Source organism: Xenopus laevis, chromosome 2L (genome assembly GCF_017654675.1).
Source record: "Xenopus laevis strain J_2021 chromosome 2L, Xenopus_laevis_v10.1, whole genome shotgun sequence".
NCBI classification, from domain to species: Eukaryota; Metazoa; Chordata; class Amphibia; order Anura; family Pipidae; genus Xenopus; species Xenopus laevis.
In genome coordinates, this window is record NC_054373.1 from 91,178,347 (window position 1) to 91,250,435 (window position 72,089).

At 39.0% G+C, this 72,089-nt stretch overlaps 1 protein-coding gene across 2 annotated transcripts; it reads right to left on the minus strand.

Moving 5' to 3' along the window:
* Window positions 1–855: 855 nt before the first annotated feature.
* On the minus strand, window positions 856–57,146 carry rims3.L (regulating synaptic membrane exocytosis 3 L homeolog). 2 transcript variants are annotated; one of them, XM_041582170.1, is made up of 8 exons: window positions 57,056–57,146; window positions 56,006–56,097; window positions 39,550–39,779; window positions 15,795–15,936; window positions 14,097–14,209; window positions 3,624–3,725; window positions 2,917–3,056; window positions 1,905–2,402 (listed from the first exon to the last, which is right to left on the minus strand). In XM_041582170.1, exons 3-8 carry the CDS (start codon window positions 39,764–39,766, stop codon window positions 2,190–2,192), a joined length of 927 nt encoding a protein of 308 aa, XP_041438104.1. In that variant the 5' UTR covers window positions 39,767–39,779; window positions 56,006–56,097; window positions 57,056–57,146; the 3' UTR covers window positions 1,905–2,189. The 2 variants fall into 2 exon arrangements, with proteins under 2 accessions (XP_041438103.1, XP_041438104.1); XM_041582169.1 differs by lacking the exons at window positions 56,006–56,097; window positions 57,056–57,146 and adding an exon at window positions 48,262–48,553 and having other exon boundaries at window positions 856–2,402.
* Between the last annotated feature and the right edge of the window lie 14,943 nt (window positions 57,147–72,089).

Consider the following 72,089-nt stretch of genomic DNA (forward strand, 5'->3'; position numbering starts at 1 on the left):
TTCTTCTGAACCATTAGGGAGCATTGTGCTGAGCCACTATTAGACAGTGCATACTAATGTATAAAGCAGTGATTATTTAAGAAATGTTTGTGGCGAATATATTTTACATGCTTGTTCTGCACATAAACAGTAATACAAAAATCACAGGACTAGTGATACCTTCAACTGAGATATATTTTCAGCAAAATGTCCTTCCATACTTGACCTGCTCATCCTTTGGTGTCGCAGTGGCAGAAGAGAAATATTTAAGTGCATTTAGGGTTGGAAGTATTATATCAGTTGACCTTGGCATTGATATCCATGGAGACTAGCAGTTACATGGGGTTCAGGGTGGTTATGTGGTCATCTTTTAATCACGTATTGCCCATAAAATTCCGGTGGCTGTAGGAATCTCTTTGTGGTGAATAATAATAATGTGATTTCTTTCTATCCTGGGTATTGCTCTTTGAAGGAACAGAGAGGAATCTTTTTGCTTGATTTTAACATTTTTAATCTACTTCCCCAGAATCCATGAATAATTTAGTAGAGCTTCTTAAAACAGACTCATGCTAGCAGTAACTGGTCCAACTTCCTGAAGGCCTCAAAGCAAGTCTATTTTATTCACAACCATTTTGGTCAATGCAGTTATTCAAAAGGAACCGTCCTTTACCTTGGTGGACAGGCCGGTCTTCTCTCGTCTGGTTGGCTGATGCTTTCCATTCTTTGATCCACTAGAATTTGCAGCCCTGAGTGGTTACCGTAAACACTTCCCTCAGAAAACAAGATCTCATGGGAGATCAAGTGCTACATGTATGCTCATTGACTCTGGCTGTCAGGCTGGTGGGTCCCATCTCTGAATTCCATATTATTATCATTATCATTCTCTTTTACCTTAGATTGTTCCCTGTTAAACCTTGACAGTCTGTATTACTGGTAACATAAACTAAAAAGTCGAGAATTTCTTTGCATGATATGGAAGTGTACAAATATTCTTTAGCAGATCTATACTGCTACAGTTGGGGTTATACCAACAAATAAAATAGGAGAATATTGATATCTGTCTAAATCCTAAATTTGCAGTCTTGGCTACTTTATCTATTTCAATGTTTATTCCTTTTACTAGTTAAATGAGCTGCTAATTCTTTACAATCCTTTGGTGCTGGGTAACTGTGAAAGACACAATCAATCTGTAGTTCCTTGTGGCACTAAAGTATTTAAATGTTCAGTGCAGCTAATTATTATTAATGCACTTGGAGTAACAGACATGATTTTGGATGTGTTCAGAATTCACGCAAGAAGCAGCATGCATTTGTATGTGTATATCAAAAACAAGATTGCTTATCAGTGCAGAAAAAAAGGTGTAGATAAGTTAAATGCTTCCTTTCCTTGCCCCTTTATGTGCATTGTCAGAGTTATAATTGCACACTGAAAATGCTACATTCCATTTTAAAGCAGAAAGCCATAAAAGTACCTGAAAAATAGTTCTCTCTTGTGTATGCATACATATATATATATATATTGGTGCGTATTGATTTAAATGAAATATGGAAAGTATCTTAAATGCCGGATTTGTGCAATCTGGCTCTATTATTTCAATTTGAGAAGGGCTTTGTTGGAAGCAAAAGAGGTAAAAAAAAATCAGCAAAAATAAAAATCAGTGAAAGCAGAGCACTGACTTGCTAGGAAAAAGAACAAGCAGGCACCTGTAGTTGATATGGGTGCATATATGTGCAGGTATTTCATAGCATCTGTGTGCTCATCACTGCTATAAGTGTGCTTTTTTCTCTTGTTGAAGAAAAGTGACTTGTTGAATGTTCTACCTGTGTAGGTTGTATATCCCAAGTTTACAGTGGTTGCCAAGAACATTAAACTAAACAGCCACTGCTCTATGGAACAAAAATAATAGGGAGCTGCTTCATCAGTTATTTTATGATTGGATTGTCCAGTTATGTTTTGTTCTAGAAATCTTTTTGAGTACAATTTGTTATAACAGTCTCTAAAGTTGCATGATAATTTATATGTGCAGTAGCAGTGGAGCTGGGCTCCACACGCCAATACTAGCCTGCCGATTTCCATCTTTTTTCCCACAGCACTGGACGGATACACTGATTTTTCAGCCAAGCCTCAGTTTTGTGACTAGGATGAGACAGTGATCGTCTAGGCTGTGGGCTAAAGGGGGAAGGTAGTATATAGAAGTTGTCTTACACTGATTAAGTGCAGGATGGGCTGGTGGAACTCTCGAGAGAGGACTGGGAGAGTCGGCGGGTGAGGGGAGCAATGCTTGAGTCTGCCAGAGAAGAAGTGGGAAAGAGTTTGTACCATCCTGTAACACAAGAACTAAGATCAAGCTCCTCCAGAAGGATCTGTGCCATCCCCATGAAACATTTGTGATCCATGCGACCGTAGTCTCCCCAAACTATTACCTGCAGAAGAACAAAAATAACTGAACTGGGGAATCCAGAAGGTATTTCTGCATTTCATTGACAATCCCAGCAACACTAAAACATCTGCAATCCTTCCCCTTTGCTTGCTTTTGGATACATTAAGCCACATCTATTTATAACCACTACAGGTGCTGTTTCTATGTATGCCATGCAATATATTCATGCTTACCAAAGCCAAGGCACATCCACTCATAAGTATAGGCATAAAGACATAAAACATTGTACTAAGATAAACTAGGATACTGTTTGTTTTAAATAATTATCTGCACTCTTTTAAACCTCTGCAGTCTCACAATTTAATACCAATATCACTGTTAAATAAATAGTTGAACAGTCCCTAAACTAAGAATGCAGTGATACCCATTCTGCAAAAATTCTCATCTTGTCTAAATTGTAGGATCACTTTTCATGGCTTTTGCTGCAAGAACATATAACTGGTAAACGTGTTGTGGAAAACATATAGTACAGTACTTGATGTACAAGACCATCTTACCTGTACAACCTTACCCTGTGGACCTTCATCAAACAAAAGAGCCTGTTGATACACAGGGTCCCAAGTTTTCTTTGCAGTCCTTGTCTTTTTCTTGGCAAGGCAGACTCCGTTCTCTATCAGATACACCTTAATATATGGAGCTGTCAACATGGGTTTGGGAAAGAGTAAGAAAATACAGATATAGAACGGAAGCAAAATTTAAAGCATAAACATTAGAGATTGAATAGACCTAGATAGAAACTATAAAAGTGTTCTGTTAATCTTGTTACATGTATAATTTGTGTTAGAGCTTTAGATTTTATGTATTTATATAGTTTAATACAATACTTCTTTTTACATTGCCTCAACTAAGCCTTCTTATCTGGTTCATAATAATGATACTAGTCCTAGAGAATATCTTAAATTTCTGCCACAAAAGCAAAAAGACTCCTGGTTTTTGCCAGAAAAGAAAGAGAAATTGCTAAGGGAGTATTAGGAAATAGATCCCTCAGTGTAAGCATAAAAAGTGCCAATAACTGATAAAGTATAAAGATAAGTCAATAAAGCATCTAAAACAACCTACCACAGCCTGACATTCAAATCACCTGGCATGTGGCACTTACTTCACATTGTTATCACATAAAAGTAATCACAGTTCTGATGACTTAAATCCTTTAACTTGTATACAGCTATTAATGGTACTTTAGGCCTGTTCCTATTTCATGTACCTGGTATAGATTTAGAGCCTGGCTTTGGAGTCAGACCTCGGGCCTGTATAACCTCCACCTCCAGCTGTCCATTTCTGTCTACCATCCCAATGTGAACATCCCCTGGAAAAGAAAAGGCACAGATTATCTCTAATGTCTAATAATGTTTAATAATAATCTCAAGGTTTATATGGCAAAGTCCTTAAAAATATTATATTGCATATCATTAAAGTCTGATAAGGAACAGTTTCTTTTTACATAGTAACATAGTAAGTAAGGTTGAAAAAAGACACACGTCCATCAAGTTCAACCTTTTAGTTTTTTTTTTAAAATCTGCCTAACTGCTAGTTGATCCATTCCAGAGAAAGGCAAAAAAAAACATCTGATGGGTTGGTGTTTTGTATAATGGTATGGAATCCGTTATCCAGAAACCCATTATCAAGAAAACTCCAAATTACGGTAAGGCCATCTCCCATAGACTCCATTTTATCCAAATAATCCAAATTTTTTAAAATGATTTCCTTTTTCTCTGTAATAATAAAACAGTACCTTGTACTTGATCCAAGATATAATTAATCATTGTTGGAGGTAACACCTACCTATTGGGTTAATTTAAAGTTTACATGATTTTCTAGCAGGCAAGGTATGAAGATCTAAATTATGGAGATATCACATGCTCAGTGGGCTCTCAGCAGCTGTTGAGAAGCTAAGCTAAGGGGGTCATCACAAATTATCAAGCAGAGAATGAGGTTGGTCTGTAATATAACACATGGGAGACAGCTCAAGCTCCCTACAATACCTGCATCCAGGTACTCGGTCCTCAGTGTCCCCACTGTACGGACGGCACTTCTGGATAAGGCTTTATTAAGACAGTATGCTGAAATACACCTAACTGGTCTGTAATATAAGCTGATGCTACAGGGTTGATTTTTAAATTCTGATGCTAATTGCACTGGTTTCTGTGTTGCCATGTAGTAATTATCTGTATTAATTATTAATCAGCCTTATATTGTGACATTTATATTCTGTGTCAGTTAGTGACAGCAGCACATAGCATGTGCAGTGAATCAGCAGAAAAGAAGATGGGGAGCTACTGGGGCATCTTTAGAGGCACAGATCTTTACTGCTAATGGGCTGTGGTTGCCTTGGGCTGGTACAGAAGCACAAAACATAATGTACAACATTTCTAGCTAGTTCTCCTTTAACTTGCAATATATTGTTTGATCATTATTAAGATTTCTGTAGATATTTCTGCTCCTACGAAAGATTTTTCCATTTCACAATGCCTTCTGACATTCTCATTTGCAGACTGAATGGCATTCTGAGATACACAGAAAGTGATAAAGATACGAACACATCAAAAGATTGAAAGGCTATGCAAGCACTTAAATAAAATGTGCTTGTACTGTACTCGTGTAATAATTGTGTGTTTGCTTCAGTAGCTGCTATATAATAATTATAAATAAGCTAGTATGCAAAAATGGGGACTGCCATCCAAGTTCTTATAGGGCTGAAGGGCCCACTTTGCATAGGGTATAACATATAAAATGGTTCTCTGTACAGGTATGGGACCTGTTATCCAGAATGCTCAGGACCTGGGGTTTTCTCTTTCCATAATTTGGATCTTAATACAATCTTTACTAGAAAATCATTTAAACTTTAAACAAACCCAATAGGCTGGTTTTGCCTCCAGTAAGGATTAATTATACATTAGTTAAGATCCAGTACATGGTACTGTTTTAGTATTATAGAGAAAAAGGAAGTAATTTTAAAATGTTTGGATTATTTGTATAAAAGGGTGTCTATGGGAGATGGCCTTTCCATAATTTGGATCTTTCTGGATACTGGGTTTCCGGTTAATGGATCACATACCTGTACACCTATACAATAAAAACATTTCTAATATGGAATATGATTGTGAAAAAAATTTGGATTCTGGTGTTACTGCCATTTCCAGGCACTGATACTGCAGTAGAATAATACAAGAATACAATAATTGTAGACACATGTATATTTGCCCCCTGGAACAGATTTGCATATTTTATTTGTGCCTTATGCTATTTCTGCTCATTTTACCCTTTAATATTAAGATGTATCTGTATCAGTAGAGAGGAGATTTAAAGGAAATCTAATTTACAGTTAGGAATTTTGACAGCAGCAGTAAAAATATCTAATAGGTTTTACCAAGAGTCAGTTGCTTTTCATATGTTTTGCCTTGCAGCATGTGAAGAAGTTGCTATACTTGTTTAATTACTAACTTTGCTGTGTTGCTGTGCTTATTCCCCTCATATGCATCAGATGACCAAAAGCCAGAGTCTTAGCAATCATTTATAGCATCTTTTTTCTACTGCAAAACCTGATGCTAATTATCTGGGTTCTGAGTAGACTTGGGTTCTTCAGGACAGCATGTCTTTAAAATGTTAACAAGGTAATTACAGATGGATATTGTTCCTAAGGGACTAGGACAATTTGCAGCAAGAAAATTGTGTTCATGGAGAAGTACAAGAGATGATGGTTTAGCAGTGTTGTTTTGCTTTCTTTGTTAATGGAATAAATACCCAGGAGAGGTACATTAATGACAATATTGTTTTTATTTTGAATACCAGAGCCTAATATCATAGAGAAAGTGAAATAGTCAAAGAACATTGAGACTCTTTTACTCTATAAATGGCACATTTGGGTGCACAGTGTTAAACCGGGGTGTCCTGGGCCCACTGGGATAGCAGGGCCCCCCTGCTTCAGTCACAAGCTCCTCCACCAGCCCCTCCATGTACCTCTTTACCTTTTGCACCTTAAGAGGAGAGCACCCACAGTTTGCCTCAGAGGGGGAATTCATTCCTTCCTGACTCCAAAATGGCCAGAAGGATTTTTTTTTATACTTGTTTAGTACTTGTTTAATTATGTACTTTACTGTTTTGTTGTGCCCATTCTCCTTACAAGCTGACCAATAGCCAAACCTTTGCAGTCATTTTAAGGCATCTTTTTCAAATATCATATCATAGTGTGAAATAGACTTTAGCTCATCTTAAGCATACATTTTTGTGGCCTGGTTTCATAAGGTCTGTGTTTATCAGGAGATCCCCTGGTTACCCTGAATTCACTTGATCCAAGGCTAAAAAGATACCCTGTACAGCACATATTTCTGCAGTAACAATTTACAAGAATGATATTTTATAATTGGTACATTAAGTGGTAACTACGTCAGTTGTTACTTATATGCTGTCTATGTGGACTTCACAGACTATATAGGACTGTTGAAGGCACCGGAGAAGCGATGATCACCTTTTTAAGTCTCATAATGTCAGAACATATTCTAGTCTACCTCTAGGTGTCACTGCATGTAAGGGGATGAGGCACTCTAGTGGGTCTCTCTGTTAGGCTAGGGTCATCAATTCAATATATTTTTCCTTGTTTGATCATTGAAAATAACTATTCACAGCTCCAGCAAATGGAGAAGAACTGTTGATTCTTTTCAGAATGCACCGAATGCACCAGAATGTAGTACAGAATAAGTGTTTATTTTACCAAAAACTGAATAACAGCAGTCGCAGATAAAAGTATAATGTACAAAATAAGTAAGTAATATGGGATATGATCCCCCTCAGCAGGAAAGGTGTAAGGGATGTGTGTCACATAGCTATACACTAGTACGTAATAACTTTACACTATACATAATGGTACAATAGGCTGTTTTGAAAGATGGAAACAACAGTCCAGGAAAAAATACTGCTTTTAATTGCAGTTACATTCATAAGTAACTTTTGTATTACAAGTTTATTGGGTAAAACTTGTTAAATTTTATTACCCTTATGGTCCCCACTGTTGTGGTATTATTAGGGGACAGGTTATTATCCACCCCTAGATGGCAGCAGGATACAACTCAGGGACTTCAATACCTGGGATAGTGACAATGTAAGATATCATCCGATGAAGAGATGAAATGAGAATAAAACATCTAAGGATACACGTTTTGCTGAGTTTGGTCTCAGTATTGCCCAGTTCAGATGGACTATCCTTGTCAGGGACCTCAGTAGGGAAAATAAATACACTTTTGAAAAGATTTGGATACTTAAGAACCTTAAATGTATTGGATTGCATGATGTAAAGAATCATTCTTGCTAAAATGCTAATGACTGCTTTAATTCACAGATGAACCATTGTGGATATTTCTCTACCATGGACTATTTTTATTGAATGAACTGAGGGAGCAGAGGCACTGAGCTGCAATCAGATTGCAATAGGTATGGTACAGGGCCACGGATTTTCATATGTCTACACATAATCAGAATATAGTGCTTTAATATCATCTTTCACAAGTGTCCCAAGAGTATGATCAACGTTTGCCTTAATATGACAGTTTTATTTTACTAATCACCTGAATATGTGCTTCTGTCATCACCTTGACTGCACTGTTAACTGTGGACTGTTTATGATATTAAAATCATTCTGTTTAATGTTACATTTCAATGGAAAAAGCAGAATAGCCATTTAACACAAGATACTGTGGAAAGTGAGATAAAAAGGACTTGAGTGTGGATTATCTATCTCCCAAAAATAGATTAGGTTTTATCCATGGATTATGGATTAGATTCAATCACAACAGATTTGCTCTGCTCTTTGCTGCCTTAAATACCATTCCTAGTATCGTGTTAAAGACATTTTGTTCCAAAGCAAAATGACACTGGTACAGACACTGTCAAAACTGTTACATTGAAGCAGGATATAATGAATGTTATGACGGCCGAACCCTTTGTTTTGAATCCTTTTAATTGCCTAGACACTGTATTAATGCTAAATGCCTTTCAGTTACCTGTCTATCAAAATCCGACCCCTGCAATGCAGAGAGAAAAATTGCCAAGAGGGGTGTACTAAAGATTATCTTGACCAAATGATTATATATATATAATTTTTATTATTTCCATGAGATCAAGTTCATATAATTTTTTTATGTTAATGATAGTTTCCCTTTAACTATTAACTACCCAGATGAGTATCTGCAATGCTTGCCTCCCCAGACCATATTGTTAACAGAGTGATACATTCCCACACTAATACCATCCATCATCATCTCTCTTTGCTCCTACACCAGCACAAATGCAGTAAATGGCTGGGGCAGCAGTGACTGGCAACAGCACTGAGCACTGTCAATAAATATAAAATACTGTTTATCCATCAGCAATGGGTGAAAGGCGCAACCAGGGCTGCTATCAGGGGGGCACAGAGGGTGCCAGACCCGGGGCTAAAGGGGGGCCTGACTGTGCTGGAAAGATTATGTGGTGTGTCAAAGTCCCGAAGCCTGTTCCTAAGATCCGAAGCTGTGCCAAAGACACGACAAAAAGGCGAAAGTCACGAAAAGACCCGAAGTTGAAGTCCTGAAGACAACAAAAGACCCGAAGCTACGAAAGGAGTAGAACACCTTGATTTCTGATGGCCCTGTGCACAACCATAAATGATAATCAAAACCTGGGTGCCAGTCTGTATTGAAAGCAAATATTCCCACGAAGCAAAAATAAAGGTTTAATGAATCCTATGTATCGGTTCCACACAGGAGCCTTTGTCAGGGAAAAACCTGAAGAAGGTTCCTGTGTGGAACCGAAATGTAGGATTTATTAAACCTTTATTTTTGTTTTGACCATTTTGCCTTGTTGGAATACTCCCTGGAGTGCTGTCAATCGTGGGAATATATATATATATATATAAGATCTCTGTACAATGTGGCTATGTTAAGGCTATAAATATATGTAATGTGGCACTGTAAATATATATATATATATATATATATATATATATATATATTCAGCAGTATGTCAGCAACCTTAATATGCATAACTATCTAGAGTCAAGCACATGTAACTAGATGAAGATGATGAAGAGGGCCCAATTAAGTGGGTTAACAAGTGTTGTGGTTATGTCCCTGATGAAACCTTCTAAAATCTCTATGCTATTCTATTATCTACTGTATTTCAATGTTTCATATACTAATGGATCATTTGTATATTTATAAAGCAAAGCCATAGACAAAGCTCCACTGGCAAACACAATAATAAAAAAGGTGAAGTGATGAAGATATAGGGGGTCATTTATCAAGGTCTGGATTTATCTCACTATTTCTTATATCCAACTCCGAGCAACTCCGAATTCCCGAATGGACCTTATTTATGAAGATAAAAGCCCAAAAACATAGAGTCGGGCAAACTTTGGAGCTTTCCCCAAAAACCCAGGAATCATCGGATATCAGTACGGACATCAGACACTGGAACCTTCCCCATTGACTTATACAGGACCTCGAGAGCTTTTAGATGCTGGGGTTTCGGAGTTTTTAGACCATCAGTCTTTAATAAATCTCGAAAATTTCATAGTTTTTTTTTTTTCTCCGAAAAAGATGAATTATTCGAGATTTGGATATTCGGAGCTTGATAAATAACCCCCAAAACGTTTACAGAGCATGTCTGTGGTGTAAGGTTTTCTGTAGGGACCCTGGCACCCCATTGCAAGTTTGGTGTCAGGGGTCACAAGGTTTCCTAGAGTCCTGTACTTAAAGGGGTTCTTCTGACTCTGAGTTTTCAAAGGGGGGTCACTGTAAGGCTACAAATGTAGTTATTGTTAATTTTTATTACTCATCATTCTATTCAGGCATCTCCTATTGATATTTCAGTCTTATTCAAATCAGTGCATAGTTGCTAGGGTAATTTGGATCCTAGCAACCAGATTGATGAAAATGCAAACTGGAGAGCTGCTGAATTAAAAGCTAAATAAATCACTCACTGCATCATACTAAAAATAAATTTAAAGGTGAACAACCTGTCAAGAAACTGGGACAAAAGTGATGTTCTTTTCAAGCATATCAAGATCTTTATGAAAAGGATCATTTTCACAAAAGATTTCTACATGCAAAAACGGTGATACATGCCCCACTAATCATCTGAGAGAAAGACCTTAATCTGTCACCTTGCTGAAAGATTATCTTGCATTCACCAAGATGTTCTAGAAGCTAGAAGGGATAACTGCAGCAAATGTAGCATACAGTGGTACTGCGCAAAAAAAAAAAATCAATGCACTAGAAAATATTAAAGAAGCGTATTATAATTCCTAGAGGGCTGATACCAGAAATTCTAATAACATTGCATTTAACCAGATTTGGCTTCTGGGAGGCTGATGTTCCTGCTGCTGTAAATTTGGTTTGGGAACTGTAGCCATGCAACAGCAGGAGAAACAACGGTTTGCTGTATTTGAACACAGATGAAATGACTCAGAGGATAAATTACTATGCTTCAGTGCTGCTGAGTACATTGATCCTTTATAAATAGGTGTTGTTTATATTAGTGATAATAAAAATAATAAGCATCATCATCATATAATTAGGGGAAATCTTGGTTTAAATCCAGGTGAGTCATGTAGCAGGGGCCCATATTTCCTAAATAAATTGGGTTTTTGTGTATCTTGGGTTCAGCCACAACTGCAGAAATTAAATTATGTACTGAAATGTATTATGACCTTTAGAAAGGAGTGAAGCTCAAAGTGAGGTTTCACATATTATTGTCTCTTTGCACCTCCATTAGGCCCAGTGGAGAGGTATTGTATAGGTGAGAGTGACACCTGAATTAGCTGTTGCATGTCTCCCAGCAGGAATCACAGAAACAGGGAGAACAGTGTGTGTGTTATGCAAGGACACAATTTCTGTCTCACACAGCCAACAGTTTTAAATCCCCCACACTTGTTTTGTAATGGAATATCTGAATTGTTTCCTTGTAAAGAATTTATACTTGTAAAACTTAACATTTTGCACTCTCAGTAGGGGATTAGAGATGATACACTGTAAGCAGAAATGTAACAGTCCACTATACATGACAAAGTCTGCTTACATTGCTTGATTTGATTTTGGTTAGCAGCCAAGGGTGAAACAATAGAAGAAGCAAGGTGGCGACTGCTATAGGATGCGTTATCATTCAATGCACAAAGGCCTAAAAATGTACTTGGGCTCAGGCTTCGAACCCCCTAAAAGTCACACTGCGGATGCGCACTTCACAAATAACCATTTCACCATTTCAGATGGTCCCTTTCTATTTTCCTTAAATTCCTACTTTTGACTTAGATGAACTCATTACATGTGCTCATCTAGTAATTACTAGCTTCTAACTAAAAATAAGCATACATTAACAGCTTTTTAAGGCAATGGTTCTGGGAAAAATTTAGGGGAGAATTTAACCAAAAGTCAAAGCGTTATTTAAAATGGCACCTTTGAGAATGTTTAGCACTGCTCGCAATGTAACATAAGTCGCTGGCAAATATTACATTTTCGTTAAGCAATGGTTTAGCGTTAACACCTGCTCTGGAGTATGTTCGCGAAAAATTAATTACATATGCTGCGAATGTTCGCGAAAGCCATTTGTTTGCAAACTTTGCAATGAAGACGTTGTGGTCTTTAATCAGTCAAAAAGGACCCAAACATGGTCTCTAACGTTCGCAAAACTTTGAGCAGTTTTTTTGCACTAGCAAAAACATATTACATTCCCCCCTTAGTGTGTTATCCCATTTATTACCTTTAGAGGTCAGAATAGAACAGCAAGGCAAGAATCTGTAATCTTGATCACAAGATACAGTACACAAAGCAGAATAATGCGGGAGGCAATGCATTATATATATATATATATATATATATATATATATATATATATATATATATATATATATATATATATATATATATATACGCGTTGATGTGGGGTAGTTTGTAACACTCCAATAAAAGATATCTCTTTATCACCACACCCGTGAGTGCTCCTAATTGCATCTATTTGTTCTCCTCTGAGGAGCACCCGGGATCTGATCTACCGAGGGTGAGTGCCGGTGAATCATATGACTATATATATATATATATATATATATATATATATATATATATATATATATATATATATATATGTATATAGTCCTTCCAGGGCAATATACCCTGTTTTTCTCATGGGTGGATTTATAGCTTGACTCATATCTCTTATTATGCATGTCAGGCTGGTATGCTAGGATGAATTCTCCATAGGGCTTATGTATCAATTCAAAGTCCCTAGGAACACATTGTACAGTACGTTTTATGTCCCAATCTCCCTTGTGTATTTACTTATGGGTAGCTCATTTGGTCCCATACATTTTGAAGTTGATTCCTGCATGCCCACAATAGTGCATATATGCTAAAGGGTAACCTGTACACTGTAGCACTGGGGGAGACAGGCTACAGCAGTAACAACAGCAGTGTGAGAGTAATACAAGCATAACTCAGAAGTGTAACTAAATCTGTGTACTTTAATTATCGTAATATATTCTGCTTTCCTGCTAATTAGTACAGGCACTTGCAAGTTAAAAGTAAATGTTTTCCATATTGGTCTGTACCTGTTTTTATTTCTAAAACTCACTTACTGCTAATCTGACCCATGAATTTTCTTTCAATTAATTTCTGCAAATCTGACCCAGGCATTATCTCTCCATCACTACAAATCTGACTCAGCCATTTTCTTTCAATTTTACAAAGTTTGCCATTAATTCTCTCTATTCTGTTTTATTAAAGTACATTTGGCAGCATTTAGGCAAGATTAGCGGTCACGCAAACGAATAAACATCTAGGAAAGTGTGCTATGATGCATTGCTAGTTATTGAGGACAGTGGTAGAACGTTTGTGCCTGATATTCAGAAACTACAAATTGTTATCAATAAATACAAGAAGATCTGGCAGAGAGTGGTTTCTATATTCTATCTCAATCTGCAATGGAAACTGTGCTATGATTTATAAGCTTTGAGGGAAACCTACTACATGGTGTGATAAGATAACCATCCCGAAGGCTGGTTAAACCTGGTGAATTGGTTGGATACAGAGAGTACTCCAGCAAGTCATTGGTGTAAGAGGCTCATCATTGGCTGGACAAGAATGATTTCCAGGTCTTATGTAGTCTGTTGAGATTTTCTTAGGTCACACCATGTAGCAGAGGAATGGCTGACAGGAAGTCAATGGTGGCATTGTACTTGCAAAGATGCCTGGTGTAAACTAATATGAGGGAAAAAAGGAAAACTGATCCCCATATCATTCCTTGCACTAATCAGAGATACTGTATATCCCCAAAGTTCTAGCATAAAAGGGTGGTAGAAGGTAAAAAGAGAAAAGGTCAGGGTTATTTTCATTCTTTTTCATTGAGAATTGAATTTTACATTAATGGAACATTAATGCAAATCTCCCCATAACACCTATATTTACATAATAAAAGATGGATTCTTTAATTTTACAAAGAACTATGGAAAAATCACAACACATACATATATATATATATATATATACACATATATATATATACATATATATATATATATACACATATATATACACATATATATATATACACATATATATATATATATATATATATATATATATATATATATATATATATATATATATAAACCTAAATTATTATTGAATATGCACCTACATACCCATTTCTGGGTACTTACCCATGGGGGGTGTAGCCAGTGTTTGTCTTCCCACAATCTGTGCAGGTCCGAGACCATCAAGGAAATTGCTAAACTGGCTTTCAGCTCCCAACCGAGTAGTGGGGAATATAAATCTGGAAACAAGAAAGATGGAAGTGTCTGCCAGAATGTATTTTGCAAGCTAAAACACAGATGATTTATATATTTAACAGAGTGGGGGTAAGGAAGGATTAAACACCGTGGATGGCAATAACAAGGCAACCTTTTTAAAAGATATCACAGAAATCGCAGAGGGGGATTTTTGAGACTTTGAGAATTATAGATACAGTATATAGGAATGGACTGATGGGGAGAAAAAGGGAGAAGACTGACTAAAAAAAACATTTCCATTTCAATTAAAATGTCTCAAAAAAAGATGTTGGAAAGTTGTCAAAAATGCTAGAAATTCACTTGCTGGAAATTACAAGTAAGAACACTTAGTAAGAAATATCTTGACAAAGATGTTGTCACACGTAGGAAATGTGTCTCTCTGCCTTTTCTCAGAAATAAGGCTAATGAAAAAATGGAAGTTTGTTATATATAACTTTCAGTAAAACAATTTCTGTTGATAATAATGGAAAGTTCTGTACATTATCCCATTTAATTGGCCTTTTAATAAGAAAAGTCACAGGGGCACATTTACTTACATGCAAATTTTTGCTCTGAATCCTTCAACATAGTTCAATCAACTATGGCAGACGTAATTTGTCACAAATACATGCATTCATGAAAATTTGCAATTACGTCTCGGCAAGGAAACGCTGGTGTAAAACCTTGTGCGTATCGGGAATGTATCCCTTAATCACAGGCCTATGATTAAGGGATACATTCCCGAAACGCGTTAGGCTGTTAGCAGTAATCCCAATAAATCAAATCCAGAAGTGCTGTCTGCCTGTTGAGTTTTTGATGTTCTGATAAGATAAAGCTACATCCTCCTCAATCTGATGTCAGTGACATCATATCCTGTATGCCTGAAAGTCATATCAATTTTAAAAAACGCTGGAGTTTTTTCATATTTTAAAGCGAGATTATCTTTAAAAGTTGTAACTATTAAAATTTTTGTTTTAAATTTTTTTTTTTACCAATTGAGGGGCATGCCAAATTTATTTTAAGGGTGGGCTCATGTCTCGGGCATTAGAAGATCTTTTTTTTTTTTATTTTGCTTCCTTGGACATTTTTAGTAATAAGTGGCCACTTCAAGCATTTGCACCATCTCTAATTAATAAAGTCATATATATGATCTATATGAACACCCCCTATTCAAATTGACCTAAGCGCAAGTGTACTGACAAAGTTCCGCTAGGCTCAAACGATCGTTAGCGAAAGTTTGCTATGAAACTTGCTTGCGCTGACTAATTAATGCTAGCGAAACTTCACCAGCATTCGGCTGCCAAGACACAACTTTGTGTTTTAGTGAGTTAGCGCAGTGGTAGTGAATTTTCACCTGGTGAAGTGGCGCATAGTGTGGCGAAGCCTTCACAGGCAAAATATTTGCCTCCAAAAGTGTTAATAAATGTAAGTAATCTTGATAACAACAGATAAAAGCCCCAGTGCATACAAGACAATAAGAAAAGTGTTTCAGAGAGTGAGCTAGGACTGGAGAAGAAAAGGTATGCTATATGAGGGATCAGTAGAGAAGAACAGTGTTTTAAGTGATAAATAAAAACTAAAGAAACCTACGTGCCATCAGAGCTGTTGCTATTGGTGCTGCCATCTGTGGACTCCCTACTTCCTTGTCTGGTGACCCGATTCCTCATCTCCACAGCAATTCCTGTCTCTGTGCTGCGGCGAATATTACTACGCAGTTTCTTGGTGGTACCATCTGCGCACAGAAGGAAAAAAAGTTGGAAAGAATGAAGGCATAATGATCAGCAATCAGGTCCAAAATTAAGAGTTAACAGCATTACATTTCCGACCTTTAATTGGTTCTAATGCAATTTAAGGGTTAGGTCACCTTGAAATTAATTAAGTTTGATGAAGTAGAGAATAGTATTCTTTGTTTTTTCCATTTTTTTAATGAACTACATGTTTGTTGCGGACTGTATTACCCTAGCAACCAGGTAGCCCTAAGGAAGTCAGAACTAAAGATGAATAATGGAGGGTAATACGACGTAATACAACATAAAAGCAATTTCTTTTGAAGGATGGAAAAAAGGCAGGATTGAAAGGCTAATGATTTAAAAAATGTGTAAGATCAAAACCAAAGTTGCCTGGAAAAGGTTACTGTATAACATATTAAAAGTGTATTTTAAGGCAAATTAATGCTTTAATAACATTTGATTTGCCAAGAACATTTTCAGGATAAAGGGCTTCATCTAGGAATAGACAGAAAGGGTGAGGTGACTTTTAATAAGTTTAGAAGTTACAAAACTTAGGGGCAAATTTACTAAGCGGCGAAAATTCGCCGCTTAGCTTCGCAGGCAGCGCAACACTTCGCCAGGCGAAATTCGCTCAGACAACGCAAATTCACTAACATGCACAGTTGCGTCCAGGGCACCGAATGCTGGCGAAGTTGCACTAGCATTAGTTTGGCACGCTGAGCGAAGTTGCGCTAGCGTTGGCTAATTTGCATATGGCGGGAAGTTAAAGTTGAATGGACATATATGTTGCAGAAAATACATTACACTACACAAGCCCAGGAAACCTTAATAAAATAAAATAGAGTTGTTATATTGCCCTACACATGAGCCCACTGTATAGTTTATGTGCCATATGTTAGGAAATGTAGGGGGAGGAGCCAGTTACCCCAAAACATTTTTACGCTCTTTTGCAGTCTATCACCCTGAAAAAAGGAAAAGACGCCAGCGTTTTTTGGGACTTAGAAAAATTTTGAGGAAGTTCTATCTACTCTATTGCACTTCGTCTGGTCTGAGGTGGCGAAGGCAAGTCTGGCACAAGAGGTAACTTTCAGTAGTGAATTTGCGCAGTTACGTCCCTTCGCCAGAGCAACTTCGCCTGTCGATTGAGTGCAAATGAGCACCAGCGCCCGTCTCTTTTGCTAGCGAAGTTACGCCTGCGCCCGTTAGTAAATCGACGAAATTCCAGAATGACATTACGCTAGTGAATTTCCGCATCGTTAGTCGCTTTGCCCTTTAGTAAATTTGCCCCTTAGTTTTAGGCGCAAAGTTGATTCTGGAACTGCTCCAATTGCCACCAGTAATCTCATTTCTCCTATCAACCTTAAATACTAAAATTGTACATACTGTTATGCAAATACAGTCTGTATCTAATAAATTCATGTTGACTTATGTTCCTCCTGTCTGTTGGTAAGAAATGTGCAGCACTGTTCACAAAAAGCACAAATGTACAGCAATACAGTAGGTAAACTGACCTTGTGCTTAACCGATTCAGCTTGTATTCAATTTATTTTTGTTAAAAATGAAATAATGTAACAAACCATTAAACTATATAACAAACAAATCCAGGGGCTCACAAAACAAGGCAATTAATTAAAGTACCCCAAAGCATTAGAATATTTTAGAATAAATGTCATACATGTCAATGCACATCACAAGGAATGATATGAGACTGGAATGCATCACAATCAATTTAAAACAGATAATTGTTTTGCTAATGGGTCCTAAATTCCTAGTGCTGCCCTTCCTCTCCATTAGCTGTGCTCTGGTGGGGTGCTGAATGCTGTTTGTCCTGGGTATTGTAAGAGTCTGGTGCAGCTGTGCAACTTGTAATTATATTAATTTCATAATCAGGAGAGACATTAGTGTAATGCTCAGAAAATTACATTAATGTGGTTTCTTCTCAAAGAGATCTCGCGCTGCTTGAGTTTTTCTGAATCCCTCTGGTTCTCCATTGTTCTAATCTAAAGGGAAGACTTTCCACCGATCGCATTTCTAAAGTAAACTAAGCAAAGTTTTCCGTCACAGTTTGCCACGTGGTATGTCCCTAGGCACCCTCCAAATCAATGCCAGACTGTATTAAAATAAAGAAGGCTGTGGCACTTATACAAGCACTTTTCATGCCAAGTTTAGATTTTTGCCGCTTGCTGTACTCTGTTATAGCCACCGGCAGTGTAAAGGAGATGGCATGATTAATTGCACTTAATACTGCCAATAAGACCTATTGTTAACAACTAGGTCAGCACAGAGCTGGGAAATGATGGCAGGTAGATGAAATGGAGCCTCATTAAAGTAGCAAGGGAATGTAAATCTGTTTAGATGACGATTTTAAAAAGCCGACTGAGGGGAAAATAAAATGAAAACGCAAAAGAAAGATAATTCGTAAATATTCTTCAGACTCAGCCATTTTATTGATATAATTCCAATCACTTAGCATCACTTATTATTAAAAACAAATCACACCGAATTCAGAATACAAAAACATTCTCCCTGTGCTTTTACTGATTTAACATAAAGCCTACTTTATTCTGATTTGGTATTCTTTAAAGGTGAGAAAAGTTCTCTGAATCATAACACAAAACTTCAAACCCATTCCATCTTTGGTGTTGAAAGGGTTATGTGTTGTTCTTCTGCACGATTGACTGTTCAAACCTGCTTTTTCATCAGTGCTCAGCGCAGAATAATAAAAAAAAAGGCAAATCTTGTTTTAAAAATAAACCCTCTATTTATATATTTAGCTTCTGAGGGCTTCAGAACATCTTCATATCGCCTGCCAGCCAATGCAAGTAAGAAGATTCTGTCTCCATGGAGACACAATCCACTAAAGGTAATTATATCTTGTTACGGAAGGGGACACTGGAACCAAAGAGATATTGGGCTAGTCCATCAATATGGAACCCAGCTGTTAATAGTTAGCGAATGTCTGATAGAATCGGAATATCTGCAGAGAAAGCACTTGCCTCCATAACAGCTTCCCAAAGTTGTTTCTGTATGAGAAACCTGAAACTCCATATTGGAACTGCCATCAATAGGATTAGTGACTTTTAAATCAGCTGCAAGATTTATTCCTTTAGCTCATAAACCGCCTGCAGTGAAATTGGACCCAATCATTTATTTCTGTTTTGAGAATTAAAAGGAAGTATTACTTGCAATGTACTGAAAGTAATACACTGCACTGATGCATATAATGTCCTGTCAGCAAAGATGGCTTATGCAAATATAGCCATGGAATTCAAAAGGCTTTGCACATATACAAAAATAATGTATATTCTTATTTAGTAATCAGAATTGCTTCTAGAGTTTACCTCAGGGGGATCCGTTCTGACTCTGAAAAGGCGATTGGGCCAGTACCTGTGTCAACTCAGTGCAAAGAGTTAATAATAGCAACCATTTCCCCAAGCATCCGACCCTTTCTTGAAACAACTAGTACATGTATGGGACCTGGTATCCAGAATGCTCAGGACCTGGGGTTTTCCTGATAACAGATCTTTCCATGATTTGGATCTTCATACCTGAAGTCTAAATAAATCCAATAGGCTGGTTTTGCTTCCAATAAGGAAAACTTATATTTTCGTTTGGATCAAGTACAAGCTACTGTTATATTATTACATAGAAAAGGGAAATCATTTAAACATTTTTGGATTATTTGAATAGCCACCTCAGGGAAGGACTATTATAACTTTATAGTTCTCACTGATAAATCAGTTTCCAACCTTAAAATGGAACATACATCTATAGGAAATGAAAGGGGAAGTGACCACCTTGTGTGCCCTTGGCCCCAGCATATAGAAGAACAGCAAATAAACTCTGATATACCCTTCATATTATTCTTGTTTTTGGAGAAAGTGGCTACAACTGTAAGATGACATACAGCAATGCATGATAGTATCAGTAATGTTTTAAATCAGGAAAGTTCAACTTTATGTTTTCACCTGTTGTTAACTGAAACCCCTAGGCCAGTGATCCCCAACCAGTAGCTCATGAGCAACATGTTGCTCTCCAAACCCTTGGATGTTGCTCTCAGTGGCCTCAAAGCAGGTGCTTATTTTTGAATTCCTGGCTTGGTAGCAAGTTTTAATTGCATAAAAACGAAGTATACTGCTAATTAGAGGCCTCCTGTAGGCTGCCAGTCCACATAGGGGCTAGCAAATGGCCAATCATAGCCCTTATTTGGCACCCCAATTGGTCTTTTTCATGCTTGTGCCGCTCCCCAATTCTTTTTATAGTTGAATGTGGCTCACGGGTAAAAAAAGGTTGGGGACCCCTGCCCTAGGCATTACCTGGGAAATGTAGTTCAGTTATTGCAAGTTGCAAAGTCACATATATAATGAAGGGGTGCCACAAAAAGGCTTTTTAACCTCAGACCTTATTACCACAACAAACATACAGTGCTATGAAAAAGATTCAGCCAAAGCATAAACCAGGACATGCATATAAATAATCAGGAGGAGTCTATAATTGTTACATATCTTATGCAGGTACAAATACACACATGAATAGCGAGCAAAGGGTATTCAAGCAAATATTGTGTATAAATCTCCACAGCAGACTGCACAGGGGGTCATTTGGAGTCAGACACCTTTTGTTTTATCTTATGGTGGTAATTAGAAGTGGTTTCCGAGGTGACACTCTAGTGTGTTACCATGGTAACTTCCTCCGCAATGCAGGGGGACCCTGATAGCACAACCAACCTCTGGGAGTCGCAGACAGCCAAATAGGATCCCCCCTGTGGGGTTGTGGGAGACACATGCACAGTTTGGGCAGTGACAGATTTGTAGAACCCTCCATGCATTGTGTAGTCTTCAAGCCCATTGGGATGAGATTGATTTAAAAACTATATAACAGTTTTAACACAAAATCTAAGCAACAGATGTATGAGATAGACTATTATTTAAAGGAGGAATATATACTGCATTGTTCTGCTTCTGATTGCAGGCACAGATTGTGGCGTAGTCTGTAAAAGCCCCCAGTTAAATCAAGATCTCTGAAGGTTTCTTGGTAACCTTTTGATAATCCAGGTCACCAGGAGATAGCCCTCGTTAGTTTCCTTTATCAGATTAGCATCCATTTGATGCCTTCTGTTGCTATAGTAACCGCTGTTCTTCTTCCCCCCCACCCCACTTTACACTAATATGAAGCAGCTCCTGCACAAAGTACAATGCAGCTACGGTAGGTCTAAAAATGAAAAGCAACGAAAACCGCTGCCTGTAGATGATGCTATGTAAGCTTATCTCTGGTTTTCTTACATACTGTATAGGGATGTAGCGAACGTCGGAAAAAAAGTTCGCGAACATATTCGCGAACTTGCGCAAAAATGCGAGCGGTTCGCGAACGGTTCGCGAACCCCATAGACTTCAATGGGAAGGCGAACTTTAACATCTAGAAAAGACATTTCTGGCCAGAAAAATGATTTTAAAGTTGTTTAAAGGGTGCAACGACCTGGACAGTGGCATGCCAGAGGGGGATCAAGGGCAAAAATGTATCTGAAAAATCTGCCTGTGTGTGCTTGGAAGAGATAGTGTAGGGGGAGAGCTGTTAGTGATTTCAGGGACAGATGATAGTAAGCTTGCTGGCTAGTAATCTGCTTGATACTGCTCTGTATTGGAGGGACAGAAGTCTGCAGGGATTTGAGGGACATTTTAGCTTAGGTAGCTTTGCTGGCTAGTAATCTACTGTTCTCTTTAAACAACTGCCATACGTTGACCTTGTAGGCATTGTTTGCCCAGTTTTTTTGGACGCAGCCACTGAAGCACAGTTGCCAGAAAAAATATGCCATATAAATGCTGAAAATAGTAATTTTTCGCCATACGTTGACCTTGTAGACATTGTTTGCCCAGTTTTTTTGGACGCAGCCACTGAAGCACAGTTGCCAGAAAAATTATGCCATATAAATGCTGAAAATATAAATTTTTTTGGTTGCAGCCACTGAAGCACAGAGGCCAGAAAAATTATGCCATATAAATGCAGAAAATATGCATTTTTTTGGTCGCAGCCACTGAAGCACAGTTGCCAGAAAAAATATGCCATATAAATGCTGAAAATAGTCATTTTTTGCCATATACGTTGAGTCAACGTATGGCAAAAAATTACTATTTTCAGCATTTATATGGCATATTTTTTCTGGCCTCTGTGCTTCAGTGGCTGCGGCCAAAAAAACTGGGCAAACAATGCCTACAAGGCCAACGTATACACTACTACAGCGGTGGATACGGATTACGTAAAATATATGAATGCTGCTTGAAAAAAGTGACTCCGGTGTTTTTTCTGGAGACGGTAATATTATGGATATTTAGACAGAATGGGAACAAGGTCACACAGCTCGATGGCGGGTTGAAGAAAACAGTGTGCAAATAATGCCTACAAGGCCAACGTATACACTACTACAGCGGTGGATACGGATTACGTAAAATATATGAATGCTGCTTGAAAAAAGTGACTCCGGTGTTTTTTCTGGAGACGGTAATATTATGGATATTTAGACAGAATGGGAACAAGGTCACACAGCTCGATGGCGGGTTGAAGAAAACAGTGTGCAAATAATGCCTACAAGGCCAACGTATACACTACTACAGCGGTGGATACGGATTACGTAAAATATATGAATGCTGCTTGAAAAAAGTGACTCCGGTGTTTTTTCTGGAGACGGTAATATTATGGATATTTAGACAGAATGGGAACAAGGTCACACAGCTCGATGGCGGGTTGAAGAAAACAGTGTGCAAATAATGCCTACAAGGCCAACGTATACACTACTACAGCGGTGGATACGGATTACGTAAAATATATTATGGCTGCTTGAAAAAAGTGACTCCGGTGTTTTTTCTGGAGACGGTAATATTATGGATATTTAGACAGAATGTGAACAAGGTCACACAGCTCGATGGCGGGTTGAAGAAAACAGTGTGCAAATAATGCCTACAGGGCAAATAATGCCTAAAAGGTCAACTTATACACTACTACAGCGGTAGTAAAATAAAAAAAAGTAAAATAAAAAAAAAATGAATATTAAAAAAAAAAATTAAAGTTGGTGCTGCTGAACTACTAGGAGCAGCAGATTAGCACACCAGTCCCACTCCCCAACACTGCTAGACTAATAGCACTGGGCTCTTATAGTAGTAGTAGTAGTAGTAGTAGTAAAACAACAAAAAAATAAATAAAAGCAGTCCTTACAAGGACTACTGTTATTGCAGCAGTCAGCAGATGAGATCAGAAGCAGGACAGCTGCCCACTGCAGCTACATACAGAGCACTGCAGTAGAAGGTAGATTACTAGCCAGCAAAGCTACCTAAGCTTAAATGTCCCTCAAACCCCTGCAGACTTCTGTCCCTCCAATAACAGAGCAGTATCAAAACGATTACTAGCCAGCAAACTTTCAACTGTCCCTGAAATCACTAACAGGCAGCAGCTCTCTCCCTACACTATCTCTTCAGCACACACAGGCAGAGTGAAAAAACGCTGCAGGGCTTCGGTTTTTATAGGGAAGGGGAGTGGTCCAGGGGAGAGCTTCCTGATTGGCTGCCATGTACCTGCTGGTCTGGGGTGAGAGGGCAAAAAAAAGCGCCAACAATGGCGAACCCAAAATGGCGAACGTCGCGCGACGTTCGCGAACTTCCGGCGAGCGCGAACACCCGATGTTCGCGCGAACAAGTTCGCCGGCGAACAGTTCGCGACATCTCTAATACTGTATATATATATCCTGGATGTGATCAAGAACTGAGCATGAAATACAAATAAGTAACAGTTGCTCCTTGCCAGCCCTGCTTCTTTCTGTATTGTAAATATTCTGAGCTATAATAACCAGTGCTGCACCCAGTGACAATGCAGGTCCACAAAACCTGCAACCCATTCTGTAAAGAGCATTATCCTAGCACTGTAGGCAGAAATACAGCAAAAGAATGTCATGCAGTACACAAATGGAACAGGAACTTCTCTATTAACAGCTGCTATTGAAATTCCAAATGGAATTATTTACCAGATATTACATTCACCCAAACGTACTGCAGCATGTTTGTTTGCAGACATCACATTCTATTTCTGTTTCATGTTTTCAAATTATTATTATTTATCTTGCCCATGTTGTATCCATTCCACCCATCTCATCTACAAATTCTCCTTGATACCCCTTACCATGTGACTATCCAATTAACTATCTATACAAGCACCTTCATAAAATGTCTGCTGCTGCAATCATGTTTCACTGGTGTCCCATATGTTCTTTAAAGGAGAAGGAAAGGTTAGAACTACAGTATGTAAGCCTTATCAGAAAGGCCCACCTAAATATACCAGCAAACCCTCAAAGTAGTGCTGCTCAGAGTCCCCTGTCAAAATAAACAATGCATTTGTTTCCTTTTATTGTGAACACATGGGCTTCTGTATCAGACTTCCTGCCTTCAGCTTAAACCTCCTTGCCCCGGGCAAGAGCATGCTCAGTTTGCTCCTCTTCCCCCCTCCCTTCTCTGCTGTAATCTGAGCCCAGAGCTATAAGTGAGCAGGGAGAAACTCAGGCAGGTAGTGATGTCACACCAAGCTAATACTGCAGCTGCTATCCTAAACAAACAGAGAACTTCTAAAGCTGTTTACTCACATCACATCACCACGTCATTCTTGAGGTTTGTGAAATGAAATGAAAATGTTTTTATGGTTTCTTATCAATATTGCTTATGCTGTTTTGTGCATCTGTATACACCTTTGTAGACTACATATTTCCAGCTGTGAACATTCACATATTTACTGCTACATCCAGTATATTTTTTAGTTTTAAAAAAACAGCTCATACAAAAATAAAGAATAAGCAGTTCATAATGATGGCACTCATAGGATTTACACAGCAACCATGAAATATAATCACAAAACATCGGATCAAAAAAACCTTTTTTTGATCATATTTCATGGTCATACATATATATATGCCGCCACTGGTCTGAAACTATTTTTTAAAATGGCATATACAACATAAAGTACACGGCCTACATACATGGCTCCCCTTCGCCCATACACAGGGCCAGAACAAGGGATAGGCAGAAGAAGCACGTGCATAGGGAGCGAAGCACATACCTTTCTGCTGCCTACCCCTGTTCCTGGCCTTGTCCCCTCACCGGCTGCTGCTTACTCTGTGCAGAGATGTGCCCTGCCGGGTTGCCATTGCACGCGCTCCATCTTAATCAAATTCACACAGTGGGGTCTGACAGCTGGTCGGCCGAGTTGCCTAGGGTGCCATCGGCTTGGCCTGACTCTGGCCATACATATAACTACTTTGCTTAGATATGACACCTCTTTACCATATAGCAAGTCACACCAAGACTCCCAAATTAGTACTAACACATGCTTAATCCCCCTGTGGTCCAAAGTACTGTATTCATGAGGGGTGGAAGCAGACATATAGATGCTCTCCTCCTGCACCCTGACTTTCATTCACATTGACTTTGCATTTCTTCACACAGAACAGGGTTAGCTTGAAACCTCTGACCTTACACTCTGCACAGTGTGCCATATTTTTAATTCAGCACAAGGTGCAGAGTTCAACCAGACCCCACAGCAAAATTTCTCTCTACATGAGCACTAACGGGCAATTTTGTCCTGGTTATCTCCAATAGCTTCTATAACTGATGTATTTCTTAGGGTTAGTTCACACGAGGAGATTCAGGGAGATTTTTGTCGCCTGGCGACTAATCGCCTCGTCTTCTGAGCGACTATCTCCCCGAACTGCCTCAGCTCACACAGGCAACTTCGGGCGACTATAGAAAACGCATCGCCGCGTGTGCATTGGCGCAGGTGACTTTTCATTGTAGCCTATGGGAAAAAACACTTAGGCAGTTCAGGGAGATAGTCGCTCAGAAGACGAGGCGATTAGGCGCCAGGCGACAAAATCTCCCCGAATCTCCTCGTGTGAACTAACCCTTAAGGTTTTCTACTTTTCTACTTTCTGAAAAAAAAATTGTTTTAAAAGCTACAACTCAAATACATTTGAGATCAATTTTTTTCCCACAATTTTCTCAAAAAAAGTGATCTTAAATTTTAATAAATCAGCCTCTATAGGCTATATTGAAGAATATGGGTACATGCGTACATAGAAAACACATTTTCTTCAGTTTCCGCTTTTGCTTACATAAACCCTACCTAAAGAGCAATGGATGGTATTGCTCAGCCAGAGGGACAATTGGGGTAAAGACATATTAGCAAAGCTATTGTTACAAATGTGTTAAATACAAATATGGTTATGGAGTAACATTTCTAGTAGGATTGTAGCCATCACTATAATTGGAGCGTCCATGCCACAGTTGAAGGCAATTAAATGCAGTTCTTAGTTTAGCTTCTTTGGCACATAAATGGCCATTGATTAAATGCAGAAGGAAGCTGATCGACTGCAGAGTATGCAGGGAGTTGATTTTATATTGCTGTCAAAAAATGTATTGTAAAGCTTTGGCAATACAGGGCCACCCTGACCTTTTTCCTCCCTGTTTGTGGCACTGAATCTGTAATAAAAAACTTTCATCAGATTATGGTCCCCATCACGATCATTTTCCTGGCTGATTACTTTTTATTGTTTCACTGGTACATCGGAGGCAATAGTTAAAAGACAACAGTAAGATAAATTCACTGGGGTGGTACAAAGCTTTCTTAGAAACATACATTTACATTTGCTTTTTTTCCAGAAAGGAGCACTGGCCTGAGGGAAAAACTTAAGGATTTAATTTACTTGGGTTGTAATGAGGCGAGTTATGAAAAAAAAAATCCAAATTAAGCAATTTACTGATTATTACTCTTAATCAAGTGCTTTCAATTAGCAAAAGTCTAACACGCTAAAAATGATTCTAAAACGTGCAAAGCAATAACAATGAAACACTAGCATAATGTTATTGCTTTGATAACATAGGTTACAGTGTACACTGATCTAGCAAATGAAATTGAAATGTATGAATCCTGGCAGTTAATCTCATTTATTAAAATCTAATTCACAAGTGCAACTGAGCACATATGTAGTGTGCAAAATGCAATTTCAAGTGCAACTTGCCATGTTATTTACCCACAATGCAGCATTTTCCACAATGATACATTAAAATCAACACAATTGCACTTTAATTGTGACACAAATCAGAAACATTTGGTGTTTGGGCTGTACCTCCTGAAGCTACCCAATATGTGTCTGTGTGCAAAAAAATGCCTGATTGTGGCCTTTTTTTTGCACTTTGCACGTTGCATGGTGCATAGTAAATTATCCCTTTAATCACATCAATTGATGGCACATTTAAAAGTCAGTATGCAGGCAGTGCAAACTGCAAAATTCAGATGCATATCCCCTTTCTTTACCTTCAATGCATTTTTTTTATTTTTTACCAAAACCCTATAGTTTATCCATTTAGGCCCAAATTTAAATCAACTGCCATTTATTATTTATAAGTGCTTACATAATGCAAATGATGTCTAAAATGCTATATGTATGCATTATGCAGTTACTTGCTATACTGGAACATGATTTTAGGAAAAAAAAGACTGGAATCACATAACAATCGTGTAATGAAAATGTATATGTGTGATGCCCTAAATATTCTTATCCCAGATCTGTGAGGATAGAAGTGGACTATTGATACCCATAATTAAGCAGTACCATAAAAAAACCCTCCTAGTGGCAAATGATTTAAATAGGTTTCTGTAAAAGTCCCTAAAATAATTAAAATAATTCTCCCAGTACCCACCTATAACAGGTGGTCATTTCAGTGGGATGAGGTATAAAGTATTTTGGTATAGACTCATGGGATAGTCACACATAAAAGCTGCTGTTGAGTGGTGCATTTACACTTTCAAACCTATTGAACCGAGGGTGATCCTCAAAATTATAGAAAATGATATAGTAAGGAAAGCATTGCAGTGATATTTCAGAGATTTTCATCACCTCTAGGATACAGCTGGCAAAGAACACAGCCCATACATATAGAGTGATTAGCAACTTGTTTGAAATGCTAAATCTGGTTTTAAACCTGTGAAGCTCATGGGGAAAGTAAGAAAGTATTGCATACTAGGGCACATTTACAAACTAGTGGCACATGAAGCTTCTGTTGAACCACTATCAGTGGGCTAATTAGTCGACTAAATGATGAAATACATTGCTTAGATCATTAGCTAGCTATTCGATATATTTTTTAGGAGGAATGTACATTTTCCAGAATTTACACAAAGTCAGCCAGTACCTCATCCAAGAAGGAATTATGTGTATGTCAAAGCTGTTGTTTGACATCACAATAAGAGAATGACTGCTCTAAATAGTGGAATACACAGAAATGTCCCCTGTGGTCCTATTACTTTACAGGTTCCTAATGCACATATTGAATATACTCCCTGCAGACTCCTGATGCATATACTGTAACTCTCTCGTTTACTGATGCATTCACTACCTTGCATTAACAAGACATCCTTAATGCACCACTGAGTGTGGCATGCACTTTAGATATAAATTAGGTTCTTTGAAAAAAGCAAAGGGTGTGAGAGGCTATGAGCTCATATTTCTGCACAGACACAACATGCTTGACTACTAGAAATGTGTGCCTTTGTATGCATCAGCTGTGCTTGTATTTATCATATCAAAATAAACATGCTCTCCATTAAATCTAGCATATAGAATTCCATATGACAAAAATCCCTACAATATGTCTCATTAAAGGGCACAAATGTTAAACAATGAATTGTTAAATACTATGTGAAGAGCATTCTTCTGAAATGAAATTATATTGTCTGCCTAAGGATATCTAGCCTTCTTCTTTCCGTCCTGTTTTGGAATAATAATCTCTTCTTTCTTCATAGAACCTCACACTCCTATGAACTGGTGGGGGGGGGCAGGGAAGAATTTTATCTGCAACCCCTACTTTCCGATTCTGATAGTAGTCTAATCCTTTACAAGAAAATCAATGCTCAAGGGCCTTAGATATGATACAAAATATGATAACACTGTATAAAAACAAAAACACTGTACAAAAGCCGAGACAGATTCAGATAATGGGATAACACTTGAGCAAGTTCCAATAAGATATATTATAGATTAAATACTGTACAGATCTACAGGCAATAATGGGCACAGTGAATAATGTATACCCTACTGTACATTGCCTATCCATAAAGAAATATTAGACGGCTCTTCATGCAGATTCTCATTATGTACAGGTAGGATTGGAATGGGAAGATATGTTTTCACACATCAGTAGCAACGTGTATTTTACCTAAAGGGATGCCGGAATGCTATGTACTAAACACCATGTGCCCAAATGAATAAGCTGCTGTTATAAAGGATGGTATAATGCAGGGCTGTCCAAGCTGTCCCCCCTTCTGTGCCCCCCCACATGCTGTGTCTGCTTACCATATGTAAGATTTAAAAGGTATCACTACAGAGAAGACTGGAATTTATTCCTCAGTAATCCACCAATTGACTTGGTTAGTCAGACTCTTCAACAGACACATGGAGTAGCCATCTCCACAACGGTATCATATAGCATAAGGAAATCTGGAGAGTCTTCAAAAGTATGATAAATGTAGTTTATATTAACGCACTACATGCTTCAGACCCATCTGGTCCAAACTTCCATGCAACATGCACCAGAGGAAGGACCAGATGGGTCCGAAACATGTAGTGCGTTAATAAAAACTACATTTATCATACTTTTGAAGACTCTCCAGGTATCACTACAGATATTAACTAGCCCCTGCATTGCTTAAACCTCAAATTCAGACTCTAATCCCCTGTATTGTTCACACCTGTGATCCCCCTGAATTGTTCACACTTGTGACACCTCTATTGTTTATATCCTAAAGCCCTGTACTGTTCACACCTGAGACCCAGACTGAAACTGCCCACATTGTTCACCTGTTCACACCTTATTGAAAATGCTAATGGGGCACCAGCACTATGTCACTGTATGTAGTACATATTAGAATGATAGGTCTCCCTGTCTCCTGCTCTGTTCTGCCTTCCCTCCCTGTGTGTGCCATTCTCTGATTGCCCAGTGCTGCTTGTGTGCCATTCTCTGCTTGCCCAGTGCTGCTTGTGTGCGCCATTCTCTGCTTGCCCAGTGCTGCTTGTGTCTGCCATTCTCTGCTTGCCCAGTGCTGCTTGTGTGTGCCATTCGCTGCTTGCCCAGTGCTGCTTGTGTGTGCCATTCTCTGCTTGCCCAGTGCTGCTTGTGTGTGCCATTCTCTGCTTGCCCAGTGCTGCTTGTGTGTGCCATTCTCTACTTGCCCAGTGCTGCTTGTGTGTGCCATTCTCTGCTTGCACAGTGCTGCTTGTGTGTGACATTCTCTGCTTGCCCAGTGCTGCTTGTGTCTGCCATTCTCTGCTTGCCCAGTGCTGCTTGTGTGTGCCATTCTCTGCTTGCCCAGTGCTGCTTGTGTGTGCCATTCTCTGCTTGCCCAGTGCTGCTTGTGTGTGCCATTCTCTGCTTGCCCAGTGCTGCTTGTGTGTGCCATTCTCTGCTTGCCCAGTGCTGCTTGTGTCTGCCATTCTCTGCCAAGCAGCCCAGTGCTGCTTGTGTGTGCCATTCTCTGCTTGACCAGTGCTGCTTGTGTGTGCCATTCGCTCCTTGCCAGTGCTGCTTGTGTGTGCCATTCTCTGCTTGCCCAGTGCTGCTTGTGTGTGTGCCATTCATGCTACTTGTGTGTGCCATTCTCTGCTTGCCCAGTGCTGCTTGTGTGTGCCATTCATGCTGCTTGTGTGTGCCATTCTTTGCTTGCCCAGTGCTGCTTGTGTGCCATTCTCTGCCTGTCCAGTGCTGCTTGTGTGTGCCATTCTCTGCTTGCCCAGTGCTGCTTGGGTGTGCCATTCTCTGCTCGCCCTACGCTACATGTGGGATGTAAGCCTGTTAGGGGTTTGTTCTTGGGGTTTGTTAGCATTTGTAAATTGTTGTTAGGGGCCCCTAAGGTGTTTAATCATGTGTTGGGGGGTTGCTGTATTATCCACAGGGGAGGATGAGGCATATGGATTTAATGGTATGTTTTTAACATAACTTAAATTTTTCACATATGAGTGATGAGGGATTTCCCTGGAGTGAGCACCAACCATTTGGTTTTTTGGTGCGCTACCACCGTTAATGTGGATATGATCTTGAAAGTTCTTGTGGTAATGTGGGTGTGGTTTAAAAGGGGAGTGGTCAACACTGACTTTCATTATCGGCCTTCCACCATATAGGCCAGTAAAATGTTGGCCCTCGGTACCACAGAAGTTGAACAGCACTGGTATAATACATACCATAACTATAACTACTGTTCTATCTGCTGCTTGCTGTCAGATATTTAGCGTTGCTTGCTACAGGTTCTTATCCACAGGTATATACAGCTCTGATCCAGATCCATCAACTCATATTTGTCAGGCACAGATACAGATATACTAATCTCCTTCCTTCCCAGGAGTAATGGCATCATCAGTGCTTTAGGAAATAAATTAGTGTTCCAGCCATGGCTGTCAGCTCCCTGCCAAATCTGCCAGTTCAGTGCATCCATGCGCACAGAGTATTACATCAGCATCTATTATTCTATAACAGAGCATTTATTTGTCTGTACATTTATCTTCTTGCATATCTAAAAATCGAACTAACTAACTAAATAATTAACTAACTGACTAACTAACTAACTAAAGAACCCTCTCTTTCTGATTATAGTATCCATGAATGTGTTTTTATATATTTTTAATGGTTTATTTGTATAATATGTGCTAGATCTCAAACCTGTGTAAAAGGAAACAGACTGCTGCACTAATTAATACTAACAGGGAAATGTAATCAACCTTATCACCACAAAAAAAAAGAAAGGTGGGGTGCGGAATACAAAAAAACAAGGAAAAGCTTGTGCATGTACATTTACTATTCTTCATATCAGCATAATTATTCCGTGTGCCCATGCCACACTCCTGTCCACTGTACCAGGCCCAGACTGGCAAACAGTGGGTTCTGGCAAATGCCAGAGGGGCTGCTGTGAGTTGCCACAGACAGTCACTATTTATTGGGCTGGTGGGGGGTTGTTTGCGCCTCTGTCTACCTTAAATGCCAGGGCTTATTTTTATCCTCAGTCCAGTTCTGCACTGTACTCTCTACAGAGTATTAAAAAGCTTAATAAAACACCACAAATGTACCCTGTAACTGTGTAGTAAAAACAGCAGTGCCTTCAGAAGTAAGGGGAATAGGGCCTTTGCTTTGAGGAAGTAAAGAGAGAAGGAAACTGTTACGGGGATGCTGTCTTGGGGTAATGGGAGTTGTTGTAGTTTAATAACAGCAAAAGGCCACAGACTTGGCAGCAATAATTTATATAAATAATTAAACTTTGCAAAGGGTTGCCACCTGGCCGGTATTTTACCGGCCTGGCCGGTAAAAATGATGGTTGATCCCAATGTTATTAATAGGGATAAAATATAAATATTTAGGAAAAGGTGGCAACCCTAGCCTTGCATTATGTCTTTGCACCCCCAAACTGACTAAAAATTGCTTGGTGCCACCACAATACTATCCTGTACCTGTACTCATTTTCAGGCACATCAGTACATTTAACTGCAGGTTACTGGGCACATTTTGCTACATTCTATTACTGCCCCTCTGCTCCCACTGCTGTGTCAGTGCATAAACTCTGCAGCATCAAACTGCGCATTCTGTTAAATGGCTCTGCAGAGCAATGCACCTCTGCCTCAGGCATTTCTTTTTTATTATAGTTTATTTAAGCAATGCTAGAGGATCCCAGCAGGCTGGTTACCTGGAGGAGTGTGCTTCTCCTCAGTCCCTGACAGTAATTACTGCCTGCTTCCCTATTCCCATTGTGCTGCTTCCCATGGCATAATTACAGTCTGTTAATAATCCAGAAGAAGTGGAAATCTGCTCTGAAGAACATATAGCAAGCACTCGTCCTTTTAAAAGCTTGTCCTGAAGCTTGTTCATTGCTTTCTTCTGTCTGTGCCTACTCTAGGCATGATGGAGACAATAGCGAGAAATATAAAACTGTCCATTATTTTGTATGAAGCACCAGTTGCAACTACTCATTCCAAATGTAGGTCTTTTAAGATGTGATCCACCCATTTAGACATGATTCCTTACATTATAAGTGTTACATGGAAAAACTAAATTATAATATTTGTATTAATTTACACTATACAAGAGCCATGATGCCGATCAGCATCAGACTGGGGTGCTCTTGGCTCATCGGGGCTGCAACGTCCAGGGCCCCCTTTGTGACCTCAATGGCCCCACTCTGTTTTTGGGAATGTCCTCAACATCCACAGGGAATGGATCTGGGTAGGTGGGGCCTGTAAAGGCAGGGGCCCACCAGGCTTTTTCCCAGCGTCCCACTGGCCCAGTCCAACGCTGATGCTTATTATAAAGAGTTCATTTTGCCCATTACATGTGCCCAAGCAGTATGGCAAGAAACAGCAAGCCATGTTGGTTTATCTGATGAAACTCCAAATCTTGTATTGATACAAAAGGGTCTAGGAGATGTCTGCAAATGGCTTTCAGTGATGTGGTAGTTATTAGTTTCAGGTAGCCCCTACAAGCAATAACTCTTTGTGTTTTTAGATTAACTTTTTCTGTGGAGCAACTGCACACTTGAGCAATGCAAGGCTGGGGTGGTATAATGGTCTCCTTTACTGCAAACTGGAGCGGTGGAAACTAGAGTTGGCCCTTCTCTTGGCCCTTCTCTAGAAAGCAATGCTTCCTATATTTTTATATTTCATCCCTATGAATTACATAGGTATCAAGCATAATTTCTACCAGGCCAGACTGGTAAAATACTTGCCAGATGGCAACCCTAGTGGAAACCCAGTTCTCTAGAGTGATGAATCAAGCTTCACCATCTGGCTGTCTGAGACTGACACTGCTGGATGCTTTTAAAGGAGAACTAAACCCTAAAATGAATATGGCTAAACATGCCATATTTTATATACTACACTTATTGCACCAGCCTAAACTTTTAGCTTCTCAATAGCAGTAATGATCCAGGACTTCAAACTTGTCACAGTGAGTCACCATCTTGGAAAGTGTCTGTGACACTCACATGCTCAGTGGGCTCTGAGCAGCTGTTGAGAAGCTGAGTTTAGGGGTTACCACAAATTATCAATCAGAAAATGAGGTTGGCCTGTAATATAAGCATATGCTACAAGGTTGATTATTTAATTATCATGCTAGTTGCACTGACTTCTGTGCTGCCATGTAGTAGTTAATTACTAATCAGCCTTATATTGTGACATTTCTATTCTATGTGTACTGTATATTGTAAGTGGGTCCCTAAGCTCAGTAAGTGACAGCAGCACAGAGCATGTGCAGTGTATCAGCAGAAAAGAAGACGGGGAACTACTGGGTCATCTTTGGAGGCACAAATATTTACTGCTAAAGGGTTGTGGTTGCATTGGGCTGGTACAGAAATCCAAAACATTTCTAGCCTACTTCTTTAGTTAGACTTAAAGAATATGCTTTTGAAACACTTAACAGGTACCAAGTGCACCCATTTGTATGCAATTTACTAATCTGTATTATTTGTGCTTCCAGCATTTGATGCAACATTTTGCACCTGACTGGGGAAGGCTAGGAATGCTGACTGTGGGTAAACGCATCAATTTTTTTTGCACTGTGCACTTTGCAATACTTTAGTATATAAATTAGCCCATGTGGGACTTTGTGTCTTCCCCTGCAGTGGTTACTTATACATAGACCTACTATTCTTTCTTGAATAATTCATTTGCAGCATCTAATTTAGTTATTTACAAGAGTGAAATACCTCCTTATACCCAATAGTCAATGCTGACCCCTTTTTTTTTTCAGGAAATGTGTAAATTATAGAGCACTCTGATCCCAACCACCACCACATGGGTAGGCTGCATTAAGAGGACAGTATACACATAAAACACCTTTACTAAAAAATGATTCATGACACATTAAATAGGATTTGTGTTGAAACTACAAACTACATGGGCTCTGTTTACTGAACTCACCTCCCCCTTATTTTATAAACTGGGCAGTAGTTCAGAGCTCCCTATCTACCTTTAAACAAACAAACCTCTCTCCCTTATCTAAGCAGCAGCCTTTGAGCAGCTTATTATCACAGGCTTCTCAATGGACTAGTAATTCTTTTTATCAGCTCCTTTGAAGTTCTTTTGAAGGGCCAGAAGTGACAGGTACTAAAGCCAAACTGGCTTCATAATCATGTTTAATGCCAGAAATTACCTAAACCACAGATGACCCCCCACCCAGCTGAAAGTTAGAAAGAGGCAGAAATGGAAGGCACATCGTTCCAAAAACTATAAAAAAAATAATGATGTCCAATTACAAAGTTTTCAAAATTGGGACAATGAACATACAATAGAACAACAGACAATACAACAGAACAATAGGACAATAGAACATACTAAAAATTAACTCAAGTGTAAGGGCACACCTGGCGATTTGGGGAGATTTACTTGCCTGGAGACTATTTGCCTCTTCTTTGGGGCGACTAATCTCCCTGAACGGCTTCCCACTGTCTTCCGCCGGCTATAATGAAAAAATGCACACAAAGTACTTTGTTTTCTGAAGTCGCCCGAAGTTGCCTCACGAGGAATCGCCAGGTGTGACCTTACCCTAAAGGTGAGCCACACATTTAAATAAAACAATAGGAAAAAAGTATGTTTAGCACCAGCACTATTCATTCAGCTAATGTTGATAATGTTTGTATACTGTCCCTATGGGAGAAAAACCCCGTACCCCCCACCCCAGGTAGACCTCCCTCCCTCCTCCCCCCAGGCTAACTACCACCCAGGGGAGATGGCCCATACTCCATACTTACCCCTAGGTGCAGATTCTTCCAGCGAAGTTCCACGTGCCCATCTTCCGCGTCCTCGGTAAGATGACTGGGAGATCGGCAATTTCCATGTAATTCTGTGAAAGCGTAGTTGTTGCAAACTGCCAAACTGCGCATATGCAGAAATACCGATCTCCCAGTCAGTTTACAAAGGACGCTGAAGATGGACGCGTGGAACTTCGCTGGAAGAATCTGCGCAGAGGGGTAAGTATGGAGTATGGGGCATTTCAGTTGGTGTGAGGATGCTATATGTAGAAGGGAGAGACTTTGCTAGTTGCTAAGTGACATCATAGTTAGTAAGTAGCCACGCCCATTCAGCAGTAGCTTGAACTGTCTCTCAGAGAAACACCCTCATTGCATGTAATAATATATAATTTTACAAACAAAGTAAGCATTTCTGCTAAAGAAATATATTTGAAGATTTTATTATTTCCACCTCAGTTATCCATTTGGAGAAATACATTTTCGTGATAGATCCCCTTTAAGTGTTCATTGAACTCAATCTCCGCATAATCTGGGCAGGGAAAGTTATTATGTTATTATAATTATTATGTGTTTATAAAGTACAGAATACTCTTCAGTAACTTGCCAAATAGTGTGATTCTTTTAAGGCATGGTATCAGGAGCTGTAGGTTTCTCAGCAGGATTTGTCAAGAATAGGAAATAAACATCAAATGTGCATTTATGTTTCTCTATGACCCTCCTGACAATTGTGTGGTTCACAGTGCAGTTTTGGCCTCCAGTCCTTAAGAGGGATATAAATGAGCTGGAGAGAGTGCAGAGACGTGCAACTAAACTGGTTAGAGGGATGGAAGAATTAAATTATGAGGGTAGACTGTTGAGATGGGGGTTGGTTTCTTTAGAATCTCTAGAATCATCTCTAGAATACATTTTAGACCATTAGCTGGGGACCAGAGGCCACCCCTTCAGACTAGAGAAAAATAACTTTCATTTGAAGCAAGGTAGGTGGTTCTTCACAGTGAGGACAGTGAGGTTGTGGAATGCACTGCAGGGTGATGTTGTGATGGTTAATTCTGTTTATGCCTTTAAGACAGGTTTGGATGCTTTCTTGGACAAGTGTAATAGCATACGCTTTTGTGATACTAAAATCTACAATTAGTTCAGATATTGCTATATATAGTTTAATTGAGTGTATGGAGGGATCGGTGTCATTGTGTGTATGTATAGATGCTTTTTTGGAGGGGTTGAACTTGATGGACTTTAGTCTTTTTTCAACCCGATTTACCTATGTAACTATGCAACATGCTTTTTCATATGTCACATGGACCATAAAGTATGTCCCAACAATAGTGCACACAGAATATGGATGTCTTTTAGCTCAGTGATAGCCATACCTGTCAATAGAGGTGGCTAAGACAACAATATGTGCATCATGTGTTTTACACTGTAATTAAAACTTTGTTTTGGGCAGGAATATAGACGGGTAGAGCTGACTATAATGAAGAGGTAGCTAGAGTACCTAGAGAGTATGGTATCTGCTTTGAGCTGCTATACAACATGCAACTGTAGTGGCCCTATAGTTTGCACGATATTAAACCACAAGGATCATTTGTCAATTGTCTCATCATCATGATTAAAGACCTTTTTATTAAGGTATTACTTAAGAGCATTAACCTCCCTATCAGGTGTTCTGCTAAGTAGCCAAAACTGCTGTATGTAACATAATCCCATTATAGATTTTGGCAGTATCCAAAATGTGTTTATTTACACATTTTGTTGTACCTATTGGAGCCTGCACTGTACATCAGCTACAGCTGGTGGTTATAAGGGAACAGAATAAGGAACACTTTCTAATGTCAATCTAATGACAGCTTTGCACACTCTTAAATGACAACTGGGTAGTTAACACAGCATGAACTGAGTGTTGCCTGATAGGATAATCGCATGACATAGGGGAAAACCTTTGAGGTGGCATTGCAAAAATAAAAGCTATTTCGAGGCAAGCAGGCAAGAGCATAGTTAGAACAGGAGTCAGAACAGGACTAGTTATCCTTATTGGGAATATACAAGAATGTTACTCAGTATTAGTTTGTATTAATAATATGCAATACTTTATGGAACCAACAAAGATGATATACAGCTTGTAAACACCTGACACAAACCTGTTGGGATTTTGCAACACAGGTGCCCTTTTACCAAATCTGAACCCTTACAGTCCTAAACAATAATTATTTTATTCACATGCAATATTTTGGATTTCAATAAGATTTAATGGGAAAGGAAAGCCACCACATAAATTTTTCAGATGCCTCCAACCTGAACAACTATATTGTAGTACACCCGCCTACAAGTTATTTTAAAAACCTTGTAAAGCAGAGAATGTTTTCGGTGTGAAATATCTTCTTTTTATGTTCTGAATTTAAAAACCCATGAATGTTGAAAGGTATTCTGCTTCTGGGCAGGGTTATTTATTCCTTCTATAGCTATTAAAGGGATTGCTCACCTTTGAGTTAACTTTTAGTATGTTGTAGAGTGTGATATTCTGATACAATTTGCAATTGGGTTTCATTGTTTATTATTAGTGGTGTTTGTGTTATTAAGCTTTTTATTCAGCAGCTCTCAAGTCTGCAATTTCAGCAATCTGTTTGTTATGGTCCAAATTACCCTAGCAATCATGCATTTATTTGAACAGACTGGAATATAAATAGAAGAGACCTAAATAGAAAGATGAGTAATAAAAAGTAGCAATAACAATACATTTGTAGCCTTACAAATCATTTGTTTTTAGATGGGGTCAGTGATCCCCATTTGAAAGTTGGCTATTGTTATTTCTTGCACTAAAGAAAGAAAAGGAAACCCATTTCACTTAAGCACTTCCTGTTACTTCCTGTTATTCTGAGCAGAGGAGAACCAAATTATCAGTCCAAGGATAAGCCCTCTGTATGATAAACAAAACTTAAATGATTAAAGGGGTAGTTCACCTTTAAGGAGACTTTCAGTATGTTATAGAACGACCAATGCTAAGCAACTTTTCAATTGGTTTTCATGATTTATTTTTTTATAGTTTTATAGTTATTTGACTTTTTCTTCTGACTCTTTGCAGCTTTCAAATGGGCGTCACTGACTCCCTTCTAAAAAACAAATGCTCTGTAAGGTTACAAATGTATTGTTATTGTTGCTTTTTTTTACTGATCCTTCTATTCAGGCCCTCTCCTATTCATATTCCAGTCTCTTATTCAAATCAGTGCATGGTTGCTAGGGGAATTTGCACCCTAGCAACCAGATTGCTTAAAATGCACATTGAAGAGCTGCTGAATAACCAAAAAACACAATAAAAAATGAAAAGCAATTGCAAATGGTCTCAGAATATAACTCTCTATATCATACTAAAAGTTATCTCAAAGGTGAACCACCCCTTTAATGTAAAAAAAATATTAATTTAAAAGTAGGCACAATACATTTGTTATGTATGTGCTTATTTTTAGCAACAGTTGTGTGTTTGCTGCCTCTTTCAATGCATTTTGCAAGTTTCTGATGCTAACGTGGCAGAAAATCTACATTGGCGGAAATCTAGGCGCCCTCGATAAGTCATGATGAAAAATGATGTCTTTCTGAGAACTGCATGAGGTTCATATACACTTTGTTTTTGGCGAGATTTAAATTGTGTTTCTGAATGATTTCCTTTTCCCTTCTGTTATATTGAATTGCCAGTGTTTCACCTTCACATTACATTATTAATGTAATGTTCCCATCACTGTATCATTTTGGTAGACTACAAGTTATAACAATATTCTCCAACAATAGGTACAGCAAAGAGTGATATCACTCACCAGGTTGGTTCAGCTGCAGGGTGCTTTTGCTCCATTGTGACAGTCCAACAATTGCCACCATCTTGGCTCCCAGGCTGGACCTTCTTTTCTTGGTAGTGGTAACACCGGCAGCATCCGGATTTGCTGAGTTGCCCTTCTCCAAGTTGTACATCTCCCCACTGATACTGGAACTCCTGATGACATTCCTTGCCGAAGAACTGGTCTCCCCGTTGAACATTGTAGAGAGTGATCTAATCAGGAGGAGGGAGGATAAAGAGAATGCACAATATAATTTAATGGTGGACCTACAAAACAATAACAATAAACATCTTATATATCCTTGCAGAATATAACCATTATTCTAAAAAAAAAAAACAAGTTATATGTAATTCTACCAAAATAAAAAGTTAAGAGAAATAAGAGAAATGCTGAACAATTAAGTTTCAGTTCCTACAAAGCAGCAGATAGGGGGTTACGTGTGCTCCATTTCATTGTTCTTATTGACTGCTTATTATAAGGAAGAGAGAGAGTGCTGCAGGGTTCAAAAGATCACGTACAGTGTTGTTAACAAGAACAGATAAGCTGCACAAACTTTAATAACAAGGTTTATTGAATTGCAACTAAAATGTGTAAAGGTAGCTTCAAAGACAGCTGTTTTAATAGCTAATTAAAATACTGTTTCTTTTTATGTTGTGCTCCCAGATTTTGGGGACACTTGTGGTACAGGGGGAAAACACGCTAAGCAGTTTACAATGTACCCAGTTTTAAAGCCAACATCCACATGTTAAATCACACTATAACTAAGGAGACTGGAATTTTTTTTCTCAAGCAAAACAGAGAATTAGAAGAAAACCAGGACATACATCTATAAAACTACCTAACATGACATTATTTGGGCATGTTGTTAGAAGAACAGGCCAACAATGACAATTTCAATTATAGAGACAATTCCCCAATTGTTTTCTAAATTCAGCCAGTATAACAAGTACCTGAGGTCCACCATAGAACCTGGCCTCAAGGGCCCACCACCACAGATGATAATACCCCCTCCAAACCTCTAGCCACCAGAAACTACTGCTACAACTTGGTGTTTTGGTGCCCCATGTGCTTTCTACAGTCATGTGCCATTTTCTCTCCATATTTTCAGTCCTCTATCTTCTACTACCCCAAAGTGCCATTCTCTTAAACTTTCCCTATCCCCTTGTGCTATTCTCCCCTCTATACTCACTAGTTCTGCAAGACATTTTTCTTTTACCCCATGTACAATTTACTCCAGCATCCCCCTTTAAACACCCCTGATCACAACAATAACAATCTAATTTCAACCCACATTAACCCCTTTCACAAGTTTGCCACTGGGTTATGGAGCAGTGCTCCCCATTCCTTTTGGAGCACCCCTTAAGTATTACTAAAGAAATCTTCACCCCGAACTGCCACACCAACACTATTAAGTTTGTGAATGAGTTTGGACTGGTTTTCAAGCTGAAGATTTCTATATAAATAATTAAGAGTGGGCTCTGGCAGGTACATGCAAGACATGGAATACACTGCTCTTAGTATGCCATACTATGCAAAAGAGAGCAAGCTACCCCCCCAGTGGTGAAATATCCAATGTGCCCATGCAGCCCCCAGGTGGACAGGAGGTTCATCAGAACCAGGGTCCACTGGGATCTCCCCTGATACCCCAGCTGGATGGTCTGACCCTGAACCCAGCTTTTCTTGTAACTAGAGATACCATAAATCTATGCCAGAAAAGGTATTCCTCTGTACAGCCCACATTTCTGTAGCAACCCTCGACAAACAAGATCCCTGATTTAAATTAACTAGGGATTGTGCCACAGTTTAAAACTGTCTTTAAACTCCCACCACTTTTGGTTTAAAACGTAAGACTTCAAAAGTTAATATAGCTAATATAAATTAATTTGTTGGGCTGTCATTCACACGTTGATGGTGCTGTAGGGCCCACATTTACATAGCAGATAACAGTTTAATTATTTAGAATTAAAGGGGCCGTCCACCTTTGAGTTCATTTTTAGTATGATGTAGAGCAGTGATCCCCAACCAGTAGCTCGTGAGCAACATGTTGCTCTCCAACTCCTTGGATGTTGCTCCCAGTGTCCTCAAAGCTGGTGCTTATTTTTGAATTCCTGGCTTTGAAGCAAGTTTTAATTGCATAAAAAATAAGTATAGTGGCAAGTAGAGTCTCCTGTAGGCTGCCAGTCCACATAGGGGCTACCAAATAGCCAATCAGCCCTTATTTAGCACCCCAAGAACTTTTTTCATGCTTGTGTTGCTCCCCAACTCTTTTTACATTTGAATGTGGCTTACGGGTAAAAAAGGTTGGGGACCCCTGATGTAGAGAGTGCAACATTCTAAAAGTTAAGCTAAAGGTGAACCACCCCTTTAAGATAATGTAATGAAAGGAATACCTTTTGCACTAGGTCTAGAGCAGCCAACTAGACATTCAAACGCAATCTAATGATATGTTGGAATCCTTTATCTTCATGTCTCCTTGCATGCCTTTAGAATGAAAACTTTTCACATATAAAATAAGACTGCTACTGGCACGAAATATATTTATACTTTAAAAAGAATATACATTTGTCCAATATTTGCAAACAAACTGCTTGCTACTGGACCTTTTTATCACTCTCTGGACTTTGCACATCATATATTATACGTTTCAGAGTTTATTTTTATAAAAAAATTTGAAACCACACTTTTTGACTGAGGTTATTTCCACCATGTTTAGTTCTTATGTAAGGACAGTTTTTCTGAATTCCAAACCCTAGGCTTATGCTTTATTCATAAAGTGATGACTACAGGGATTGGCATTGAATTTTAATTACAGTGGAATATAAAACACGACCCAAATGCTGACAGATGGCAAATCAGAGTATATTCAAATGGTGGGTTAAAGTATGTTGGGAACTAAAAGTCAGCAACATCAGATATTGTTTTTTTAAAGCAACTAATTCCAAAAATTATGTCCCCAGTTTTCAGCCTACGTAATGCCCATTTAAGAGCATCCTATAGTGTCTTTCTGCTCTGGGCACTCTGTTGTATCTTGTCTGCAGGGAAAAAATAACATTTTTCTGCCACCAAACAATTAAACAGAACACTGAACACTGGAAATGTCTTATCTAATAATCTTCTTGCAGTTTGGGATGAATTATTGGTCCATCTAGAGGGTGTGATATAATTAATGAAAACTTAATTTTTACAAAGTGCTAGAAATGCAATGCAAATTCAATCTGTGCCTCTGAAGATGCCCTTAGTATCTTGCCATCTTATTTTCTGCTGATTCAGTGTGCACTGGGCTGCTGTACTTGCCTGAGCTTGGGGACTAACTTACAACAAACATTATACAAACAACATAAAATTTATAGTAAACGGCTGATAACTGATTCAGATACACATTCACATTATATAGAACCTGGGAAGTCTGCATCAGAATTTACAATCATCATTTTAGCATTAGTTTCCATAACAGATTTAACATACGGTAATGTGTTGATGTTTTCCCATTACACTCTAAGCTTCTCAAAGCAGTTCTTGGCACACAGAGCATGTGCAGTGTCGCTGACACTTAAAAGATGGCATTAAAAGATCAGGAGAGAGCTCATGTAGGCAACTTTGAAACCATGGATCATTATTGTTACATGGTCATTGACCCTCTAGGCTGATACATAAAATAGTGTTTCTAACTAGATTTGTTTCTTTCTAGGATATCAGCCTTTGGATATTCCATTGCTACCCCATGAATTATTGAATTCTCAGCGTTATTATCTGGGAATCCCACAATAAGAATTTCAGAAAGGTGAATGAAAATTAGTACCATCAGACCATAGCAACCATCCCCCCACACATACACACTGAACTATCTGCCTTTTTAAGGCATGCCAGTTTTAAAATTGGCCTATCGGCTTATGAATCCCTCAGTCAGGGCTGTCCAACTAGAGGACCAGTTGGAAGGAGATATGTCTAGATGGACAGGTGTGGCTTCTCAAGAGATTTATATGACCCCAAACTACATCATCATTTGGGTGACATCATAACTCATTCTAATCTACTCCCAAATATAGTATAGTGAATAGTTAACTCACAATATAGAAACAGTAAACATAAAGTATAAAAAATATACAAATTGCAAGATAATAAACATAATTATGATCTTGATATCAAAAAACTTCCAGAATGTCCACCACTTCCTCTTGGCTTTTAACATAATAGAATATATCCTTGAAGCAATTCTAAATTCAGCCCCCTTCTCCATTTCAGCGTCATTATCAGATATATGTGTCACTGAAATTTTGTGAAAGTGATGCATTTCAACACCACATTCCAAACTGTTCCCATAGAGCCTCCTCTACCATATACCATATTGCTAATCTCTATCACGCTGCATGTACTGGAACTGTGTGGGAGGCAGAGATCAACAAAGGGCATCCTCTGTGCTCATCTATATTGACTGACCGTCCTCCAGGTCCTAAGTTATCATCACTGCATCCAGGCTTGTATGCAGAAGTACATTCTGTTCCAAACACTGAACAATTTGTGACAGCTCTCAGACAACACCACTCACTGAAATGGGTTCTTCCTGTGAAATTCTACTGATATAAACAATACAAAACACAGATTTTTGGGCAGCTTAATTATCCACAATGATGGCAAATAAACTGCAGGCAACAGGTACACATTTAAAATTTTACTGCTCATGTTTCTTCAAGAAAATGGGACATTTTGAACAGCTGCACATTAGATACAATCATAAGAAGTATTTTTCCAGGAATAGCAAAAAGGGCTCCATCTATATAATAACCACTACACCCAACAATAACCCCCATTTTCCTAATCTACTTTATCCACTTGTATCTCTGCATCCCAGCATGTAGGTCTCTATGTTTTCCAGACCAGATAAGAAAGATCACATTATTTCTGCCCATAAAATCTCTTAAATCACAATAAGAACTTTTGCATCCACTATAGCCCTGTACATCCTATAAGGCTCTACTGAACTTCAGCATCTCTGATGGGAGAAAGAATCCAGCAGTTACAGGAAAAAGTAGAAATCAACTAGCTGTATTTATTGCAGGCACTGTAGATAGACTGTATATAGACCTTGTTTTTTTATTATGTCACTGATGAGTTCACAATTATATATGACACAAAGCTATAAATTGAGAGCAGTGGATTAAAAAGTGAGCTGTCTGTAGTTGAATTATAGAGTCCATATAATTTGCTTTAATCTTCTATCTGTTCAATAAAAAATATTATCATAGGTTATTCTGCATGTGGATCCTTATCTATCCTTATGCTTGTTCTATTTATTGATAAGTGAACACTATCATGATGGTTTCTCTGAAAAACCTTAGCTACAGGTTCTACCACAAAAAAATTATTGAAGCATCATCTATCATTTAGTGCTTGGCCGGGCCAACCCATTTCACTTCTCACATGTCACCCTCTGTTTCTGAAATGCTATAAAAAATAAATACAACCTGCAAAATAATCAGAACATTGGATATGGAAAATGATGTGTTATACTGTAATTTGTAGTCTATTTCATCCACAGTGGGTGCTCAGTCACTTATCATAGACACAGCACATTTCTTTGGCACACACAGTGGTGGCTGACTAGATGCTTCATTATATATCCTACAGCAACAAACACTGCAGTGTTACAGCATAACAGAATGATTACAAGCCTCTTCCAACTAGAGCTCGCGTTCAGGGAGCCTTGAGTCTCTGGAGGAAGCGCTAAAGAATGGATTGTGTTCAGAGAAAGCTGTTGCTGCGTGTGACAGTCTGGCATCTGATGTCCTCTCAATAAACAGAATCATATGATGCAGGCTCTGCTGCAGTTTACATATCAGTATTCAGCACACAGCTCTTTTCATGCCTCCTCAACTCACCTGCCCACAGAGGAGGGGTTTTAGAGAGGTGTAAGCACGGCGCAGTACAAGCTGCTCAAGCAATTAAGCAGTAAAGTATTTATTCCCCTTATGAGAGAAATGTAGCCAATAGAGTGTATCTTCAGAGGTTCTAGATGAACAAAATTTAGGGAGGTTGATGACAGAAGACAACACCCAAAGAGATATGGAACTAGACCATTGCACAATACTTCCAACCAAAATAAGTTGCAATGCCGGCCTGCAGTGTGTGTATTTGTGTGTGTCTGTGTGTATAGGTGCTGTAGGTACTTAGGTGAGACAAGACTTCTTGCGGAGCTTTTAATTAACCTGTTACAAGGTCCATGAACGACCACCAACTCCTCTGCTAATTTGCTATATATTATTCATTGAGCAGAATTCCAGGGGAACCAGCAGAAATCAACAGAATAAACAGGAAAGGTAACTGTTACTGGGCTGCACATAAGTTACAGGTCAGACATTAGGCTGTACAACTGAAGGTACCCCCTCTACTTCTTCCTCCTAAAAGATAAAGTTAGGCCCTATATAACAAATCAAGGGCCTCAGAGGACCACATTGTTTTCATGACAACCGTTACAACATGGTTTGTTTTTTGACATTATGCAGTTGGTTATCGAAGCAGCTAAGTTTATTTATGTGTGTGCAAAAAACTCTTGGTCTCCAGTCTTTTGATAGCGTTGTCATTTAGGAAACAAAGGGGGTGGAGGGGGGAATAGGAAAACGATACACAGCTTTTAGAATCTAACTTGCTTTAACATGAAAGTCCATTGGAAATGGCAGAAATAATCATCTGCATGCTGGAGATATAATACAATACAATCACAGCACAGAACGTACACTATTGGTCTGGGCTATTCATATGATCATCAAATCCAACAGTCACTGTGGGATGTAGCATGCCTAATCTTCCCAGCAACTGTTTTAAATCACAGAACCATACATCTGCCTTGCAGTCAGCAGAACTGGATAATATCAACTTTTGCTTTCATTAATGACACTTCCAGGACATCAGTGGGACATAAGCAGTATTATCATGAGTTCTTAATAAATGATTCTAACACCAGTTACTGATTTCACCAAAAAAGTCCTTTCTTATCCAGGTAAAAGAAGTGTATTTGCACATATAGTTACACTTTGTTCGCAATATTAAAGATATAATGTGAACTTTTGGACAAGAGAGGCCCACAAGAAAATGTTATTAATCCAACAATGTGGCCTTTAGGGATTAGGTGAATCAATAATACAGGGAGGAGTATCTTTCATCCTACCAGCATTGTGTAGGAGATCAATTTAATTGAACAAGTCTATGTTCTATTGACAGAAAACAGCTCTGAGACCAATTACAGGAGCATAAAGAACAGCCAGCGGGAATACAGAGAAAAGAGGCTCAGACAGGGACCATTTGTTTATTAGCTATTTACCATACCTTTAAAGTGGCACCATGTAATCTGTAAATAGCCTTTTTTTATTGGTAGCTTAAAAGATAATGGTCAAACTTTACAATCCCCAGAAATCTCACATATTTCAATACCTTCATAAAAAATATTCATTTTTGCTTTATTTATTTGCCCTCTCCTTAGAATAAAGCTGCAGAAGTGAATAATCACTAAGCAACTCTATATTTTGGAAGATACCACAAAAAAATTGTTCAATGGGATTAAGAAATCATGTTGAAAAGCAAATAAATTACGACTACACGAACTACAGGTTTGGGAGTCTCTTCTGCACCTCAATCTGCAGCTGGTCGGGTGTCAAGATTCATTCCAAACTTTAAGAAGAAGAAGAAGCAATCAAGTCTTTAGTTTCCAATAAGGATTCCATTTGCAAACACAACAGGCTGGCCCATATGCTATACAGTACATGTGAGCCTCTGCTTAGCCCACCTGTGACCTGTTCTCTAACATGGCTACCACTAATAATGGCTATAGAAGTAATGAATAGATGCTGCAATTGTCTGTCTCACAGCATACTCAGCCTTTGAAGTCTGTAACAATGTAATTTATATAAATATAATTAATATATCCACTATCCAATTTTCTTAGACAATGCATTCCCCTGTAGTATTTAAACCTTTAGTGACCCCCACTAGGTATTTATAATAAAGGGGAAGTTATGGTAGTAAGAAATACCAGAGGTTCAAAGAGACTCCTGCAAGAGAAATATGATTTGAGAGCTTATACTCAGAACAGCAGTTTAGTACTGCTTAGAGCATCTTTCACACATTCTCTCATTCTCCATAGAGTTGTAATCTCGCTTGTCACCCTAGGGAAAATTCTTAGAGTTCTCAAAGAAAAACTGAATGTTTTGCAGGGATAATGGCAGTTAATTGAAAAAAAAAAAATGACGTAAACAGTTGTTTTTGTTGTTTATAAACTAGAAGGTACAAGGTTGAAAAGCAAACGGACTAAATACAATCGTAGGGGACATTTTAGTTCTGAAAACAAATATAAACTGAGATAAAAATGATGCTCATGTGCTTGTATTTAAATAAAGTACAAGTAAAGTGCACTACTTCAGCAGATTACACCACTAATTATTTTATTATTTTAAAAACATATTATCCTACAGTATGTGATAGATTACACATGCAGGAAAACTAAGATCATTCTACGCACAACCCAAATGACACATACAGATATTACGGATGCTGCAATACATGTACATGAGCCATGGATATGCACAGGTGAAGAGAAGTAGAATCCGAGATACAGAGAGAGATGAATAAACTGACACAACTAGACAGAACAGGTACAATGAGATGAAAGATCCAGCCATGGCATAGCAAAGCCACCCTCCTTACCAGCTGGTGTGCAGAATCCTGGTGCCAGGGAGGCGTGGAGAAGAACTGACTGAAGGAAAAGGCAAAGAGATCCCCCAACTTTGCCTCTCTCCCTCCCTCTCCCCTTTCCCCAGCGACCAGAAGCAGGGCTGCTGTGAGCATGGAAGGAGGGGTGCAGCATGGAGCAGGGCCGGCCACTGGCACCACAGCAGAGATTGAAGGAGTGAGAAACAGAGAGGAGAGTGAAAGGGATGGAGAGAAGGGAAGATGAAGATGCTTTCAATCTTGAAGGGCTTCTGCCGAGAGACTGAGGGCGCAGTTGCAAGATTGGTTGCTAAAGCGTCTCCATGGCAACCGCACTGACCCACTTCTGCAGTAGCCAAAAGCTTGTATGGAGATGCCTTTTTAACCCTTATGTGTCTGCAAAGAGAGCTGAACATTGCCTTACAGTGTAGTACCCAGTCTGCCTAACAGAAAATTATTCAATTTCTATATTTAAAGAGTTTAAACCAGATATAATATACACTATGCACAATAAACTCAAAGGACTCTTAGAGGTCTGGACTCTGAGATAAAGTGGGGGTTTAATGCCCAAAAGGTGCCAAGCTTGGCCTTTCTAAAACGCAGAGATTTCAGGCTGCCCATCAACACACATGCGAATACATGGCAGATATTGACTAGGATTTAAGCATTCCATTGGAATACATGTATGGAAATACTCTCATTAACAAGTAACATCTTGTAATTTCTTATCTAGATAAAAAGGTTACTGATTTATTGCCTCTCTTTGGCTTCATACTAGAAAATGCACTTTCATTATTCTGCTGGTAGGGGATTCTGGGAGTTGGAGTCCAGTGACAACTGATAGGCTGCAAGATATTTCAGTGGCGGTTGGTGATGTACAAATTAACTCCCAGCAACCTTCATTAGGAAGTTGAAGGGCTATACCACCAGAGCCAACAGACTGTGAATAAAATATCATCTAATGTATTTTAGGTACTGCAGCAAGTCCAAGAAATTGGATACCAATATGTTACCTGTCCGCTCAAATATTTAAATGCCGTTCTATTATAGACCAATTTCTGCATGCTTGTGTGCAGTTAAAGATGATATTTAATTAAATTCTTATATGTGTAACAGTTACACAAATAAACGCAATTGTTTAACCCGCTTGTGCTGAACCCATAGCCACAGAATCCTGCAGCAGTTGCCATGCGAGTATACATCCTGTCATTAAAATCCAGCGAAACAAAATTGTAATTGGAGTTGCTATGGTTACCCACCAAAAAAATAGCTTGTTATTGGCTTTCTCACATTTTCATATGGGAAGTGAGGCTTGCTATGCTAAATGTGTGAATTCACTTGAAGAAGGCCCTAGGAAACAGTGTTTTATATATATATATAATACACAAAAGCCATGAATATCCTGTAAATTATATCCTTATAAACGGTAGTAGTGATGTCATCAGTTATAAACGGTGAGTAGTGATGTCATTTCTGTCACATGACTCACTAAAATTTGTGTATTATAATAAATAAAGTACCCCCAGTTGTAAAATATGAGGATATTAGAAGTTACCTCGGAGTTCCATGACCTGTATAAAAACACTCGGCCTTCGGCCTCGTGTTTTTATATGGTCATGAAACTCCTCGGTAACTAATAATATCCTTATATTTTACAAGAGGGGGTACTTTATTCACTATATATATACATATACATATAATAGATAATTCAAATCATATGTAAAAATAAACTTGATATTCCACAGAGGTATTGTCCTACAGGCAAAATCCCTCATGCTTTGCTGTTTTCTGTTGAGGTAACCCTCTACGCTTACAGAGGAAGGCTACAGGTTTTAAGATTCTTTCTATGAAATTCTTCCTAATCCTGGATATATTCCAAATACTGCCAGTTAAGTCAGCTGCTCTATTGCTATAGACCTCCCAGCAGATGCTGCCTATATATAACTTAAACTTGCACTGAACCCTTGCCTGTTTTTATGTCAAAGCTTTTAATTGTCTTCTATTCTGAGCTTTGTATCATGCGCCTGCCTTGTATCCAGATGCCACAACCAGTTCCTGAGCTCTGCTTTTTGTTCTGCCTGCATTCCAAGTTTGCTTCTGTCCTGGCTTCCAACTCCTGGTGCTTACCTGCTATGCTCTTGCTTCTTGGCTTTTAAACTCCAGCCCCACCATTATCCAAGTTTGGTACCCATATCTAGCTTTATGGAGCTGTGGCTACCAGGCCATCCCACTTTTCACATGTTTTATAAAGGTGATGTTAATATTTATTCATATTAATTCTAATGGAAAAAGTATAATTATAGAAATAGTAATGTAATAAATGTTTTTAAAAGGATTGTTGGACTTGAGGAATGCCTTTTTATTAAAAACCAAATTCCAGTACCATAACTAGGAGGCTCGGGCCCGGGTGCAGGCCATGCAGCTGCACCCTCCTGAGGTGATTTTTTTGTTGGATTCGCGTCCACACGAACGGCCGGTGAGCCTGAAGGTGTGTGACCTTGGTGCGATTGCACGCCCTGCACCCTGGTAGTTCCGCTACTGGTACCCATATATTCTTGAAAACAAAGGCTGAGCTTAAGAAAAGTCTTGCTAAACTTTAGTGTTAGAAAAAAAGAGCATTTCTGTAGTTGTAGAATTCATAGAAAACAAACCAGTTTTTCATTCGTATAGACAAAGGCCAAAGGTCCTCTGCACTCAACCCATTATCAATAAATTAAAGACATTGAAACATTTTGTGCTTCTAAAGCTACTAAAAAAATTTTTTTGTGCTTCGTGCTTCTAACGCTACTAAAAATGCCCTCCCCTTTAAACAAAACAGGGATTGTTTGTCCATATATTGCAAAAAATTTTAAATGACCAACTACGTTTAAGTCATCCCTGGTCTGTTCAGCTAGTAAGTTGCAGGTAAAACTTAGTCCCTTTGTAAAATGTATAAATAAGCAATTGAATTCTTAATGAATCAGATAAAATTGAGCATAGGACTGGCCAGATATGGGATGACTTTGACCTAGTTGGCCAGCTTAAATATATTGCAATATATGGACAAACAATCCCTGTTTTGTTTATAGGGGAGGACATTTTTAGTAGTTTAAGGCACAAAATGTCTCAGTGTCCTTAATTTAATGATAATAGGTTGAGTGCAGAGGGCCTTTTGTTTTTGTCTATATGCAATTGAGCAATTGAAAGTAATTTGGGAAGTCTTGATGGCACATTGGAACTCATTGGAAGTCTGAGTGGACTGGGTCAGTAACAAATTACTTGCATGGTTGTTCCAGGGATATACTGTAAACTGCATTCCAGATGGCCTAAACAACCATTAGTAACAAAGATTATCCAGATGAGACTGAAATGAGAAAAGGTGGAGGCATTTTAGCATGGAACCTGACATTTTGCCAGAAAAGTGAGAAGCAGAATATAATCTGGCGAAAGTCCCAAGAAGCATGATGTACTGTATGCTCTGTTAGCTCCAATTATATATTTAAGTAACAGGGTTGTTCCAGAAAAATCTCTTTATACATTAAAAATGAGTGCAGAAGTGGACAGATAGCTAAATTTAAAATATACAATAATAGATGGGAAGGGTGAAAAAAGATCAATAAGAATGATTAATGGTGTCTTACAACTAAGAGATTTGATATTGGATTTTGCAATAATGAACATTTTAGCTACTTAAGCGAGTTTATTTTTGTAACATGCACATGTGTATGTATCTTTGAAACAGAATTAGATTATGGATTTGAATAATACAGTCCTATGACACTGGGGGAGGTGTGAGAGTTAAAGTATGGCCACGTATGAGGCAAAGAACATCTCTGTGCTCCTGAACCAGGCAAAGGATGCTGGACATTAATAGATTTTTACTCAGAGCTATTCTTAACACACTTGTTACTTAATGATTCCTCAGTTGAGAGTCAGGCAGTGGCAAAGCAGAATGGTAACAGCGCCTGCTAAACAAGTAGAAAACATAATTTGCTGCCTTGATCTGTAATAGATCCTGTTTTCCCATTACAGCCCCCCCAATAGATACAGAGACACCAGAGAGTGGTGGTGCTGAATTAATATTGCACATTAAGGCATTCAGGCTGCTGAAGTGGCACCCAGCAACAGGCATTGTCACATCTATGGTAGGACCTATCGCCTTAATAGTCTAATCAAATAAAGGCTACAGAAATGGAATGTGGTCTCCTTTGTTAACTGCTTCAGGAAAGATTGGAATATACATTAATACAGGGCTTCCACCAAAATTCTTAATTAGTCCTGAATTATTCCTTTTATAATACTTTTAATTAACTTTTTTTTTAACACTCTATGAATTATTTTAATCATCTGTATAATCTGCTTTGACATGTATATAGGTCTGAGGTGCAACAAAGATCAAAGCTTTAGCGATAAGTAATGAGAAATCCTGGTATATATATATATATATTTTCTTTATATATATATATATATATATATATATATATATATATATATATATATATATATATATATATATATAATGATTACCTTTTTCTCTTTAATAATAAAACAGTACATTGTGCTGTTAGTTGATCCCAACTAAGATATAATTAATCCTTATTGGATGCACAACAATCTATTAGGTTTAATTGCAGCATTCTGGATAATACCTGTATATATATTTACCAGTGGTTGACTGAGGTACCACAGGTTTACTTTCCAAACTATTTTCTTCTTTCTTATCTTCACTTTACACACTATTACTTATTCTTCTCTACATTTCTCCTCTCTATTCGCCTAAAGAAATGGATACAGTCATAGTATCAGCATACAAGGCCACATGGTTGGGTTGGCAGGAGGACTCACTGACATCTGGACTGGAACCCTGGTAGGCCAGTCTGACACTGATCATAATCTATAATTTTGTGATTGGCATGTTAGTTTCGGTAACTGCAGTAGCTTTTCATTGATGGTACAGATGTTCTGAGTTACTGCAAATGTGAGGTGTGTAAAACTGCACATGCTGGCACATAACCTGCAATTTGTCTTGTCAATATTACTTTTATGGCTACTCTGTTTATTGTTAAGCTGGTAGTGTAGTAATGGTAACTGATAAATGGATTTGCACTGTGACATTTAAACCTCATCTTCAATGCCTACCATAGCTGCTTAGGTCCCTTAAAAACACTTTTCATTTTGGTGGAAAACAACTTTTGAAAATTAGACTTCCTAGGTACATGCATGCGTATTGAACTTTCTAATAAACTGCTTCTATTAATCTACCTTGAGTTGTAGTTGTGCCTGTATGAAATGTGTGGGAAGGAATCCTGAATATATTGTGATAGGAAGTCTCTAGGGTTTCATGTCTCAGCACCATGCTTTACGTAATTTTGTTCTCTAATATATGTATAGCTATCTAATAATCAAAGGGAAATACCAAGGATAAAGCAATATATATATATATATATAGTGTCCCTTTTTTTCATGTACCACCCAACGCAATATCTTAATGCAAGAGTACTATCTTAAAAAATCATAAAGTTTATACGTGATCATTTTTATTGTATCTGGAAAAATAGATGGTTGCTTTGTAGGATAACAAGATTTGTGATTATTGGAATCCCTGCTGAGAAAAGGATATGGTGTTCAAGCAGGATCAGCAGCATATGCTCAAGCCTAAACAGACAGCTTGAAAGAAGCAGATGGTATAATGGGATCCTGTATCCGTCATCCGCCAGACACCAGTCTGCCCGGGCACAGATCCAGGAATCCACACTGCCATGGCTCTCAGGAGATAACAGATTTATTATTTTAATGTCCTGAGAAGCCAGGCTTTGCAATGCCACAGAGCATGCCACTCAGAAACTCCAGTTTATTTCTAAAAAAACAAGATTTTCATTTCTTATTTTGTTAATAACAGATATAAAAGCTTAAATTAGTGCAGTTAGGGCAATTGTCACTAACAGTCAGGGGGTCAATATATTGAAAAATAAAATAATAGATGGTTCTATTGTTTTTGTTGTTATGGTTTTTTTATAAACAGAGATTATTTTCTTTATTTCAGAGCAGTGTGTTACAGTAAACGTGGTCCTTTCTACACCTTTCTTCTTGTTTTGCCTTAAGCAGGATTCAGGCTAATAAATAATTTACTTCGGTATTGATTCAGAGCTGCACAGTTTGGTGTTACAGCCAAGCTGCCTATATCAAACCAGACTATCCCAATGGGATTCAGAGTTTTGTCTGCAACACAGCGGCAGCCAGTCCCTACGCTCTGAGGAGGATGCAGCCATTTTGTGCCCACAATGCAGTAAAGAAGAGACAGCACAGAGAGAGCACTGCTGTACATCGAAATTTCCTATAAGAAAGTTCAAAAACACCTTTGTATTGCACACAGGTTGGCCATGTGTTTATTGTTAGAGACAACAAAATCTGAGTTGCTATATCATCCCATATACTAGGCAGAATCATCAATACTTGAATGCTACATGGGCTAAATGGAATAAAATGATTAATTTGTTTTAATAAACTTATTGCATTGATATCCATAACAGTCACTTCTATACCTATAATTCTGCCATACTAGAAGCAAAGTTAATTAAGACATATCGTTTAATATTAGGCTCTTGAGTATCTATCTGCATTGATATGTACAATCAAATCATGTATAATCTGCATTAGAATTGCATGCAAAAACACAGTCCAAACTCACATCCAACTCCACTGTTAGGCACATCAGGTTCTAAGTACCAATCTGACCAACTGTTCATGGTAAGAGGTGATACAGCCAGTGTGCAACCTGAGGCAATAGAGTGAATGTGTCCTAGAGTATGACCTCACTAGGTCCCCCCTTCCCTCATATAAAATGTACACACCCTTACTGAAAGTCAAAATAAATTGGTATGCATGGTTTGCTAGAATATATAGCTTTTTAGTTCAGCTCTGCTAAGGTCACTCTAAATTGAATATCAGCTTGGTCTGTTGAAGGAGGCACCTAGATCGTTGCTAGCTGGGAGGGTGCTACTGAACTATTGTACACCAAGGGAGAAACTTGGTTGAAATGCTATTTTTTATGATAAAAAAAACAAGCATTTTACAATATTAGTTGGCAACTAGCTATTGTGTGTGTGCAATATCACCAGTATTAAATGTCCTTAGACTCTAAACCAGAGGTCCCGAACTTTTTTTTACCTGTTAGTCATATTCAAATGTAAAATAGTTGGAGAGCAAAATAAGCATAAAAAAGTTCCTGGGGTGCCAAATATGGGCTGGATTGGCTATTTGGCAGCCCCTATGTAGACTAGCAGCCTACAGGAGGTTCTGTTATCAGCACACCTTTTTTTATGCACTAAAGCTTGCCTTCAAAGCCAGGAATTCAAAACGAAGCACCTGCTTTGAGGCCATTGGGAGCAACATTCAAGGTGTCGGAGAGCAACATGTTGCTCATGAGCCACTGGTTGGGGATCACTGCTGACTATAGTTTACAGTGGGTTATTTGCCTACATACATTTCTTTCACTTATACACTAACCATGTGTACAAAGTTCATTTTTCAGTACCATAAACAGACATATTTCTTTGGAACATGCCAGTTGGACAAATGCTGTTATATTATTGTATATCATGGTTGTTTTGTTAAACATTTAGGAAATAAAGAACCCCCTCTTCCCCCATGTTATAGACGGGCACAAACTGCAAGAGAGATAAATACCCAAATGATGAATTGAGAATTGGCTTGTGTGAGGCTACCCTATGACCCACTTCTTAAGAGAAAAAGATTGCCTTACCTTGACTGCCCTGAAGGGAAACTTTACAGTTGGCTATTCACAGCAAACCTTGTTGTTGACACGATACAGGAGGTTCCTTTTCTCTGTCTCTGCTGAAAGAACCATTGATGTATGAAGACTGTTTCTTTAAAAAATGCACCTTCCATAAAAATTCCACTACCTTTTACATAATGTTCCAAAGTAATACACAAAAAACCTGATGTATCTGTATTAAATATCCTATACCTAACATTCTTATAATGCACCTACTGTGATTAATCTTTGATCCATTATAATGGGGGAAATAATGGTGTTATCTAGAAGTTAGCAAAGAAATGATCTAGCTCAAGATCAAATCAGATATAGATTTGCTACCATTTTGCATCCTGCTCTTGCTGAATTTTACCTGAATTATGCAATTAATGCAAATCTAGCATCAAACAGGTAATTTATCTATCTCTGTTGCCTTATATGGTGTTCATACAATTTCTTACATAAAATCAGATCAGCAATATCCTAAATAAGCCACTTTTAGTTATCAAACATCCGGATAATAATGTCCCTGCAACAAATGGATGGAGTATCTGATGCTATTTCTGTAAGAAATCCATATCTATTTTTATGAATGTAGCTGATATGAAAACTTGCCTTAATCCTCAGTGGGTTCTAAATGTCACATGAAGTATGTAAGAGATCAGTTAGCTCACGACAAATACTTTGCTGTTAGGTAAATTCCCTATGATGAAATCATTGTAAGTGTATTTAGGCTGCGTGAGATGTCTGCGTCAATGTGCAGATAGGCTTAATTTTGGCTCTCGTTGCTGCTATGCAGTATTTAACATACATGCATCTCACTCAGATACAAGAGGTTTCTCTCCCAGTCTTTGTGTTTGCGCTACCTCAGTGTGGCAGCTGCTGATCTGTCTGCCTGCATCCTCTCTAGTTATTAGCAGTGCCTTCTTCCAATCTCTTCAGGAAACATCAGACTAAAAGGGAAGTGCATTCTTAAGCTGAATAATGTAATGTCTTTCTGTATTCAGCAGCCAGGCTTGTCGCAAAACTCCCTCTTACCTTCTCCATTCTCCAGCATTCCTACAGCATTTTCTCGTGTTGCTTTGCTTTCTCTGTAAATATAATGCTTTAATACACAGACAGTGAACTGATTATGCAGTTTGTATCCCCAGTGACCCAGCCTTCGATGTTTTGGCAGATAGCTGCCGTCTTGTCTCTAGGGTGTTCTGTAATACTCTATCATAAATGAAACATGCCTTGTACATATGCTCTCTGCCCTGCATTCACACACATAAAATAAAGTCAGTCCTTTATCCATATCTCATGTTTTTGAAGATTCATAACATACATGCAGAAGAAAGGGATGACATAGTTGTTGAAGGTCCAGGATAAGAAATGTTAATATCTTAACAGCATCCATGCATATTTGCATCAGTACCATGGAGAGCAACCTAAGTCCTCACTGCTAGTAAATAAAGTTGGAAATGTAATGTTTAGTAAAAAGAGGGTGGTAGAGGTGACTGAGGGCATATAAATTATAAGCGGCAGATTCAATTTGTAGTAAAGATAGCATGATGGTTGCAAAGAGTAAAGTATGAATTTGGAGGGAGGTAGTGGGTGAACGGAGGATCATATGAATGCCATCTCCGAACACACAAATACTTCTAAAAAAAAAGTAGGCTTTGTCCTGACTGTTCATAAACAGTGGAAATATTCACACTTGTAAAGAAACATATAAATATGTGGTCAAATTTCTCTATCAAAATACAATTTTCCCATCAAATACAATTTGAATATTTTAAAAAATAGCCTCTTGTGATATAGGAATTTAGGAGTAATATACATTAGGAGGGACATTTGTTAAGGCTACTCATTATAATAATTATTTCTATAGTTTTAAAATCAATATCATGAATCTGAAACTTAGATGATTTTATATTGGAGATCACTAGCTTCCAATTCCCATATCACTTTTAATGCTTGGAAATTATTTGTGCACTGTGAAGCCATTCTGGTTGGTGAATTTAAAGGGATACTGTCATGGGAAAAAATATTTTTTTCACAAAGTATCACTTAATAGTGCTGCTCCAGCAGAATTCTGCACTCAAATCCATTTCTCAAAAGAGCAAACAGATTTTATTTTCATATTTCATTTTGAAATCTGGGGCTAGACATATTGTTAGTTTCCTAGCTGCCCCCAGTCATGTGACTTGTGTTCTGATAAACCTCAGTCACTCTTTACTGCTGTACTGCAAGTTGGAGTGATATCATCTCTTTCCCCCCAACAGCCTAACAACAGAACAATGGGAAGGTAACCAGATAGCAGCTCCCTAACACAAGATGACAGCTGCCTGGTAGATCTAAGAACAGCAATCAATAAAAGAATCCAGGTCCCACTGAGACACATTCAGTTACATTGAGTAGAAGAAACAACAGAAGTTTTATCCTACAATGCTGGCTCTTTCTGAAGTCACATGACCAGGCAAAATGACCTGAGATGGCTGCCTACACACCAATATTATAACTAAAAAAAATACACATTAGCTGGTTCAGGAATGAAATTTTATATTGTAGAGTAAATTTTTTGCAGTGTAAACAGTGGAATTTAGAAATAAAAACTAAATCCTAAAAATCATGACACAATCCCTTTAAGGTTGTAATGTATTTGCTCTGATCAGCCATTTGATGAACAGAGTAAAGTTATTCATTGTATTAAACAACCGCTGATAAAAGTGCCTATCAACCCATGCAATTGCACCAAGTGCAAACATGCTTGCCGCTGGAATTGTGATAAAGAAAAACACTGCGTTATGGGTAAAAAAAACATGGCAAATTGTCGCTTTATTCCTAAATGAGCTCTATGGTTTTGTAATATGCAGGCATGGCACAGAAACAGTATGGGATACCATTATCCCATGTATTGCATCCAGGACCGCCATCAGAAATCACAGGGCCCCATACGACAAAATTTCCTGGGCCCCCTGGGATGCGCCCACCGCAAGCCCCACCTACAGGTCCGCCCCCCCACAGTTCCGCCCCCCACCACACAGTAAAAAAACAAAAAAAATATTGGTGGCTAGGATTCCCACATGTTAATAAAAAATAAAAAAAGATATTGGTGGTCAGGGCCCCCCATAAAAAACATTTGTGGCCAGGGCCCCCCGATTAAAAAATAATGGTGGCTAGGACCCCACATGAGAAAAAAAAATTTGGTGGCCAAAATTGGTGGCCATGCCCCCCCCCCCACATTATAAGAAAATTGGTGGTTGGGGCCCCTTAAATGTCAATACTTTCCCGAAGTCAGCAGCTCTCAGAAAGATGGGGGGGGCCTGGCTAATCAAGTAAGTAAGTGTGGCCCTTACCCTCGGGGCCCCCTACAACTCTCCCCCCTGATGGCTGCCCTGATTGCATCCATTGGATGTTAACCCATTCATTAAATGTTGCCTGTATAGTTTCATTAGTTTTAATTACAAGCTTCATCATCAATTCAAAAATCCCTATAAAAGTTATATGTAAAAAGAGATGCACCATATATCAGTCACTGCACAGTGACTGGATGGGTTTGGCCACTGGGGCCGTGACCTTACTAACTGTAATTCCTCAGGGCAAGCCAGAGTGATGGTAGCAACCAACCATCTAAAATGTGTCCTTAGATAAAGATTTCCTTGTGTATCTAATTAAGTTCAAAATTACTGGAACCCTCCTACCAAAATTGACTATCTCAAGCCAGTTCAACCACTCACATGAGATCTACTCAACACTTTAATCTTTGAATTCTGGCATGAGAAAAAGTGGATTTAGGAACATATATTAGGCATCATGCAGGCCCTGACTAGGTGCATTCTGGTAAATGGGACTGCTGTAAAATGCCATAGACAGTTACTATCTATTGGGCCTGTGGGGGCCGTTTGGGCCCCTCCGTATTTGATATGCCAAGGCCTATTTTGAATCCCAACCTAGCCTGGCACCAGGGGTCAGTTGAGCACTGGCCTAACTGCAAACAATTATATTTTCCCTTAATATGGGAATATTCTTAGGACTGCAAAATACTGTTTTGCAAAAGCTGCATTTTTTAGTTAATTTATGATGTAATAACTACGTGCATCTAAAGTTGTTTCTTCCATTGCTCCCTGTACTAACTCATCTTAATTGTTTGCTCTTTGATTTGTAGCAAATAGGCGATTGCAAGAATAATTAGCTCTATCAATATAAATACTTTGCATAAAATATGTTTAATATTAATAATTAAAGGATACATTTTAATAAAACATTTTAATTAACTCCATAATTACTGAACTTAATTCTATTCTAACATTATGTGTATGTATTTATTTTATAAACACAGAAAACACTTTAATCAGGAAATGAGAGCGTATTTGTCCTTTTTATGTGTTAAATATTGCATTTTTGGCTGCTTTTGAATTGTAAACTAATGCAGGAGACTTTTAAGAGCAAATGTTAAGAACATCTAAGTTGCAGTGTTATGGCCCACAAGAAGACCCTAGAGAGGACAAAGTAAATACTCATTAAAGGAGAATGAAACCCTAGTAACTTGTCCTCTGTAGTAGCAAGGGTAAGGTGAAGCATATATAATGGCACCTTTTCTACCTTATAATTCAAGCTGTGCACCTGGTTATTTCTCTAAAATGATTTTCTTTTTTTAGGTCGATAGGTGACATGTCCACAACTTTGCAAACTTGTGCATGCAAGTTTGCCAAGTTGTGGACATGTCACCTATCGACCTTAAAGGGATACTGTCATGGGAAAAAAAAAATGTCAAAATGAATCAGTTAATAGTGCTACTCCAGCAGAATTCTGCACTGAAATCCATTTCTCAAAAGAGCAAACAGATTTTTTTATATTTAAATTTGAAATCTGACATGGGGCTAGACATATTGTCAATATCCCAGCTGCCTCAAGTCATGTGACTTGTGTTCTGATAAACTTCAATCACTCTTTACTGCTGTACTGCAAGTTGGAGTGTTATCACCCCCCTCCCTTTTCCCCCCCAGCAGCCAAACAAAAGAACAATGGGAAGGTAACCAGATAGCAGCTCCTTAACACAAGATAACAGCTGCCTGGTAGATCTAAGAACAACACTCAATAGTAAAAACCCATGTCTCACTGAGACACATTCAGTTACATTGAGAAGGAAAAACAGCAGCCTGCCAGAAAGCATTTCTCTCCTAAAGTGCAGGCACAAGTCACATGACCAGGGGCAGCTGGGAAATGTCTAGCTCCATGTCAGATTTCAAAATTGAATATAAAAAAATCTGTTTGCTTTTTTGAGAAATGGATTTCAGTGCAGAATTCTGCTGGAGTAGCACTATTAACTGATGCGTTTTGAAAAAAACATGTTTTCCGATGATAGGATCCCTTTAAAAAAGCAATCCATTTCCGCAAGGTTGGTGGTGATGGTCCCATCCAGTGTAGAGCTATAGTTTTTTTCCCGTAGAACAAAAGCAGTTTCAATAAGAGTCTAGTTCTTACTCTGGGTACCATGGGATCTACTAATCCCACAACCCACCAAGACCAAACTTCTATCAAAAACATACAAATTGCTGCTTAACAGGAAATATTACCCACGGCCTAGGGTAAAATATAAGTGGGATTCAACTGGATCCAGATGACTGGGAAGAAGTTATTGACTCTCTGTACCAACCTCTTGTAAGCACTAGGGATAAACCTATACAGTTTAAAATCATCCACCAGACATATCTTACCCCACAAAAATTACATGCCATGGGTAAGCGGGACTCACCAAACTGCCCGAGATGTAGTGCGCAGTTAGCTGACTTTATACATTTGATGTGGAGCTGCCCTACAGTGCAGAGGTTCTGGCAACAGGTCACTCAATTTATGGGCGCAGAACTAGCCTTACCACAGGTACTCAACCCTGCCACATGTTTGCTGGGATTAGTAGATTCCATGGTACCCAGAGTAAGAACTAGACACTTAATGAAACTGCTTTTGTTCTACGGGAAAAAAACTATAGCATTACACTGGATGGGACCATCACCACCAACCTTGCGGAAATGGATTGCTCTTGTTAACTCTCAGTTGGAACTTTACAAACTCACTTATATGGCAAGAGGTTGTCCAGGAAAATTTGAAGACTTATGGTCTCCATGGACAGAATCACCCGCAACTTCGATATGATTGACTTTCCTATCTCCAGCCCCCTTATTGCTGTCTATTATTTATTTTTTCTTCCTTTCTACTTCTATACCCTTTTATTTTTTGTTGAAAATCAATAAAAAACATTCTTTAAAAAAAAAAGGAAATCATTTTAGAGAAATAACTGGGTGCACAGCTTGAAAGACTTGTTTCCCTGAACTATGAATTGTCTCATGCAAATTAGCCACCCTATATGTTTTATTTGTTTTTATAAAATAAAAATAAAGTTAATGCTCTCTGTGTTATAATGAAATAAAAGAAACAATAAAGTCACAAAAATGTTTCAACATCACTTTAGCTACAATAGTCTAGAAACAATAAAGTAATATCCGATTCACCAACAGCAAAATGGCAACCACATAGAATAAACAATTTTAACTCAAGTGTCCACTCTCATCACCATGTATTAGAACTAATAAATTTAAATAAATACTTTAACTAACATAGAAAAATAATTATTTACCACTCTCATTCAAGGAATGAATAAAAGACTATTTAGTGATATATTTCCTATAATAGTTCTCATTATGTATTTGAGCAAATGTTTTGACTGCAAAATATTTACCCGAATTAGAAGTATTTAGTCTAATCCAATAGTAGTATATTGCACACCATGCCAGATTAAAAATCTGGTGCAAGGTGCAGAGTGCAGCATTGGGGACTGTGTCTGTATAGTAAGTCCACGCACATGTACTACATTTAGCAGATGGAATGGCTCATTAGTTACAGCACAGGGGAATGAAAAAGAGAGGCCTGCATTCATTTCCTTGTCCTGACCCCTTTGTCAAATCCTTGAGCACGTCATTTAATAAATCCTGTAACAATACTGTTAGTATAGTTATTTATAATGTTAATAAAAAATGACTGGTGTTGAATTTAGAATATTTTTGGCTGGGGGTGTTATCGACTGTTTAAGTTATTAGTGTAGTCATGTTTTCATCACTGCAATGTATACATAAAATGCATACCATAGGCATTCCAAGAATATTGGCTGGCAGAGGATGCAAGGAATTACAGCAGATGAAGGTTTGGTATCTCTGTAGAAAGAAGATACAGCTTTTGTAGAGTAGACATTAGGCTCTCCTGGCAATGCGAGATACAAATTATAAGAGGATCTGAGGTTTAACATCTGGCAAGCACAATTGATTTAGATTCATCAAATGTATGATGAATTTTGTGTCCATGCCTTGCTTTGAAAGGAAATAGATTTTTTCTGTTAATTAGATTGCCCTCGTCAAGAGGACTTCCAAAGATGTCGTCATTCTACTTATAAATCGGTCAGGCACCGGTCATAAAGTAGTCATCATCAACAACAGTTCTTGTTTCCCCCACCACAGACACAGCCAGTGGGGATGCAGTGTGTGCCAAGAATACTTCAAAAGCCCTACACACAATATTGAAGACACAAACATTTGCAACATACAAATACTAAACAATATCACTTTTTACTGCTTCAGTATTGATACTGTCATATGATATATTCTGCACCACAATTATATGCACGAGAGTGAGAATTATATTTTAGTTGGGATCAAGTACAAGGTACTGTTTTATTAATACATAGAGAGTAAATCATTTGGAAAAATTTGTATTATTTGGATAAAATGGAGTCTTATCAGCTGAATTTGCCATATTGCATTGTGAGTAAATAATCATAGCAAATCAGTGCCATTCGCCGTGTCTTTTACCTACAATGCAAAATTTATTTCCAGATTTTTATGGATGCACTTCTACTCCCCATTTTTACAACTAATCATAGTGATTGTGAAGGAGCGAAGAATTAATTGAAGAAGCTCATACTGTAAAGCATAAAAAAGTTAATGAGCCCATTTCAGATTGAAGCATAGAAAGTCATTTTCTATATTGTAAGGACAGTGAGAGTGGGTTTCAAAAACAGGCTGGTGGAGTTTCTGCAATAAAAATGATTTGAATGTATTAATATTAAATAGCACTACAAGTCTGACTTTGACATTTCTTCTTTGTCAGTAGCCATTTTAAGATCAATTAGTATTGACTCTCACTTCTCTATCCTTCCCTCCACTTCTCTTATTGTACTGGAACAGGTAAAAAGAAGAATGCCTTCCACTCAAACAGTGCACTCATGTCTATACCAGATTCTATCTACAGGGCTATATTAGCACTGTGTGTGTATTAGTGTGACTTAAGTGAATACAAGATTGTAAGCTCTACAGGGCAGGAATCTCCTTCCTCTTTTATCCTTTGACACTTAGCTCTTAATCTTTAATTTAAATGTATTTTGTATTTATTATTGCAATGATAATTTATACATACATATACATACATACATACATACTGTACATACTTCCCATACCCAAATTACAATAGAATGCTGTTTAGTTTTAACACTGAGCCCCTTTTATATGATTTCCACCAATAGACTCATATGGGGATCCATAAAGGACTGCTAAAACAGCAACTAAATTAAAAATCATGGCTTTATCCTAGTAACATCCAGCTCCAGTCAGTAATGGTTAGGACAGTATGCCCTGAACAACTGTCAGTATGTGAGAAATGCAGTGTTGGAAACAAAGGATGGATAGCTAATCTGATCCTTTAAAAAATAATATTGTTTCCAAATACCATTCATTTTCACTAGACCCTGTTGTTAATCACTGAAAAGAATTTAACTGTGTAACTGTAACTTGTATGAACACAGAATAATAGATGGTACAAATAGCTATAATATGTTCTTTCCTCGTGTTCTCCCATGCTTTAAAGAAATGCTCTATAATTAGAATGTTCTTGCAAGTGCGTAAGTGTGGTTAAACAGTCTAGTGAAAGAATGGATCATCTCTAGTATTCTCTATATTCTCTATATAATATGTTTCATAGAATCTGTGCTGGGTGGTTTTACAAGTAAAACTAAAAAAAAGAGTCATTAATAAAGGGATCATACCTACTGCTTTTTTAGGATATTCTTCAAGCACTCTGTGACTACAATGGATAAATAAGCAATGATGGGGGTAACACAACCCTCCCCCCCCCAAAAGCATAAATATGACTCCTCTCTATCTGTTGCAAGCATCAAGAACATTTATTACCCTCTTTAGCCACAATGATCCAAGAGGCCCAAACAGTGACAGCCCACTAGATGCCTAAAAAAATGTTAGAAACAGGGCACATAGCTGATCCATTGCTGCAGTCTCTTACAGCAAAAGAGCAATAGGGATGTGTTCGTTTTTCATGTTGAGCCCAGCGCCGGATTTCAATGAGGGGCGCCCCTAGGCCGCGGTCCGACCAGGTGGCCGCGCGGTCCTAGCGCCCACCTCACCTCCCCTTCCCAGCACGCCGGCGAAAAAACGCCGGCGCAGCTGCTGTAATTGAATGGCGCATGCCGCCCAGCCGCGTCCCCATAATGCGGCTGGGCGGCATGCAGCCCCTATGTTTTTTGCCGCCCTAGGCCCACAAATATATATATATATGGACTATATATATATATATATATATATATATATATATATATATATATATATATATATATATATATATATATATATATATATATATATATATATATATAAATAAAATGCAGGGATTGACAGCACTCCAAGGAAATACATCAAGTCAATAATTCAAATGAAAGTGGAGATTTAAATCTCCACTTTCATTTGAATTATTGACTTGATGTATTTCCTTGGAGTGCTGTCAATCCCTGCATTTTGTCTACATACTTCTCAGACTAGCACCCAGGTTTCTGCATACTAATGGTTGTGCATTCCATTCTGTTTGATTATATATATATATATATATATATATATATATATATATATATATATATATACCCGTATATACTCGTGTATAAGCCGACCCGTGTATAAGCCGAGGTACCTAATTTTACCTACAAAAAACTGGGAAAACTTATTGACTCGCGTATAAGCCTAGACACAACTATGCCCTATGCTACAATCACTACAGCGCAAACTAAATCACTGAAAATTTGTCCCCCCCCAGTGGATTTATATTACAGATATTTTTCAGCTGAGACAAAATATACTTTCCACTAGCAATTATACACACATAGACACACATATACTTTACACACACACTCTTCCCACAAAATAATCACACACACATACTATACACACAAACTCCCCACACATATACTATATACACACACAAACTCTCTACCCACACCATCATACACTATATACACACACTCCCCACACAATAAGTGAATGGGTGGTACGAGTGAATGGGTGGCACGAGTGAATAGGTATGTGGGTGGGTGGGTGGCACGAGTGAATGGGTGGGTAACATTAGTGATGGGTGGGTAGCCAGGCACAATGCATCCTTACACCACAGCAGACAGCAAACAGTTTAGCCATTAGTCCAAGCTGCAGCACTGCAGCAGTACATTGATATCCCTCTGCAGCACAGCCCCTTACCAGGCGTATGAAGCCGAAACCCCGGTCACGGTTGATGAACACCTCACTGAATTCCCCCTCGGTGATGTCGATGGGCAGGTTCCTCACAAAGAGACGGCAGCGCTGCGTGTAGCTCTTCTCGCCGGGCTTCAGAAAGCTTGTGACCCCTCTTTCCTCCTCAACATCCTCCATCTTGGGAGGCATCAGAGACGGGTCCCCCTCGGACACCTTTAAGTGCGCTTGTTGCCTTTGCGGGGCGGAAACATCTGCTGCTGAGGCGGCCGCCATTGTTCTTTTCGATGCGAACTTGCTTCGGATTACGGTTAGCCAATCGCGTCTCACTGTTTTTCAGTCTCCTGCCTTCTACCGTATTCCATCTAAAATACTTACCCGCGTATAAACCGAGGTCAATTTTTTCAGCACATTTTGGGTGCTGAAAAACTCGGCTTATACACGAGTATATACGGTATATATATATATATATATATATATATATATATATATATATATATATATATATATATATATATATATATATATATATATATATATATATATATATATATATATATATATATATATATAGTCCATAGAATAGCCAGCACTCACGAGAAATGGTTTAAATTGCCTGGGTGCAGTCTCAAAATTCAAATAGTAACCAACAAAAGGATCCGCACTCTCAGGTCTTAAATATAGTATAAAAAAAATGTTTTATTGTTCAATGCGAGACTGACGTTTCGGCCTCCTCTGAAGCCTTTCTCAAAGTGTCTAATGGTTCGTAAAACTGCCATAAATACAAAGTTTGGCGGGAAGCTAGACAAATTAGAGCTAACGTGGTGACCTCATCTCTCAAAGCGTAACTGCCATTTAAATATCTCTCTCATTACTTATAAGTCCAACTGAACATATACAGCACATATATAAATAGCATATATCTAGATAGCATCTTATAAATAATAAGTCTGTTCAGAGACTACTTTCATTGTTCGTATTGTTAACGTAATCAAGTATCAAAACTTCAGCTCAGTTAGCTGTTTAGTGAATCTGCGGTAATTGACTTCATTGAATTCACGGCTGTGAGCCCAACCTCTGCAGGGGAAGAAACTTTTACCATTAGTGTCACAGTATATCCTGTGATATCAATATTCCACTTTGTATATGGCCCTTTAAATTTAGTTTAGATGACATTCTCGCTATAGGGACATGTAAGCTAAGTCAATCACAAATATATACACAAAGGAACCTTAAACCTTAAATATATGTGTATCGTGTTTTGTGTAATAAACTTAAAAAAACATGTGATGGTTGAACAGACCTGACAACTTTACTCAACTTAAGGTTGTTGTTTGCAACATTTCACAACATTTTTTGTAACATAACTTAATGCTATGCTGAGAAAAAGATGCTATAGTAACATAAAGTAGAGTGATACAGTTGCACAACACCATGTTTTTAATCAGTAAATGTTTGTATTATTTTAATGTTGAGATTATTTATAAGATGCCATCTAGATATATGCTATTTATATATGTGCTGTATATGTTCAGTTGGACTTATAAGTAATGAGAGAGATAATTAAATGGCAGTTATGTTTTGAGAGATGAGGTCATCTCTCCAAACTATATTTAAGACCTGAGAGTGCGGATCCTTTTGTTACTATATATATATATATATATATATATATATATATATTTTCAATCAAAGTGAATTTTATTGAATCATCACTCACGTGTCCAACGTTTCAGCCCACATTAGGGCCTTTATCAAGGATGTTATACATATATATATATATTTCTCTAACGTCATTGGGGGACACAGGAACCACTGGGTTAAGCTCCTCCAACCAGGAGGCAGGACACTGACAAAAAATAAAATGTTGCTCCTCCCCTTCCCTATATCCCCTGTGCTTAACCCTCCTACCTCAGTTTTTTCAGTGTCCTTGACTAGGATGGTAGGACTTTGGTCTCTAGAGAGACTCTACGCAAGGAATGCTTCGGTCAGTGGATAGCACTGACACCAGGGGTGAGACAGGAGTCAGGGACACACCTGAGCTCCGTTATGTTAGCCCCTACGCGGGATACCTCTGTAGGGTCGTGAGACTTCTAAGAAGCAGACCATCGAGCTGCTAGATCCTTCTTGTGGAGGGCAGGAGCGGAGGGGCGTGCAGAGGTAGCACTGAGGTACAACCGGGACACACGGTTTGTATAGAGTATATCCAGTGCAAGGATGGAGCCGGGTAAGTCTTCCCTCTACTTCCGCCCCCCTCCTCCGCCCGCTGTGCTTAACGGTTTCCTGCCTCTGGGTTGATGCCTTAGTGGTTGCGTGCTTATTAACGTCAGCGTGTTTTCGTGGTCGCGCGCGTTTTTTTTGCGGTCGCGCTTTAGGTGACGTCATGGCGGAGCGCCGGGTTCTGTGCGCAGTTATCGGATGTATCTAGGGCTGGCTGCGGTGTTTTTTCTCTTCTCTTCACCGAAAGGGTTACTTGGCTGCTGGCAACCGGGAGGCAGGTACCTGAGGATGACGAATGGAGCATGGAACCGGATAGAGAGATTCCTCATGATGTCGAGGGTTTGATAAGGGCCCTGAAGGAAACATTAGAATTGGGAGACTCGAGTTCTACTGGGTCAATCCATAAGGGACCTTTTAAGCGCCAGTCTAAACAGACGGCTGAGTTTCCGTTTCATGAACAGCTGGGAGATATTATACAACAGGAGTGGGACTCCCCAGAGAAGAAGTTTCAGCCGTCAAGACGTTTTTCTCGCTCATACCCTTTTGCCAAGGAGTTGGTGGAGAAATGGAGTGTGCCGCCCACGGTGGATGCCCCGGTGTCGAGACTATCCAGGAACACGGCTCTTCCGGTTCCTGATGCGGCGGCTTTTAAGGATCCCACAGACAAATGTCTAGAGAGTTCCCTTAAGGCGATCTTTATTTCAGCAGGATCCACTCTTAGACCTATGATAGCAGGAGCTTGGACCAGCAGGGCAATTACCTCGTGGTCTCAGGCTCTCTTAGAAGGATTGGGAGGTGATACTCCTAGAGAGGAGCTATGTTCGTTGGCTTCCAAGATTATAGAGGGAAATGCTTTTTTGACCGATGCAATTCTAGATGCTATACAGACCACGGCCAGGACATCCGCCTCTTCAGTGGCGGCGCGCCGGGCATTGTGGCTAAAGAATTGGACAGCAGACTTGAGCTCTAAGAAGTCTCTGACATCATTGCAGTTTAGAGGGAAACGTCTATTCGGAGAGGAGCTAGAAAAAATAATTTCCCAGGCAACAGGGGGTAAGAGTACTTTATTGCCACAGCCTAGGGCTCGGTTTGGATCGGGTTCGAAACGTGGAAGATTTTTTCCAGGCTCTAGTTTTCGTTCCCCACGAAGAGCTCAGACATCGGATTCATACCGTTCAAAGGGGAGGTTCCAGCAACGAGGGAAACCTCAGTGGCAGAACCGCAAGTCCAGCAGCAAGTCAGTCTCTGACAAGCCCCCTGCCCAATGACTGGACAGGGTCACGGGACCTCGGTCGAGACGTAGGGGGGCGGCTCGCGAGGTTCCAGGAAATTTGGGTAAGAGAGGTGTCCGATTCCTGGGTTCGGACTTTGGTCAGCGAGGGGTACAAGTTGGAATTTCAGGCCCCTCCACCTCGACGGTTCATGTTATCCAGGGTGCCGGTAAAGGAGCCGAAGCGCAAGGCCTTTTTTCGAGCAGTGAGGACACTACTACAGTCAGGAGTAGTGGTACCAGTTCCGTTCGACCAGTGCTGTGGCGGTTTTTACTCAAATCTTTTTATTGTGCCGAAAAAGGATGGGTCCTTCCATCCAGTATTAGACTTGAAGGCACTGAACAAGTTCATAAGATACTCCCGTTTTCACATGGAGTCCATTCGCTCAGTGATCAGATCCATGAGAGAAGGGGAGTTTTTAGCGTCAATGGACATCAAGGACGCGTATCTTCACGTTCCCATTTGGCCAGGACATCACAAGTTTCTAAGGTTTGCTTTCCTTCAGCAGCATTACCAATTTGTGGCCCTTCCATTCGGCCTGACGTCCGCACCCAGTGTATTTACGAAAATCATGGCATCTATGGCAGCAACGCTACGACTTCAGGGGATTTCCATTATCCCATACCTGGACGACATCTTGGTAAAGGCGGATTCCTTAGAGATGGCCACAAGGAATGTGTTCATCACGGTGACGACCTTGGAATCTTTTGGGTGGATGATCAATCAACAGAAGTCATCCCTGGTGCCAAGCCAGGTTTTACAGTTCCTAGGGCTAGTGTTCAACACAAGCTCACAGAGAGTTATTCTGCCCATCGAGAGGCAGTCGAGACTCAGGAGTATGGTAGAGCGGCTTCGCCAGGAACGCACACCCACTGTGAGATTCTGCATGCAGATTCTGGGGTTAATGGTGGCCGCAATGGAGGCTGTGCCTTGGGCCCAATATCATCTAAGACCTCTGCAATTGTGCATTCTCCGCAGATGGAAGAGGGGTTCGCTAGAGCAGACCATTATGCTAGACAGGATAACACGAGAGTCATTGAATTGGTGGACAGTTCCATCAAGATTGGCTCAAGGGCAGTCATGGGAGGACCCACAGTGGACGCTGTTGACAACAGACGCAAGCCTGACCGGATGGGGGGCAAGGCTCAATCAGATGTGGGCACAAGGCACATGGTCTCCCGCGCAGTCCAAACTGCCCATAAATATTTTAGAGCTTCGGGCCATTTACCAGGCTTTAGTACAGTGGTAGGATCAGTTAAAGCACAAGCACTTAAAGGTCCAATCGGACAACGCTACTGCAGTGGCCTACCTGAATCACCAGGGAGGCACAAGGAGTGTATCAGCATGGAAAGAGACACAGAGGATAATGGAGTGGACAGAGCACCACAGGGTAGTGATATCAGCGGTTCACTTACCCGGAATTCTAAATTGGGAAGCAGATTATCTAAGTCGAAACCGCCTGGATCCAGGAGAATGGGAACTCCTACCGGAGGTGTTCTCCCTGCTGGTAGACAGGTGGGGTCAGCCAGACATCGATCTGATGGCATCCCGCCACAATACAAAGCTACCGAGGTTCCTGGCAAGATCCAGGGATCCAAGAGCAGAGGGAGTGGATGCAATGACGTTTCCTTGGAGTTATCACAGGGCGTATGTGTTTCCACCAATTCCTATGATTCCAAGGATCCTAAAAAGGTTTCGGAGAGAGAAACTGACATTGTTGATGGTGGCTCCCTTTTGGCCAAGAAGAGCCTGGTTTTCAGACCTGATCTCCCTGGCAGACGGAGATTGGTTCAAACTACCGTTAAGGCCGGACCTTCTGCGTCAGGGTCCAATTTTTCACCACAATCCTGCCCTACTGTCTTTGGGTGGTGGAGACCATGATTAAGGCCAGGAAGCCCGTATCCGCTAAGGCCTACTATAGGGTCTGGAGGGCTTACAGTATGTGGTGTGAGAGACATCAGGCTCCGGACCTGCTGCGTCAGGGTCCAATTTTTCACCACAATCCTGCCCTACTGTCTTTGACGGCGTGGC

Coding starts and splice junctions, on each gene's coding strand:
- rims3.L (XM_041582169.1), bottom strand. CDS start 39,766: ATGTTCAACGGGGAGACCAGTTCTTCGGCAAGGAATGTCATCAGGAGT. Junction 15,937..39,549: donor CCTGCAGCTGAACCAACCTG/GTGAGTGATATC, acceptor TTCTGTGCGCAG/ATGGTACCACCAAGAAACTG. Junction 3,057..3,623: donor AGGCTCTAAATCTATACCAG/GTACATGAAATA, acceptor CCATGTTGACAG/CTCCATATATTAAGGTGTAT.